Source organism: Amblyraja radiata, chromosome 1, assembly GCF_010909765.2.
Source record: "Amblyraja radiata isolate CabotCenter1 chromosome 1, sAmbRad1.1.pri, whole genome shotgun sequence".
Classification (NCBI taxonomy): domain Eukaryota; kingdom Metazoa; phylum Chordata; class Chondrichthyes; order Rajiformes; family Rajidae; genus Amblyraja; species Amblyraja radiata.
This window is the reverse complement of record NC_045956.1, coordinates 180,110,992-180,183,080: the sequence shown is the minus strand read 5'-3', so window position 1 is coordinate 180,183,080 and position 72,089 is coordinate 180,110,992. Positions and strand designations below refer to the sequence as shown.

Genomic DNA, 72,089 nt, shown 5'->3' with positions numbered 1-72,089 from the left:
GCACCTAAAGAACGGTCATGAGCGCAAAATGTGAAATAGGAACAAAAAGGTACCGATTCCAATGTAAGAACATAAAAAAACATGAACAGGATTGGGCCATTTGACCAAAGGAAACTAATAAAATATTAGAATTAAACAGCAATAGAGAATCTGCTTCCTCTTTGATAATCAGTAATGGGAATATGTACCCAAAATCAAAGTGTTTAGAGCGATAAAAGTTAAGTAAGTTGAAGCTTATTATCAATAATTATTAAACTGTCCAATATCAATTTATAAAAATCTTAATTCTTTCATCTATAGAATAATAATCTTTAGACTAGATGCAGGAAACATGTTCTCGATGTTGGAGGAATCCAATACCAGGGGCCATAGTTTAAGAATCAGGGGTAGACCATTTAGAACGGAAAAACGTTTTCACACAGAGAGTTGTGAATCAGTGGGAATTCTCTGCCTCAGAGGGCAGTGGAGGCAAGTTCTTGGATGCTTTAAAGAGAGAGCTGGATAAGGCTCTTAAAAATAGCGGAGTCAGGAGATATGTGGAGAGGGCAGGAACGGGGTACTGATTATGGATGATCAGCCATGATCACATAGAATGGCGGTGTTGGCTCGAAGGGCCGAATGGCCTACTCCTGCACCTATTGTCTATTGTCAAATGGCTCCCGATTAAAGTAGATGATTAATGGCAGCACAGTGACACAGCCAGATGAGCCAGAGACCTTGGTTCGATCCTGACCTCGGGTGCAGTCTGCGAGGAGTTTGCACATTCTCCCTGTGATGGTGTGGGTTAGCCCCAGGTCCTCAAGTTTCCTTCCGCATCCCAAAGAGCGTCCAGGTTTGTATGTTAATTGTCCTCCGTAAAAACAAAATGCTCCTAGTGTTATGTAGGAGTGATGGAAATTGGGATAGAATGTAACTGGTGTGAACGGGAGATCAATGGTCGGAGTGGACTCCCTCCGTCAGATGAGAAGCCTGTTTCTGTGCTGTATCTCTGAAACCAAAAGAACAAAATAACTTCCAGCCCCTAACCACGATTTGTCTGGGACTGGAGAGACTATGCCTGGATCAGAGGAGGCTGAGGGGAGACTTGATTTAGATGCACAAAATCGTGCGGGTTTTTAGAAAGAAAGGAAGGATCGGTTTAAGGCGCTCCTCGGTCTGCCCGAGCATTGTTGACCACCCAGCGGAGCGAGATGTCCGTCGGGGAATGTTGCCAACTGGCCCGCTGCAGACTGCAGGAGTACGTGCTGAGGGATGCACTGAAGCTCGGTGCAGCCAACGCCAAGGCTCGGTGGGGGAGGACCACAGTCTAGGGTCCTTCCGCTGCTGGACATGGGGGGCAGGGTGTGGTGGAGACGCCCCTCAAAATAAGGGAAGGGATCCTACGCCAGTGGGCCACATGAGTGGCATGGGTGGGGGGTAAAAATTTGTTATTGTATGTATATATAGCCTCCAAGAATGTCGGATGGAGTTTTGTAAGGATCATGTATTGTATATATTTATTTTGCGAATAAAGTCTATTTTGAAATTTAAAAAAATAAGGTCAAGATACAGGGAGCAGAGATTTAAATAATCTACCAGGATGAGAGAGAAGAGGTTAGTCATACAATGGAAACATGCCCGTTGACCAACTCATCGATGCTGACCAACATGTCCCTTCTAAGCTAGTCGTATTTACCATATATCTCACTAAACCTTTCCTATCCATTCAATTATCTAAATGCCTTTTAAATATTGTTATAGTACCTGGCTGAACTACCTCTTTCACCCAGCACTGTCTGTGTGAAAAAGTCGCCCATCAGGTTCCTTTCAAATCTTTCCCCTCTCTTGAACTTATTCCCTCTAGTTCTTGATTCACCTGCTCTAGGTAAAAGACTGTGCATTCACAATAGACAATAGACAATAGGTGCAGGAGTAGGCCATTCGGCCCTTTGAACCAGCACCGCCATTCAATGTGAGCATCGCTGATCATCCCCAATCAGTACCCCGTTCCTGCCTTCTCCCCATATCGCCTGACTCCGCTATTTTAAAGAGCCCTATCTAGCTCTCTCTTGAAAGTATCCAGAGAATCGGCCTCCACCGCCCTCTGAGGAAGAGAATTCCAGACGCACAACTCTCTGTGTGAAAAAGACACCCTATCTATTCCCCTCTTAATCTTATACACCTCTGTAAAATCACCCCTCAGCCTCGTGCACGCCAAGGAATATAGTCCTGGCCAACATCTCCCTGTAGCTCAGGGCCCAGAGTCCTGGCTAAATCCTCGTAAATCTTCACTGCTCCCTTTCCAGCAGACTGAAAAAGGGTCCCCTACCCCAAAACGTCGCCTGTCCACATTCCCTCCACAGTTGCTGCCAAGCCTGCTGAGTTCCTACAGCAGTTTGATTCCAGCTTCTGCAGTTTCTTGTGTCTCAATTAATAAATCCTTGTCTCATTGCACAAGACTGGAGTTAAAACAGCTTGTTCCCTTGGGCACTTGTGCTGAGCAACTATGCTGGAAATATTTTGTCATCTCATCACTCAAATCACTTTTGTTAAAATGGGCTCAGGCAGAGATTAAGATCCTTGAGGACTGCATTTCAGTTTTATAGGCTCTAATTACCTAATCCTATACCTAATGTACAGTGACTGTCATATGCTAATGCTGTCAGCTCTGGGAATAGGAACTTCTTCTGGAGGCTGTGTTCGCAGACTATCAGGTACTGGGCAACCGCATGCTTCCAGTTCTGTTAATTCCCCCAGAATTAATTTACTAGTGTTAATAGTTTCCCAGCACAAGGAACAAGTCTCAGGTCAGATCGGGTCGTGTGGAGTTCCCCCCCCCCCCCCCCCCCCCCGCCACGGGTACCATGTAATCCCGTACTACCTGCTCCATGGTCGGATAGTCGGCGACTAAACCGTCACCCGCACCTGGTTTGCCAGGTGAGGAGGGGGCTGTGGACCCCCAGCAGGACCAAAAACAAGACCTGTCAAAGGGCGGATGAGCTTCCAGCGAGCCAATGGCCATCCACACTTCAGTAGAAGTTGCGAGTCTGTGGAATTCTCTGCCTCTGCGGTGGAGGCCGGTTCTCTGGATGCTTTCAAGAGAAAGCTAGATAGGGCTCTTAAAGATAGTGGAATCAGGGGATTTGGGGAGAAGGCAGGAACGGGGTACTGATTGGGGATGATCAGCCATGATCACATTGAATGGTGGTGCTGGCTCGAAGGGCTGAATGGCCTCCTCCTGCACCTATTGTCTATTGTCATTGTCGTACATAGCATTGTAAGGAACGATGATGAAGCACACACACGAAAATCCTATACTTCCAGCACGGACGACCGCAGGAACTGGAGGACAGAGATGTGTGGTGCGTCCGTCACCGTTCCCGTCGGAAACCAGCACCACTGCGTCGCTAATGTTTTCAAACGATGATGAATGATGAATGAATGTTAATTTCTTTTACCTCCTCGTCACATTATTTTCAAGAGGTTTTAATAAAATATAGAACAAAGAAAAGTATGGCACAGGACAGGCCTTTTGGCCCCAATGTCCATGCCGTACGCGATGTCAATGTTAAACTAATCTTTGGAGAGGAGGAATGGGTGACGTTTTGGGTTGAGACCCTTCTCCAGACTGAGAGTCGGGGATATGGGGAGAAAGCAGGAACGGGATACTGATTTTCGATGATCAGCCATGATATTGAACGGCGGTACTGGCTCGAAGGGCCGAATGGCCTACTCTTGCACCCATTGTGTGAAGTTGATCAAAGGTGACATTGATCAAGGAAATGTAGAATGGTTCATTGTTAGCTGAGGGGAAGGTGACAATGAGGCATACAATCATGTAATATTTAATCAGGAGGACAGTGAAACTAGTCGGAGAAATAGGATGGAGGAGGGACGGAGATAGAGGGGATGCAAGGGTTACGTGAAGTTAGAGAAGTCAATATTCATGCCACTGTGGTGTAAACTGCACAAGCGAAATATGAGGTACTGTTCCTCCAATTGATGTTGGGCCTCATTCTGACCGGCCCAGGGCAGAAAGGTCAGTGTGGAAAAGGGAGTTCCATCCAATCCCCATACTGACCTTTCTGTTCCTCCCATTCCCACATGTCATAGTAACAGAATCAGGCCATTCGGCCAGTCGAGTCTACTGGACTCGGCCCATCAAGTCTACTTCAATGGGAGTCTACTCCGCCATTCAATCATGGCTGATATATCTTACCCTCTCAACCCCATTCTCCTGCATTCTCCACATGACCTTTGGCACCCTTACAGCAGGTTCAATTACAGTGCTTTTAAGGAATTGGGCCAGGTACATAGATAGGAATGGTTTCGAGACAGATGGACAAAACGGAGGAAAATGGGACTAGCTTAGATGGGACATCTTGGTTGGCATGGACATTGGCCAAGGAGCCTGTTTTACAATTTTACATAGACCAACCCGCATGTCTTTGGCTTCAAGAGTCAAGTCAAGAGTCAAAAGAATTTTATTGTCATGATAGAACAATGCAATTCTTGCTTGCTGCAGCACAACAGAATATGTAAACGTAATACAGAACAGGAGATAAAAGTTCAGTGTGTCTATATACCATAGACCATACATATACACAATAAATAAACAGATAAAGTGCAATAGGCTGTTATAGTTCAGAGTTTGTTTGATGTCGTGTTTAATAGCCTGATGGCTGTGGGGAGGTAGCTGTTCCTGAACCTGGATGTTCCAGATTTCAAGCTCCTGCACCTTCTTCCTGATGACAACGGAGAGATGAGTGTGTGACCAGGATGGTGTGGGTCTTTGATGATGTTGGCAGCCTTTTTGAGGCAGCGACTGCGATAAATCCCTTCGATTGTGGGGAGGTCAGAGCCGATGATGGACTGGGCAGCGGTCACACCTTTCTGCATTCTTTTCCGCTCCTGGACGTTCAAGTTGCCGAACCAAGCCACGATGCAACCAGTCAGTATGGTCTCTACTGTGCACCTGTAGAAGTTCGAGAGCCTTCTTTGTGCTGGGACCAGGAAAGATCTTCGGAAATATGACCCTTTGCGACATTCTTGACCCTTTCCACCGTTGATATAAATGGGATTGTGGATCTTAGAACTTTGTGGACTTTCAACTTTGTCAATGGAACTGGTGCACCACAATGCTGAGAACTATATTCTGCATCAACTCTTTGCTCTAATCACTGTACTTGCGTTTGACTTGATTGTATTGCTGTATAGTATTATCTGATCTGATTGGATGTCATGCAAAACAAAGCTTTCCACTGTGCATTGGTACACATGGCAACAATAATAAACCTAAAGCTTTGAGATGAGACCAGAGCACCTGGAGGAAGCCCACATGGTCAGATAGATAGATAGATATAATTTATTGCCACACAGCCAGGCTGGTGGAAATTTGGGTTGTCAGCAGCGATACAATAATAAAGAACACACAACCACAATAAAACTGTAACACAAACATCCACCACAGCATTCATCACGGACGACAGATGGCACAATGGGCTAAGTGTTCGGCTGGCAACCGGAAGGTAGCTGGTTCGAATCCCGCTTGGAGTGCATACTGTCGTTGTGTCCTTGGGCAAGACACTTCACCCACCTTTGCCTTTGTGTGTGGATGTAATTATGTGAAGCACTTTGGGGTCAATGCAAGTTGACTAAAAATGTGCTATATAAATAAAGAAATTTAATTTAATTTAATTTAATCACTGTGGTGGAAGGCACAAAATTTGGCCAGTCCTCCTCCATTTCCCCCCCGTGGTCAGGACCAGAGTCCAGAGTCAGTCCAGGATCGGCTCTTCCTCACCGGAGACCGCGGATTTAAGTTGACCGCAGACCGGCGGTCAAGATTTAAAGTCCCCGCCGCAGCCAGAAGCACCGTAGACTGCAGGGCCGGCGGTCGAAGCTCCCCTCCAGGGGTGATGGTAAGTCCATGCCGGACCCGCGGTAGAAGTCGGCCGCGGGCCGGCAGTGATGGCTTCTTCTTCCCCCGGGTCCCCAACGTGAGATCCCGGGCTGTAGACGCCGCACCAGCTGGAGCTCTGCAGACGCGGCTTCAGGCTGCCGGCTGCCCCGGGTCAGCGAAACGGAGCGCTCCCCTCCAGCGAGCCCCAGCGAGGGCTCGCCCGCTCCACGCCGAGAGTCCACGCTGCGCCCGCCGCTGAAGCCCCGGGCGCGTCTCCGGGAAAGGCCGCGTCGATCCTTGATGTTAGGCCACGGGGGAGGCGACCTGGAAAAACTCGCCTCTCCGTGGAGGAGGCGACCGAAGCGGTTTCCCCCTTACCCCCCCCCCCACACCACCCCCCACACAAAACACACAAAGAAACATTAAATACAGACTTTAAAACATACTAAAAAAATAAAAAAAGGTTGAAAAACTGACGAGCTGCATGACATGGCTGCTGCCAGAGCAGCGCCCCTACCCCCCTAGATAGCAACAGAGGTAAAGATTGAACCCGTGCCACAGGGTCATAGAGTGATACAGTGTAGAAACAGGCCCTTCGGCACAACTTGCCCACACCGACCAACAATGTCCCAGCTACACTAGTCCCCCCTGCCCAGGTTTGGTCCATATCCCTCCAAACCTGTCCTATCTATGTACCTATCCAACTGTTTCTTAAATGTTGGGTTAGTCCCTGCCTCAACCACCTCCTCTGGCAGCTTGTTCCATACACCCACCACCCTTTGTGTGAAAACGTTAGCCCTCAGATTCCTATTAAATCTTTTCCCTTTCACCTTAAACCTATGTCCTCTGGTCCTCAATTCACGTACTCTGAGCAAGACACTCTGCGCGTCTACCCGATCTATTCCCTCATAATTTTATACATCTCTATAAGATCACCCCTCATCCTCCTGCGCTCCAAGAAATAGTCCCAGCCTACTCAACCTCTCCCTATAGCTCAGACCCTCTAGTCCTGGCAACATCCATGTAAATCTTCTCTGAACCCTTTCCAGCTTGACATCTTTCCTATAGCAGAATGCCAAAAACTGAACACAATACTCTAAATGCGATCTCACCAACGTCTTATACAACTGCAACATGACCTCCCAACTTCTATAGATAATACTCTGACTGATGAAGTCCAATGTGCCAAAAGCCTTTTTGACCACCTTACCTACCTGCAACTCAACCTTCAAGGATCCATGCAGCTTTACTCCTAGATCCCCAGAGGCCCACCATTCATTCTGTACACCCTGCCCATGTTAGACTTCCCAAAATGCATCACCTCACATTTCTCTGCATTATATTCCATCAACTATTCCTCTGCCCACCTGGCCAATCGATCCAGATCCTGCTGCAATTTTTCCCAACCATCTTCACCATCTGCAAAACCACTAACTTTCGGTCTGCATCAGCAATCTTGCCATGTACTGTATGTTCTCATCCAACTCATTGATGTAGATGGCAAACAGTAACGGGCCCAGCACTGAACCCTGTGGCACACCACTAGTCACAGGCCTCCAGTCCGAGAAGCAACCTTCCACCATCACCCTCTGCTTCCTTCCATGAAGCCAATTTTCTATCCATTCAACTATCTCTCCTTGGTTCCTGCCATGCGGAACCTTGTCCAAATGCTTTGCTGAAGTCTATATATACATCTACTGCTCTGCCCTCATCGACCTTTTTTGATCACGTCTTCAAAAAACTCAATCAGACTTGTGAGACTGACCTCCCACGAACAAAACTATGCTGACTATCTCTAATCAGCCCTTGTCCATCTAAATGCATGCATATCCTATCCCTCAGAATACCCTCTAGTAACTTTACAACTACAGATGTTAAGCTTTCTGGACATTCCCAGCATTTTTCCTGCAACCCTTCTTGAATAGAGGCACAATATTTCTCTGATAATAATAATATTAATAAATATTTTATTATTACAATATGGACAATACATGAAAGCAATAAATACTTAAAAAGACCCAATAAGTATTTATTGCTTTCATGTATTGTCCATATTGTATTTTATGTATTTTTGTCTGCTTTCGTTCTGAATGTGTGTTTTTGTTGGTTGTTGGCTTCTGGACATCTGAATTTCCCTGAGGGGATCAATAAAGTATTTATTATTATTATCAAAGGTCAAAGGTATCAAGGTATTTTATTAGTCACATTCACATACACCCAGGTGTAGTGACGTGAAATGCTTTTTGCCATTTTGCAGCACATAAAAAAAAATTACAGACATAACACCAATGAGAGTCTTAAACACAAAGAACATCCCCTCACAATGGCTCCCACCATGAGGGAAGGCACAAAGTCCAGTCCCCAACCCCAGTTCACCCATAGTCGGGCCTATTGAGGCCTCCACAGTTGCCTCTACGGAGGCCCGATGTTCCTGGCCGTTCTCGCCGGGTGATGTTGCTCCGGCGTCGGGAGAGTCCTCCCAGCGGCCTGGGAACCCTGGAGGCCGCGGCTTCCGAAGCCAACAAGGCCGCGCCGGTTGGAGCTCCACAACTGGCGATCTCATCTAGAGATCCCAGGCTCCCGGTGTAAAGTTCAGCGCCGCCGCCCGCAGCTGGCCGCTCCACAGACCCGCAGCTCCGCGATGTTTTACCCGGCGGTCTCAGCTCACCGGAGCTCCAGCGCGGCGACCCAGGCAAGGCATCGCCCGCTCCGCGATAGCGCTCCAGCGCTGTGCTGCCGCCGAAGCCGAGGTTCTGGGCGGTCCGCGACAGGAAACGCCGCCCCAGGCCCGCTGGTAGGCCGCGAGGACGGGTTGAAGCTGCAGCCCGGAGAAAAGCTGCCTCTCCGACCAGGTAGGGACCCTGAAAGGTAGTTTCCCCCTATAATAATATTATTATTATTATTATTATTATTATTATTATTATTATTATTATTATTATTATTATTATTATTATTATTATTATTATTATTATTATTATCAGATAAATATTGTGCCTCTATTCAAGAAGGGCTGCAGGAAAAATGCTGGGAATGTCCAGAGTGCTTAACATCTGTAGTTGTAAAGTTGTAAAGACGTCTGTGATGCTGTGAGGCAGCAGCTCTATGAGCTAGGGTACACAAAATTGCTGGGGAAACTCAGCGGGTGCAGTAGCATCTATGGAGCGAAGGAAATAGGCGACGTTTCGGGCCGAAACCCTTCTTCAGACTGATGGGGGGTGGGGAAAGAAAGAAGGAAAAGGGGAGGAGGAGGAGGAGCCCGAGGGCGGGCGGATGGGAGGGTGGGAGGAGACAGCTAGAGGGTTAAGGAAAGGGAGGAGACAGCACGGGCTAGCCAAATTGGGAGAATTCAATGTTAATGCCATAAGGACGCAAGGACCCCAGACAGAATATGAGGTGCTGTTCCTCCAATTTCCGCTGTTGCTCACTCTGGCAACGGAGGAGACCCAGGACAGAGAGGTCGGATTGGGAATGGGAGGGGGAGTTGAAGTGCTGAGCCACCGGGAGGTCAGGTAGGTTATTGCGGACTGAGCGGAGGTGTTCGGCGAAACGATCGCCCAACCTACGCTTGGTCTCACCGATGTAAATCAGCTGACATCTAGAGCAGCGGATGCAGTAGATGAGGTTGGAGGAGATACAGGTGAACCTTTGTCGCACCTGGAACGACTGCTTGGGACCTTGAATTGAGTCGAGGGGGGAGGTGAAGGGACAGGTGTTGCATTTCTTGCGGTTGCAACGGAAAGTGCCCGGGGAGGGGGTGGTGCGGGAGGGAAGGGAAGAATTGACGAGGGAGTTGCGGAGGGAGCGGTCTTTGCGGAAGGCAGACATGGGGGGAGATGGGAAGATGTGGCGAGTGGTGGGGTCACGTTGGAGGTGGCGGAAATGGCGGAGGATTATGTGTTGTATTTGCCGGTTGGTGGGGTGAAAGGTGAGGACCAGAGGGACTCTGCCCTTGTTGCGTGTGCGGGGATGGGGAGAGAGAGCAGTGTTACGGGGTATGGATGAGACCCTGGTGTGAGCCTCATCTATGGTGGCGGAGGGGAATCCCCGTTCCCTGAAGAACGAGGACATTTCCGATGCCCTGGTATGAAACCGCAAGAAATGCAACACCTGTCCCTTCACCTCCCCCCTCGACTCCATTCAAGGTCCCAAGCAGTCGTTCCAGGTGCGATAAAGGTTCACCTGTATCTCCTCCAACCTCATCTACTGCATCCGCTGCTCTAGATGTCAGCTGATTTACATCGATGAGACCAAGCGTAGGTTGGGCGATCGTTTCGCCGAACACCTCCGCTCAGTCCGCAATAACCTACCTGACCTCCCGGTGGCTCAGCACTTCAACTCCCCCTCCCATTCCCAATCCGACCTCTCTGTCCTGGGTCTCCTCCATTGCCAGAGTGAGCAACAGCGGAAATTGGAGGAACAGCACCTCATATTCCGTCTGGGGTCCTTGCGTCCTTATGGCATTAACATTGAATTCTCCCAATTTGGCTAGCCCGTGCTGTCTCCTCCCTTTCCTTAACCCTCTAGCTGTCTCCTCCCACCCTCCCATCCGCCCGCCCTCGGGCTCCTCCTCCTCCTCCCCTTTTCCTTCTTTCTTTCCCCACCCCCCATCAGTCTGAAGAAGGGTTTTGGCCCGAAACGTCGCCTATTTCCTTCGCTCCATAGATGCTGCTGCACCCGCTGAGTTTCCCCAGCAATTTTGTGTACCTTCGATATTCCAGCATCTGCAGTTCCCTTTTGAACAGCTCTATGAGCTACACCACTACGCCACCTTGTGCTGACAAGATAGAGATATTAAGTGAGAGTGTTTTATTGTCATATGTCCCGGATGGGACAATGAAATTCCTACTTGCTACAGCACAACAGAATATGTGAACATTTAGGCTTTGAATATAACAGGGAAAAAAAGAAAAAGTTCAATAAATAACAAATATAGTGCAAATAACAAATAATAATATAGTCTTTTGCAGTTCAGAGCTCAGAGCTTATTTGTTGTGTTTGACAGCCTGATGGCTGTGGGGAAGCAGCTGTTCCTGAACCTGGACGTTACAGTTTTCAGGCTCCTGCACCCTCTTCCCGATGGCAGTGGTGAGATGAGTGTGTGGCCAGGATGGTGTGGGTCCTTGATGATGTTGGCTGTCCTTTTGAGGCAGCGACTACGATAGATCCCTTCGACGGTGGGGAGGTCAAAGACGGTGATGGACTGGGCAGTGGTCACAACTTTTTGTAGTCTTGCGGACTGTAGGCCTGAAACCACTTTAGAACTCTATCGAAAGATCCCTGATTATGTGGGTGTAGGTACATGATCTCTTGTGCTCACTACATTGTGACTTAAGTTATAGGAAGCTTTAGTTCTCTGCTGAGAAGTGTGTCGGAAGGAACTGCAGATGTTGGTCTGAACCGACACAAAATGCTGGTAACTCAGTCTGAAGAAGGGTCTCGACCCGAAATGTCACCTATTCCTTCTCTCCAGAGATGCTGCCTGTCCCGCTGAGTTACTCCAGCATTTTGTGCCTATCTGTGCGGAGAAGTTCCTGCTTTACTAAATGTTTGTGTGAATCCCACAGTGGAGGGTTTGGTGAGGTGAGGTGGCTGCAACCGTGTATGTGCACGCATAAGAAGAGCAAGATCTCATGGCTTAATGACCACCGCCTTGTGGCCTTGACATCCAACATCATGAAACATAGAAATATAGAAATTAGGTGCAGGAGTAGGCCATTCGGCCCTTCGAGCCTGCACCGCCATTCAATATGATCATGGCTGATCATCCAACTCAGTATCCCGTACCTGCCTTCTCTCCATACCCTCTGATCCCCTTAGCCACAAGGGCCACATCTAACTCCCTCTTAAATATAGCCAATGAACTGGCCTCGACTACCCTCTGTGGCAGCGAGTTCCAGAGATTCACCACTCTCTGTGTGAAAAAAGTTCTTCTCATCTCGGTTTTAAAGGATTTCCCCCTTATCCTTAAGCTGTGACCCCTTGTCCTGGACTTCCCCAACATCGGGAGCAATCTTCCTGCATCTAGCCTGTCCAACCCCTTAAGAATTTTGTAAGTTTCTATAAGATCCCTCTCAATCTCCTAAATTCTAGAGAGTATAAACCAAGTCTATCCAGTCTTTCTTCATAAGACAGTCCTGACATCCCAGGAATCAGTCTGGTGAACCTTCTCTGCACTCCCTCTATGGCAATAATGTCCTTCCTCAGATTTGGAGACCAAAATTGTACGCAATACTCCAGGTGTGGTCTCACCAAGACCCTGTACAACTGCAGTAGAACCTCCCTGCTCCTATACTCAAATCCTTTTGCTATGAAAGCTAACATACCATTCGCTTTCTTCACTGCCTGCTGCACCTGCATGCCTACTTTCAATGACTGGTGTACCATGACACCCAGGTCTCGCTGCATCTCCCCTTTTCCTAGTCGGCCACCATTTAGATAATAGTCTGCTTTCCTGTTTTTGCCACCAAAATGGATAACCTCACATTTATCCACATTATACTGCATCTGCCAAACATTTGCCCACTCACCCAGCCTATCCAAGTCACCTTGCAGTCTCCTAGCATCCTCCTCACAGCTAACACTGCCCCCCAGCTTAGTGTCATCCGCAAACTTGGAGATATTGCCTTCAATTCCCTCATCCAGATCATTAATATATATTGTAAATAGCTGGGGTCCCAGCACTGAGCCTTGCGGTACCCCACTAGTCACTGCCTGCCATTGTGAAAAGGACCCGTTTACTCCTACTCTTTGCTTCCTGTTTGCTAGCCAGTTCTCTATCCACATCAATACTGAACCCCCAATGCCGTGTGCTTTAAGTTTGTTTACTAATCTCTTATGTGGGACCTTGTCGAAAGCCTTCTGGAAGTCCAGATACACCACATCCACTGGTTCTCCCCTATCCACGCTACTAGTTACATCCTCGAAAAATTCTATAAGATTCGTCAGACATGATTTACCTTTTGTAAATCCATGCTGACTTTGTCCAATGATTTCACCACTTTCCAAATGTGCTGCTATCCCATCTTTAATAACTGACTCTAGTAGTTTCCCCACTACCGATGTTAGACTAACTGGTCTGTAATTCCCCGTTTTCTCTCTCCCTCCCTTCTTAAAAAGTGGGGTTACGTTTGCTACCCGCCAATCCTCAGGAACTACTCCAGAATCTAAAAAGTTTTGAAAGATTATTACTAATGCATCCACTATTTCTGGAGCTACTTCCTTAAGTACTCTGGGATGCAGCCTATCTGGCCCTGGGGATTTATCGGCCTTTATTCCATTTAATTTACCCAACACCACTTCCCGGCTAACCTGGATTTCACTCAATTCCTCCAACTCCTTTGACCCGCGGTCCCCTGCTATTTCCGGCAGATTATGTACGTCTTCCTTAGTGAAGACGGAACCAAAGTAGTTATTCAATTGGTCCGCCATATCTTTGTTCCCCATGATCAACTCACCTGTTTCTGACTGCAAGGGACCTACATTTGTTTTAACTAATCTCTTTCTTTTCACATATCTATAAAAACTTTTGCAGTCAGTTTTTATGTTCCCTGCCAGTTTTCTTTCATAATCTATTTTTCCTTTCCTAATTAAGCCCTTTGTCCTCCTCTGCTGGTCTCTGAATTTCTCCCAGACCTCCGGTATGCTGCTTTTTCTGGCTAATTTGTACGCATCATCCTTCGCTTTGATACTATCCCTGATTTCCCTTGTTATCCACGGATGCACTACCTTCCCTGATTTATTCTTTTGCCAAACTGGGATGAACAATTTTTGTAGTTCATCCATGCAGTCTTTAAATGTCTTCCATTGCATATCCACCGTCAACCCTTTTAGAATTAATTGCCAATCAATCTTGGCCAATTCACGTCTCATACCCTCAAAGTTACCTTTCTTTAAGTTCAGAACCATTGTTTCTGAATTAACAATGTCACTCTCCATCCTAATGAAGAACTCAACCATATTATGGTCACTCTTGCCCAAGGGGGCACGTACAACAAGACTGCTAACTAACCCTTCCTCATTACTCAATACCCAGTCTAAAATAGCCTGCTCTCTCGTTGGTTCCTCTACATGTTGAAGGGATTTGAGAGGCTGGTTATGGCACACATTAAACCCAGCCGACCAAGCAACTATTCCCCACTGCAGTTCGCCTACCGCCATAACTGGTCCATGGCTGATGCCATCCCTCTGCCCCTGTACTCGCCTTGGAATACCTGGATAAGAAGGACACTTATGTCAAGTCTTCTATTCATAGACGACAGAGGTAGAGAAGTTTGAATATACATACCTCCATTCAGGAACAGTCTCTTCCCAGTGGTTATCAGGCTACTGAACAGTCCTGTAATCAGCTAGAGTTCGGTCCTGACCTCCTATTTACTTCGTAGGAGATCTTTGACCTTTGTTCTGATCCGTCCCGACGTCGGAGTTTTGATCATCCTGACGGAGAGGGCTTGTACATCGGGCCGTCCGTAGCGGCGATTGCGGAGGGTCCAAGGCCCTGTCCATGGGTGAACAAAGGAGGAAGATTGACTGAAGGTTGTCGCCTTCCATCACAGTGAGAAATGCTGATTCCACTGTGATGGATGTTGATCTTGAACTATCTTTAATCGGACTTTATCTTGCACTAAATGTTGTATCCTTTATCTGTGCACAGTGGACAGCTTGATTATAATCAAGTAGTCACAGAAGGACCAGAGATTCATACAGTGTGTAAACAGGCACTTTGCCCAACTTGCCCACACCAACCAACATGCCCCATCTACACTTTGTCCAAACTACTTGCGTTTAGCCCATATCCCTCTAAACATGCTATCCATGTACCTGCCCAAATGTTTTTTAAATGTAATAGTACCTGCTTCAACTACCTTCACCAGCTGCTCATTCCATATACCCACCGCCCTCTGTGTAACAAAATGTTGCCCCTCAAGTACCTATTAAATCTTTCCACTCTCACCTTAAATCTATGTCCCTGGTTCTTGATTCCCCTACTCTTGGTAAAAGACAAGATACATTTATTTGTCACATGTACCAGTTGGCACAGTGAAATGTGTGGTCACCATACAGCCGTACGAATAAAATAAAGATCACAACACATGATAGAGTCCAATATAAAACATCCCCACACAGCAGAATCAAACGTTTCCCACTGTGAGGTAAGGCACCAAAGTCAGTCATCTTCCTCTGATGTTCCTGATATTCACCCATGGTCGGGGCCTCCGGAGTCCTCCGCAGTCACCGCTACGGGCGGCCCGCTCGTCGGGATGTTGGAACTCCGGCGTCGGAACGGGAGGACAACCTCAGCGGCTTGGAGCTCCGAATCGGCCGCTTCCTACCAGAGTCCGCGGGTCCCGAAGTCCACAGGCCACGCTGGGCGGGGATTCACGCTGGCGACCCTCGGCAAAGGGATCCCAGGGCTCAGCGATGTTGTTCAGTGCCGCCAGCACTGGGAGCTCCGCAACCACAGCTCCGCGATGTCGATGCTGCAGGCCCCACGCTCCGGAGCTTCAAACGGCGATCCAGGTAGGCATCGCCCGCTCCGCGGTGAATCCAGTGCTGCGCCGCCGCTGCTGAAGCTCTGGTCCGGTCCCCGGCAGGAAAGGCCGCGCCAATCCAGTTGGTAGGCCGCGAGGAGGGGGGCGAGGACGCGACTCGGAGAATAGTCATACCCTCGCCAGGAAGCGACTGGGAAACGGTTTCCCCCTTACCCTACCCCCCTCCCCCACATAGAAAAGCTAAAGTATCCCCAAAACAAACTGTTTAGACAAACTAAAATTTAAATAAGATAGCAAAAACCAGACAGACGGTAGGCAGAGGCTGCCATCAATGCAGCGCCCTTAGTTACTGCGCATTTACTCTAGCTATTCCACTCATGATCTTGCGCACCTCTATAAAATTACCCCTAAACTTCCTGTGCCCCAAGGAATAAAGTCCTAACCTACTTAACCTCTCCTTATAGGTCAGGCCCTCAAGACTTGGCAACATCCTCGTAGATCTTCTCTGCACTCTTTCCAGCTTAACAACATCCTTTCTATACCTTCTTAGGTCCCCTTCGGTCATGGCTGACCATGGGTGTCTCCAAGGTGCTATTCCCTATATGGAGGACGCCTGTGACAGTCACCCCCCGGTCCTTGACGGATCTGGGTCAGGATTCAGTGGCATGGAGTCCAAGACGACCGCCAAAACGGTACATGATAGCGCTACCATTTTTAGCCCACCTTACTCACCATTGTCCTGTGGTGTATTTTTGCAAGTTTCGTTCAGATTGATGATATATTTTACAAGTTATTCACATTTTTAACTTTATAAAACCCCACTTGAGAAACATTTCTTCCATCTGCACTGGCAGTTAGCAGTGTATGATGTCACAATGGGGTCTCATTTACATAAACTGCCCCTCAGCAGTGTTCCACCCCACAATTACATCACAATGGGATCTCATTTACAAATAAAAAATACAGCAGCTTCTGTCTCACGACATCAAAGGGGATAGGGAGGGGAGAGGAGTTATGGAGGGAGGGAGTGACTGAGGGTCGGGGAAAGGAGAGGGAGGGAGAGGTGAGGGAGGGAGTGGGGGAAGGGAGGAGGAGAGAGGAACGAATAGGGAGGGTGAACAGGAGTGCAGGGGGATGGGATCCCCTCTCCCATCATAGATGATGCCTCACTCGTGTCTCTTTGGTACCCTGCAGCTCCGCCCTTGCTCCTCCTCCCCCTAGTCGCACAGAGACAGAGTCCCCCAAGTCCTTACCTTCTACCCCATCAGCCGTCGCATACAACACATAATCCTCCACCTCCAACGGGATTCCACCACTTGGCACATTTTCCCATCTCCACCCCTTTCCGCCTTCCACACAGACTGTTCCCTCCGCAGCTCCCTGGTTAACTCATCCCTTCCCACCCAAACCAACCCCTCCCCAGGTCCCTTCCCCTGCAACCGCAGAAGATGCAACACCTGTCGCTATACCTCCTCCCTCGACTCTGTCCAGGGACCCCGACAGTCTTTTGAGGGCAATGAGGGCGCCATTTGAAGGCAGCCTCTTCCTACAGTCTGTCTGTTTTTTTCCCATCTTTTTTATTATTTTTAGTCCGTTTTAAAGTATGCTTTGGAGGTTTTCTTAGTCTTTTTATGTGGGGGAGGGGGGCAGGGTAAAGGGGGAACAGTTTCTCAGTCTCTTCCTGGCGAGGATGCGACTATTCTCCAAGTCGGCCTACCAACTGGATTGGCGCGGCCTTTCCTGCCGGGGACACGGCCAAAGCTTCAGCAGCAGCAGCACTGCATTAACATCGCGGAGCGGGCGGTGCCTTACTGGGGATCACTTGTTGAAGCTCCGGAGTGTCGGGCCTGCTGCTACAACATCGTGGAGCTGTGGTGCGGAGCTTCCTGCCGCGGGCGGCGCTGAACAACATCACGGAGGCCTGGTGGTCCCTTTGCCATGGGCGCCAGTGTGAATCTCCGCCCAGCACGGCCTGTGGACTTCGGGAGCCACGGTCTCCGGTAGGAAGTGGCCGATTCGGAACTCCAAACCGCTGAGAGTGTGCTCCGTTCCAATGTCGGAGTTTCGATCATCCCGGCGAGAGGGCCTGAAACATCGGGGCCCCCGACCATGGGTGAACAAGAAGGAAGATGGCTGGACTTTACTGCCTTCCCGCACAGTGGGAAACGTTGATTCTGCTGTGTGAGGATGTCTATGTTAAATTCTATCGTGTGTTGTGTTCCTGTTTTATTTGTATGGCAGTACGGCAACCCAAATCTCACTGTTCCAATTGGTGCATGTGACAATAAATGTCAACTTGAACTTGAACTTTTCAGGTTAGGCAGAGGTCCACTTGCACCTCCTCCAACTCATCTACTGTATCCATTGTTCAAGATGTGGACTCTTATACATCATCGAGACCAAACGCAGACTGGGTGATCGTTTTGCGGAACACCTTCGCTCAGTCCATGAGAACCAACCTGATCGCCCGGTTGCTGGATACTTTAATTCTCCTTCCCATTCCCACACAGACCTTTCGGTCCTAGGTCTCATTCATTGTCTGAGTGAGGCTAAATGCAAATTGGAGGAACAGCATCTCATATTTCGCTTGGGCAGTTTACAGTGGTATGAATATTGATTTCTCTCACTTCAGGTAGCCCCGGCATTCCCTCTCTCTCTCTATTCCTCCCCCACCCAAGTTGCACCAGCTTCTCATTTTCATCCTTTTTCCTTTACCGTTACTTTTTAGCATATTTCATTCATTGTTCTTTATTTCTCCACATCACCGCCTATATCTCTCGTTTCCTTTATCCCTAACCAGTCTGAAGAAGGGTCTCGACCCAAAACAATAGACAATAGGTGCAGGAGTAGGCCATTCGGCCCTTCGAGCCAGCACTGCCATTCAATGTGATCATGGCTGATCATCCCCAATCAGTACCCCGTTCCTGCCTTCTCCCCATATCCCCTGACTCTGCTATTTTTAAGAGCCCTATCTAACTCTCTCTTGAAACATCACCCATTCCTTCTCTCCAGAGATGCTGCCTGTCCCGCTGAGTTACTCCAGCATTTTGTGTCTATCAGCAGAAAGACAATACATGATTACAATCGAGCCGTCTGTGTACAGATATGGGATAAAGGAAATAACAAGGATAATGTTGAGTCATAAGGTCATAAGGAATAGGTGTAGAATTAGGCCATTCGGCCCATCAAGTATACTCCACCTTTCAATCAAGGCGTTTATGCAAGTTAAAATCGAATAAATTCTGAGGGTCTCCAATGAGGTAGGTAGTAGCTCAGGAGCCCTGTTATTGGGAGGGTGGTTCAGTTGCCTGTTTGGATTATGATGTTTCAGTTTTTATTTAGATATACAGCATGGAAACAGACCTTTTGTCAGCCAGCACCGCCATTCAATATGATCTTGGCTGATCATCCACAATCAGTACCCTGTTCCTGCTTTTTTCCCCCATATCCCTTGATTCTTTTAGCCCTAAGAGCTAAATCTAACTCTCTCTTGAAAACATCCAGCGAACTGGCCTCGACTACCTTCTGTGGCAGAGAATCCCACAGATTCACAACTCTCTGGGTGAAAAGGTTTTTTGGTATTACAACTGCGAATGTTTGGTATTACAACTGCAAATTGGCCATTCGGGCTAAACATTCTCGCCAGCTGAGCTACTGTAGGTGCGCGGATTCATTATTCATTCACTGAGATTTATAAATACATTTATCCGTCAAATATGTCAGCAGTAGGCCACAGCGTACGGCAGGCTGCACAAATACACAATTGTATCTATTTAAATTATTGACTCAATATAGCACCAGTCCTGAAAACGCAAGAATGCCTGGAACGAACCTGTCGATTATCAAATCCCTGGCATTAGCCTGAGGTCACAGCCATTAAAATTCCAAGTTGTGTGGTCAACCAATTTAAGACAGTCCTTACATTACTATCTAAACAACCTTCCTGGATTGAAGGAAACAAAGAGAATGTGCTGTGTAGGGAGTTGGTTGGAAAGTTCAGATTGGATTCAAACAGGCTGGTTAAACTTTCGAGGTGGGTTGGCTTAAATAAAGATGCTGTTGTAGCGGCGCCTGCTGGCGTACGCAGAGATCGAACCCGGCGATCGGAAGCCACGATCAAGTGACTCGGCAGAGGCCGCTTGTTTCGCACAGTTTTCACTTGCGCGCGTTAATTCAGCGCTGACCACCGTTGTGGGCAGACTTGTCTGAAGAACCTGTATACTGGAAATGGCTTATGAATAAAGATCTGTTGAAAACTCCAGTAGTCGTTTCTCAGACGACTAAACTGTGGCTTTAACCTCTGGGGTTGGTTCCAGTGTGTCAGGGCGCACAGTTTGGAGCCGGGTCCGGGTGATTATGAGAATTTGCAGCCATTTGAACCGCAGCCTAACTAGAGGCTTCACTCAGGTGTGGGTTGCGGTTCTCCAGCTGATGGGACCTGTTCTCGCTCTCTTTGAAGGAGGCGCTGCTCGCCCAGTGAGTGGGCAAACGCGGAGCCAACCCGTAATATGTGGGAGCATTTTCTGTCAGACTTTGTCGACAGTTGGGGTGGGGATCTGGGAGAGAGCTGGCAATGCCGCACAGATGGGAATAGTTTAATAACGACCCATTAAAATCTGCCCTTCTGCCACTGGGAAGAAAGGTCGGACTGGCAATGGAACATTGTAATAATAATAATAATACATTTTATTTGCGGGCGCCTTTCAAAGTCTCAAGGACACCTTACAGAGATTAACAAGAGTGAAAAAACATATAGTCGGAGTAAAATAAATAATAAGGACATCACCAGTACACAAATTAAAGACAGAAATCGGTCCAAAGACAAAAAATCAAAAACACAATGTGAAGAGAGAGCAGCGGCAGCTAAAGCGCGCCAGCGTCCACTCTCCCTTCCGACAGCCATCTTGGACACAGACTAACATATTAACTTACACACAAAAAAAATCATCCCCCCACAATGGTTACCACTGTGGGGGAAGGCACAATGTCCAGTCCCCATCCCCAGTTCTCCCAAAGTCAGGCCTATTGAGGCCACCGCTATTGCCTCTACGGAGGCCCGATGTTCCTGGCCGTTCTGGCCGGGTGGTGTTGCCCCGGCGTCGGGAGAGTCCTCTCAGCGGCTGGGCCACCTGGAACGGCCGCTTCCTAACTGGGGACCGCGGCTTCCGAAGCCGACAAGGCCGCGCCGGTTTGGAGCTCCCAGGCTCCCGATGTTAGAGTCGGCGCCGCCCGCTCCGCTCCGCAGACCCGCAGCCCGGAGGTGTTGATCTCGGCGGTCACATCTCACCGGAGCTCCAGCGCGTCGATCCAGCGCGGCGACCCAGGCAAGGCATCGCCCGCTCCGCTCCGCGATAGCGCTCCAGCGCTGTGCCGCCACCGAGGCCGAGGTGCTGGGCGTTCCCCGCCAGGAAACGGCGCTCCACGCCCGCTGGTAGGCCGCGAGGACGGGTCGACGGGGCAGCCCGGAGAAAAAGCTGCCTCACCGACCAGGTAGGGACCTAGAAATATTATTACCCCCTACCCCCCACATTGTCTGCCCAGCCGCGCTTAATGACAGAGGTTAGCGACTGGAGGGTCTTGTCGGTGTCAATGTGGGCAACCGAGTCCTCCATCCAAGATGAAGGGATGAAGGATACAACATCACAATAATGTCATCATCCTGTGCGGGCAGATCCTCGCAGGTCTTCCGAGGAACACGTGAAAGAGTGTCCGCCAGGTGCATATCCTTTCCACATTTGTAGGTCAGGACGTCATATTTGTGAAGTTATAGTAACATCCGTTGTAGGCGCGCTAGAGAATTATGAATAGGTTTATTGAAAATGCTGATAAGAGGTTGGTGGTCGGTTTCAATTGTAATAGTGCGACCAAAGGTGAAATCGTTGAACTTGTTGCAGGCGAACACAACCGCTAACAGCTCTTTTTCGATTTGAGCGTATCGTTGTTCTGTGTCAGACATGGTGCGTGAGGCATAGGCGACAGGTTTATTGCCATGGCCATCGTTCTGAAGGCATGCAGCGCCCAGACCGTGTTGTGAGGCGTCACATGTAAGTGTAATAGGCAGTCTAGGATCAAAGTATGCTAGAGTAGGGGTAGCCGACATCTGCCGTTTAAGAGTGTCAAATGCTGTCTGTTGTTGCTCATGCCAGGTCCAAGCAGAGTATTTGTGTGTGCAATGGCACAATGGGGCTGATATTTCGCTGAAATCTGGAATGAATTTGCTCAAATAGTTCGCCATGCCAAGGAACCTCTGCAAGCTGGGCACATCCGTGGGTGCTGGAAGCTCATTAATAACACTGGTTTTCGCTGGATCAGTTTTCAGGCCGTCCTTGGTAACAATATGGCCTAGATATTTTACCTCGTTCACTCTGAATCTGCATTTTTGGGGATTGAGCTTGAGATGGATGGCCTCGGCACGCTTCATTACTTTTGTCAGATTGGCATCGTGTTCCTCGATCGTTTTTCCAGCAATGAGGATATCGTCCACTACGATGGAGCATGGATATCCGGCAAACAATTGCTCCATGGATTGTTGAAATACTTCACTGGCAGAACATATACCAAAGGGCATCCTAAAAAAATTTATAACGTCTGAACGGAGTACTGAAAGTTGTCAGCTTGGAAGATTTATGTTCCAGTGGAATCTGCCATCTAGCACTGTAAATACAGTTGCTTCAGCCATCTGCGCCGCAATCTCGTCCACAGAGCGCGTTGGATAACGTGGTCTCTTGATTGCTCTATTTACGTCCTTGTGGTTAATACAAATCCGTATCTCACCTTTATTCTTCTTAGTAGCGACAACCATTGAGGAGATCCAGTCTGAGGGTTCAGCTACGGGAGTGATCACACCAAGAGCCACCATTCTGTTAAGTTCACTTTGTACACGATCTCGCATAGCATGGGGGATCCTGTGAGCCGGATGAACAACTGGGATTGCCTCAGGGTCAATAGTAATCGTGTATCTCACAGGCAACCTGACCAGCTCGTCGTTAAACAAATCCTTGTATTGTGTTAAAATGTGATGTGTAAAATCACAGCCTATAGTCAGTGGACAGACTGAAGGGCTGAAGGAAATCAAACCCATGTCATGGCGTGCATCGGCACCCAGTATGGATGTTACCTTCTCGCGTACCACGTGGAAATCCAGGATGTGGTCACGTGCGTTGAGACGGCAACGTAACTTTACTTGGCCTATACGGTGTAGTGCTGCACCATTAAAGGAGATAAGTGATGCAGTCGTCTAAGTTAGAGTTGCTGTGTTTTGCAGCTGTTGGAAGACAGCCAGCGAAATTGCGTTACAGCGAGTCCCGCTATCAACTTTAAGACAAAGAGTTTTGCCGTCAATGAGCAATCCGACCTTGGGATCCAGTTTGGACGCTGAACCAGACAAAGCATGCACATTAATCTCTGTGCTGTCACCGTCTGTTTGTGCGAACTTCGAGCTTGGATATTCATCCTCGTTTAACGAGTTGACGGACTGTCTCATTTGAAATCTGTTGTTTCATGACCTGCAGCATTTTGCAAAATTTCTTTTATTGCAAAATCTACAGTTTTCCATACGCAGGGCACCGGTGGCGAACTGCTGTGTGTGAACCGCCACAATTAAAGTAATTAGCAATCCATCTTGGGCTGTTAACTGGCCCTTGGAACGGGCGAGCAGTAGTTTGATTAGACACGCTGGCTGCATTGATTCACGAGCAGCAGAACATGTAAGTGTTTTAATGTGGGTTAATTTAGCTATACGACAGCGGTTTTGAACAGCTTCTAAGGTCAGGCCAACTTCTCGTAACAATTCTTCGCGTAATTTATCATTCAATATGCCATGTATCAAGCGATCTCGTATCAAACTATGTTCAATTTCCCTAGCGACATGCTTCAGTGCACTGACATATAGCTCGACAGGTTCTCCTTGTTTTTGACACATTGAGAAAAATTTATGACGTTCAATGCTCACATTAATTTGTAACTCACATAGTTGTCTGAATTTGCGTAGGAGACATTCAGGATCACGGTCAGACTCTGCTGGAATGTGTATACCATTAGCGTCGACTCCAGCCGGTGCATAGTGAAATCTTCTGGCACGTCGAGCAGGTTCAGTGCCTGCCAAGTTAAGTAGGATTGTTGCACGGAGAGCAGGGGCAACAGCTGGATACGCTGCATCAATGTAGATTGAGAAATCTTCCTTAAATACATGCCATTGCTCTGCAAGGTCTGCATCAAACACCAAGATCTCTGGCTTCCTGAGAACAGCAGCCATAACCGCATAACCGCAAAAAAACCCAAGATAAAAACAATATAATCAATTGAGGAGTAAGTCCATACACTCTCACACCGTGTCGATTTGTGGTCCTTATAATAACAGTGGCCTCACACCATGTCAGGTTATATAGTTTATTAGGTACAAGCAATACAACTTCTCACTTCATGACTCATAGCATGAGCCATTAATCTACGTAATTCCGTTAAATTATTTATTGAAGAAATACACTAGTTTATGAAATTGTGATTTGTTAACAGCACAAAACAATGCAAATGGCGATTTATTTATTATTGTATATACGTTGGATATTTTGTCCTTTGGTGTAAGCAGGCGTGGGGCTATCATTGTGTTAAAAACGTTGAATTTTACATCACTTTCATTGGTTAGCTGATATGCTAAACACTGCAACCCTATATATCTCGCGCTCAGAATAATGTGAATTATGTAAATCTTACCACGAATGACAGAAATTAAGTGTTATCGTTGTTTATGAATTTCGATTTTGAATTATTTAAAATTGAGTGGGTTGGTGCAATATATTGCTAATGTGTCGTTATGAGATATTCACATTTAAATCTTACCATGAACGACAGAAATAAAAAGTGTTATCCTTGTTTATGGATTTCGATTTTGAATTAATTGAAATTAAGTGGGTTGGTGCAATATACTGCTAATGTGTTGTTATAAGATATTAACATTTAAAAAGATCAATAAATTACAATAAAAAGCAAAACGATGCCTATGTTCCTTCCACAGCGTGTGGGGAGTCTGGCCCGGATCAACACGGTTGGGACACCAGGGTAGTTGCGGAGAGGTTTGCAATGTATTTTTATGTAATGTTGTCCCTTGTCCGGGCCTTGAGTCCGAAATAAATCTTGCTCAAAACAAATTTTATTTTGTTAAATACTTCATTTAGATAACCCCACCATTAGACAGATTTCATTCCACTCTCTGGCTATTGGGAAGACCACACGCATTTTATTATTGAAAAACAATTCCATAGACACAAAAAACATTAAGGAACATTCCAAGAGTAGAGCAACTGGAACCGGCCTCTACCGCCCTCTGAGGCAGAGAATTCCACAGACTCACAACTCTCTGTGAGAAAAAGTGTTTCCTCGTCTCCGTTCTAAATGGCTTACTCCTTATTCTTAAACTGTGGCCCCTGGTTCTGGACTCCCCCAACATCGGGAACATGTTTCCTGCCTCCAGTGTGTCCAATCCCTTAACAATCTTATATGTTTCAATAAGATACCCTCTCATCCTTCTAAACGCCAGAGCCATTTAAAAAGGGGTGTTTTAAAAAACATTAAAAAAAGAAAATTAACAGAATTATAATTTATTAGCATATTAATCATTAATAAAAATTAACAGAATTATGAAATTAACCCTTTATCACACACACAAACGGTTCCCCCGCAACGCTGAGAGGGATAACTAAAGTCGAGTCGGGTTTACTGAAATGGCCGACGTTCCGCTCCGTTGCGTTCTACACGTCAGCCCATTGGATTTAGCAGGAGTGGTCTATCTTGCTCCGCTATAGGATCTTTGCTTCTTGCACAGCTGCAGTTCGCCCGAATGTAATGGGAGTGTGCGGCGCTGTAAGGCAGCAACTCTGGCTACACCAGTGATCCTCCAGCCTATATGGGGTCTGTGCACAGTAATTCTATTTTTCATTTGTAAATCAGGGGAGAGCGCGAACGCAGTCCCCCACTACCACAAATTTTGCAGTCGAGTATCCCGCATTTGGGGACATCGCAGGCGTCAGCACACCCGAAGTGCAATGGGATAGCCTCGTCCTGGGAGAACCACCTTTGTGATCATGGTGTCTCCCCTGCCAGGTAAGTATGCTAGAACATCGTCGCTCTCTCCCAACCAACCTCTACCATTACTCTTTTAAGTCAGTACGAGCCAAAAATTTAACATGTTATATTGCACTTGATTGCCGAAAACAGAAAAAAGGACATATTTTCGCCTTTCATTTCTCATTTTAGCTCTGATCTTTCTCATATTTGCCCGCTTTTCACTGCTGCTCACTTCATTTGCATTTCTTCCTTTAAAGGAAGCAGGTTTGGCAAATTGCTGTCGACTTGTAATTACTGAGCATCGCCTCTGGGTGGCAGTCTGCTCCACCGCCGACGTTTCATTCACCGAAGTTAGATACAAATGCTGGAGTAACAACTTAGCTGGACAGGCAGCATCTCTGGAGGGAAGGAATAGGCGATGTTTCGGGTCGAGACCCTTCTTCAGACAGAGTCAGGGGTAAGGGAAACGAGAAATATAGACAAATGTCTATACGTAGAACAAATGAATGAAAAATTCGCAAAAGCAGGAGGAATCATAGAGGGGGTGCAGCGAGAGAGGGTGTTGCAGAATTCTCGTCGGATAGAGGATGTCGCTGCGAATCCAATCCATCGGTCATGGCCTCTCCGTGCCTCGGCACCCCAACAAGACACACAGATTCAAGGCAGTTACGCAAGGTCACAGTGAGTCTGAAGAAGGCTCTCGACCCGAAACATCGCCAATTCCTTCTCTCCATAGATGCTGCCTCAACCGCTGAATTACTTCAGCATTTTGTGTCTACACTCAAGGTCACAGACTGTGCAACAGGTCTCATCCTGTAATAACATGGAACTGCATATTAATAGTAGAAACAAAGAACTGCAGATAAATTGTGTAAGAAGGAACTTGCACGTTAGACTGAGGTTCACGTCTACCCCTAACCTCATCCAGTGTACTTGATTTGTACGGGTGTTATGGATTAGTACGAGTGCCAGGGGTTATGGGGATAAGACAGGTGATAAATCTGCCGCGATTGAATCAATGAATGGCGAAGTATACTTGTGTAAGTAGCAACTGCAGATGCTGGTTTAAACCGAATATAGACACAAAATGCTGGAGTAACTCAGCAGTGAGTGTCTGTCTGTGTGAGTGAATGTGAGTATTGTCCCACTTTGTCCTGTGTTCACAGCGGGACGGCCCTTCAGCCCGTAGAGTTCGTGCTGCCTCCTCAGACACCCATTGAACCCAATGCTACTCCGACATTTTACTCTCTCCCACTTCTCATCAGCGGCGGAATGAGAAGCCGCCCTCACACCCCAGGCCGGCAAACCTCCCCTCAGTAGCGGGGGAATCAGGGAGATAATCCCCCGGGACATGGGGTTTTATTTTAGGTTTAGTTTATTAGATAGACAACACTGCGGGCAACACAACACAATTCGTGGTGCAATATAATACGCAATATTTTTAAATAATTTTATTTATTTATTTATTTCATTTACTGATCTTGCCGGCATATGAGAGTCAATGGTTGTTTGTGTTTTTGTTCTTTTAATCTTTTATCCCGTGTCTTCTATGTATACCACTGAAGGAGATGCAATGAAATTTCGTTGTACAGTTGTTGTGCAATGACAATAAACGTATTTGATTTGATTTGATTTGATTTGATTTGACGTGTGTACCCAGGTACAGTGAAAAGCTTTGTTGTGCAGGCTGTACAATCAGATCAGATATACCGTATACAAATATTATCAGTCCCGGTCCCAGCACACTGATGCAATCATAAAGAAAGCCCATCAACGCCGCTACTTCCTGAGAAGATTGCAGAGATTCCGTGTGCACTGAATACTCCTTTGAACTTCTGCAGGTGTACAGTGGAGAACATAATGACACATCACGGCCTGGTTCGGCAACTTGTACGCTCAGGAACGAAGAAGACTGCAAAAAGTGATGAACACTGCCCAGTCCATCACTGGTACTGATTTGTTTATTTTATATATATACTAGACCAAATGGAACCCGTTGGGCCCCGTTGGGGGGGGGGGGGGGGTTCCGTGTCAGTGTTCACTCCGGGGGGGGGGGGGGGGGGGAGGGGAGGTGGTGAGGGGGGGGGGGGGGGCAGTGAGGGGCGGGGTGGGTGTGGGCCGATGAGATGTTTATCGCCACCAGGGGAATAAAGGTCATTGATGGATACGTATGAGGGGGTGATTGACAGATGGGTAGAGTATGTGACAAACGGACCGGAGTGAAAAGACAAAAGGGTACCAGATGTGGAGAGAAGAGAAATGTATTGTGAGGCTGGAGGAAGGAACGGGATGTGATGCTGAGGCTTTATAGGCACTGGTCAGACTGTATTTGGAGTATTGTTAGCAGGTTTGGGCCCCATAAGGATGTGCTGGCATTGGAGAGAGTCCAGAAGATGTTTACGAGAATGATCCCAGGGTTGACTGGAATAATCTATGATAAGAGTTCAATGGCACTGGGCCTGTACTCAGTGCAGTTTAGAAGGATGATGGGGTTCCTCATTGAAACTTACCATATAGTGAAAGGCCGGAATTGAGTGAGTATAGAGTGGATGTTTCCACTAGTGGGAGAGTGCAGAGGACATAGCCTCAGAATAAAAGGACATGCCTTTGGAAAGAAGATGAGAAGGAATTTCTTTAGTCAGAGGGCGGTGAATCTGTGGAAGTCGTTGTCTCAAACCGCTGTGGAGTTCAAGTCATTCGGTATTTTTAGTGTGAGATTGACAGATTCTTGATCAGTAAGAGTGTCGTGGGATATGGGGAGAAGGCAGGAGAATGGGTTCGGCATTAGACAATAGACAGTAGGTGCAGAAGTAGGCCATTCAGCCCTTCATGCCAGCACCGCTATTCACTGTGATCATGGCTGATCATCCACAATCAGTACCCCGTTCCTGCCTTCTCCCCATATCCCTTAACTCTGCTATCTTTAAGAGCTTTGAGAGGGAATGATAGATCAGCCATGAATGAATTGTGGCGTAGACTTGATGGGCCAAATGGCTGAATTCTACTCCTATGACATCAATTTATTTTCTGCCTGATGGGAGTGGGGATAAGAAGGAATGACGGGTGTGACAATTGTAGCTACAAAGAAAGTACCTTCGAGAGGGATTCCAGTTGGAACTTTTTACCAGGTTGAAATGTCAATGTCCAGAGGTCATAGCTTTAATGTGAGGGGGAGGGGGGCAACGTTCAAAGGAGACATGCGGGGAATGTTGCCTAGATGGTGATAGATACCTAGAATTCTCTGTCAGGGTTGGTGGTGATGCTGATAGGATAGTGGTGTTTAAGAGGTTTTTGGATAGGCACATTTATATGTAGAGAATGGGGGGGAGGGGAGTATAAATCAGATGAGATCAGTTTATCTTGGCATCATGTTTGGCACAGACATTGTGGGCCCAAGGGCTTGATCAGCCATGATCATATTGAATGGCGGTGCAGGCTCGAAGGGCCGAATGGCCTACTGCTGCACCTATTTTCTATGTTTCTATGTTTCTACCCCTTGCTGTAGTATTCGATGATCTAAGTCCAATGCCACTGGAAATGAAGAAACAATTTTCATCCTTTTTCTGTTCAAGCCTCTGGACTTCATTATCCAATGTCCCAGTCTCTCTCAAGAACCTTTTTAGAAACTGACATATGTCCTCATACAGCTTTAATGCATCCTCTATCTTCTGAGCTTCATCTCGTAACTTTTTAGCGACTTCAGTTTTACTTCCTTTGCTCAGCTCAATCGAATCCTTAGCTATAGAGTAGATATCCCACACTATAAAGAGTGCTCCCACAACTCCTGAAACAGCTCTTGTAGTTTTGGACAAAGCTAGAGGAGTTCCATAAAGCAACCGTTTCACTTTCCCAGCTTCCAGGGCATACTTTGTTCTTTGAACATTGTGACTCAGAGTTGTCAATTTCTCAGCTACTGTGCTAAGGCCAGGAGATTTGCTTAAGACTTGTTTGCCCATGATTGATGCTGTCACTTTAAATGTCTTCATGCTGATGGAACCAGATTGTAATCCAGCTTTAACTTCATCCAAATACTTTTTCCTGCATTTGTTGAAAATATTCCTTGCCTTCCTAATCCCTTGTAAATATGATCTATCTTTAACTTTCGGCATATATTTTCCCCTATGTTTACTGGTGACTTGCTTTACTTTGCTGTTCCGTTGGCAATCTCCTGCTGTGCCTTCATTGTAATCACATTCGGTATTTTCTTCCTCACTAAGATGACTCGGGGCCTGGAGATCACGGTCGATGTCCTTCAAGTGTGCTGACATTTCTTTCCGATCATTTTTATATTGCCTGATGATCTCATCTACCCGTTTCTGCTTCTTTGACCGTTTAACATATTCAGTGATGCCAGCTGTCAAGTTAGCGATAACACCAGCTCCTCCTATGCTCGCGCCCACAGCAGTGAGTATCAGGGAGCCACCAGCAGTGAAAGGAGCAGCAATTATTCCTGCAAACGTAAGCACACCTCCTACAGCACTTGCAGACGACCCTGTGACATTTGCAATTGTGGCACCTTTGTGATACCGATCAATACTGTTCGCAATCTCTTGTAGTTCACGTATGTATCCTGTCGTTCGACATTGCCACTTAGAAAACTGATTTACAAAGTGTTGTATGGTCTCTGTTCTCTTTTCTAGTTCATGTTGGTCCCTGTTATAAATAAAATATATAATTTTATCTTATGTTTGCAATCACACAAATTCTTAAAATTGCAATGACAGAAACTGAACTACATCAGGACATAGATATTTGAATACATATTCAGAGATTAATACTAGCTAGATCCTGCATTTATAGAGAACATTTGATAAAACATTAAAATGTCATAGTGAAATAATGAGCTTTCAGAGCCAGTGTGTTCGTATAAGGGTGAAAGTTCTTTCCCAATGCCTCAGGGGACAGTCCTGCTCTGTTTGTAACTTAATGAAGTTAGTGAGCAAAACACAAAATGTGGAGGAGCTCAGCGGGTCAGACAGCATCTGGAGCGAAAGGACACGTGACATTTCATGTCAGGACCCTTCTCCAGAGCATGAAAAGACTGAAACCTCACCCCAAACCGTCTGAAGAAGGGTCCTGATCCAAAACTTCACCTATCATCCATCTGAAGATGAGCCCCAACCTGAAATGTCATCAGTCTGAAGAACTATCCCGACTTGAAACGTCACCTGTTATCGGTCTGAAGAAGCGACCTGACCTGAAACGTCGTCAACCGTCAGTTTTAACAAGGAATCTATTGCCACCGCCGTTCCCGATGCAAACTCGATGCAAAAGCGGAGTCCCCGATGTGGACTCGGGGACTGTTACGCTGAACACATATGCTTGGTCTGCTGAGGCGTACTGGATCTTGTGGGTGCTAACCAGTTTACCTCCCATTCCCATACTGACCTTCCTGGGCCACCTCCATTGCCAGAGTGAGGCCACACGGAAATTGGAAGAACTGCACCTCATAGTTTTCTTGGGTAGTTTAGAACCCAGCAGTATGAATATTGAATTCTCAAATTTTAAATAACTTCTACTAACACTCCCCACCCTGTTGTCTCCTCCTCCCCTTCCTCCACCCTGGTTGTTTAACCAGATCTACAATTCGCAACAATGAGTCTGTTTTGAGATCACACCTTCCCTATGCAACAATTGGCCTACCAGGGAACCACCCGGCCTGAGGTCATCTGTACCAACCCAGATTTGTCCTGATTTTTCTCACCTCTAGTTCTCTTCCCCCCCCCACCCTCCCCTCCCCCCCCACACCCCCCACTACTTTCATTCCGACAAAGGGTCCCGACCCGAAACGTCACCTATCCTTTTTCTCCAGAGATGCGGCCTGAATCTGAATTACTCCAGCACTTTTTGTCTAATGTTCATTACATACCTGGTATACAAACAATATTATGAAATGTGGTTTGTGTGTAAAACAATTCATGATACAAATATTCTATGCAGAATATTCAAAAGCATACTTTCATCTTTGAAATCATTTTAGTGTAGATGAAGAGGGGATTAAACATAAGAGTCTTAAAGTCAATTTGGGAAATATTTGAACAACATTTTGAAATTGATGTTTTTAGCAACAACCGTTTTACTTCCTTTGCTCCTGGCATCAAAGTAATGGCAATATTCCTTGGAGCGCATGGATGAGGGATGATCTTGTAGAGGTGTATAAAATTATGAGGGGAATAGATAGGGTGAATGCACAGAGCCTTTTACCCAGAGTATGGGAATTAAGAAGCGGGGAACATATGTTTCAGGTGTGAGGCGAAAAATGTAATAGAAACCTGAGGGATAATTTTCACACAAAAGTGGGTGGTGGGTACATGGAACAAGCTGCTGTATGGAGTAGTTGTGGCAGGTACTGTAACAACATTTAAAATACATTTGGACAGGATCAGGGATAGGAAAGGTTTAGAAGGATATGGGCCAAATGTTGACAAGTGGGACTAATGTAGATGGGGCATCTTGGTGGGTGTGGGATAATTGGGCTGGAGGGAATGTGTTTTATGGAAGGACAAAGATCCATTTGATCATAGTCCTCACCGGAGCTGTTTTATGAAATGACCTGTTATTTATATTTTGTCTGTCCCTGGAACACCAGCCCAGATCAATTCAGTCAGTACTGCCTTGATCATTGTAATGAAATATATGCAGGATTCAAGGATTCGGATCAATGAATGGAGGAAACACATGATGAAGAGCACAACTAATTATTTATTAAAGCAAACACAATTAAAACAGAAACTCGAGTATCAACATCAATAAAGAAAGTTAGATCGCTTGGGATCCAAGGAGAGATAGCTGAATGGATAGCAAATTCGTCCATGGAAGGAAGCAGAGGGTGATGGTGGAAGGTTGCTTCTCAGAATGGAGGCCTGTGACTAGTGGTGTGCCACAGGGTTCGGTGCTGGGCCCATTACTGTTTCTCATCTACATCAATGATTTGGATGAGAACATACAGGGTAAGATTAGCAAGTTTGCTGATGATACAAAAGTTAGTGGTTTTGCAGATGGTGAAGATGGTTGTGAACGATCGCAGCAGGATCTGGATCGATTGGCCAGGTGGCCAGAGGAATGGTTGATGGAATTTAATACAGAGAAGTGTGAGGTGTTGCATTTTGGGACGTTGAACAAGGGCAGGACCTACACAGTAAATGGTAGGCCTCTGGGTAGAGCAGAGGGATCTAGGAGTACAGGTTCCTTGGTTCCTTGAAGGTCGAGTTACAGGTAGATAAGGAGGTCAAAAAGGCTTTAGGCACTTTGGCCTTCATCAGTCAGCGTATTGCATAGAAGTTGGGAGGTCATGTTGCAGTTGTATAAGATTCGGTGAGACCGCATTTAGAATATTGTGTTCAGTTCTGGGCACCATGTTATAGGAAAGATATTGTCAAGCTGGAAAGGGTTCAGAAAAGATTTTCGAGGATGTTGCCAGGACCAGAGGGTGCGAGCTCTAGGGGGAGGTTGAGTAGGCTGGGTCTCTATTCCATGGAGTGTAGGAGGATGAGGGGAGATCATATAGAGGTGTACAAAATCATGAGAGGAATAGATCGGGTAGATGCACAGAGTCTTTTGCCCAGAGTAGGGCAATCGAGGACCAGAGGACATAGGTTCAAGGTGAAGGGGAAAAGATTTAATAGGAATCCGAGGGGTAACTTTTTCACACAAAGGTTGGTGGGAGTTTGGAACAAGCTGCTAGAGGAGGTAGTTGAGGCTGGGACTATCCCATCGTTTAAGACAGGTACATGGATGGGACAGGTTTTGAGGAATATTCACCAAGAACAGGCAGGTGGGACTAGTGTAGCTGGGACATTGTTGGCCAGTGTGGGCGAGTTGGGCTGAAGGGCCTGTTTCCACACTGTATCACTCTATGACTCTGAACTCTTGCACCCCTCTGCGTATTCGAGTCGCCTGTCTGCACTATCTGGCACTGGCACACATAACGGTCCAAGCTCTCCCTCTCCCTCTCCTTGGTGAAGCTTTTTTCTCTCCCTGAAGATGAAGCTCATGCTCTCATGGCAGAAGCATGTATTTATATAATATTTTTATCACTAAGAATAACGGTGATTATGTGTCAGCTAGCTATTCTCCATGGCACCATAATGGCATGAGTTATGTGTCCTATCAGACACCTTGGACGTCTCTGGGAAAGCAAAGCTTATCCTAGTGACCGTGCAGGCGTCCTCATGATCGAATGGTCGAATTAGCCCAAGCATTCTTCGAAAACATCTACTTGTTTTCCTAAGCAGGGTTCCATATACGGTGCTGCTAAATTAGCTGACAACTCCATTTCAGCTCCCAGTCTGTTTAACCCTCACATTACAATCATCCAGGAATACAAGGGCAGGAGAATTCACTGGGTTGCTGAGCTTTCTAGATACCGAGCCCTCATGTTGACAAGACAAATATTATATGGACCAAACATCGAGATTAATTTACCCTGATAGAATGTTTGTGTCATTGCAACTTGGTCAGTACATTTTTTGTTTAACCGTTGGTACACTTGGCCTGAGGTCAGGATGATAGCAAGAACCCCCCCATTGAGCTTCAGATGGGAGCGCATGGACATTTTGTAAATGGTGCTCAAGAACCTGAGAATACAATCAGTATTGATTCCTTCATTCCAGCTCTTCAAAATCTTACCATTGACAAATGTGATTTTACTTTTAGTGATTAATGTTATAATTTATTGATTTATTTGGCCCTCTTCATTGATTACATAGTCTATGTATTAATGACTACGTCAGTTGCTTTACTGATGACCATGACTATCTATTTAATAACGATCCTCGTGGTGATTATCAAGTGTAAAAAATGACTGATAATTTACCAACAAAAGCGATCTGGCACTTGAGCTGTTGACATTTTCACAATTTCCTCACGTTGCATTCTTTGTTACCTGGATCCTGAAACATTTCAATTGCGCAAAACCCACATCCATCGCATTGAACTGTGATAATGGATCTGAAATACAGAAGGGTTAACAAATATTAATATGTGTTGATATTACAGGGATGTATCTTATAATGAAACGTTCATGTACTGTTTCAGTTCATTTGATGTCAACGAATCAAGGGATATGGGGAGAAAGCAGGAACGGGGTACTGATTCTGGATGATCAGCCATTATAGAATTTTTAGAGGATGTAACTAGTAGCGTGGATAGGGGAGAACCAGTGGATGTGGTGTATCTGGACTTCCAGAAGGCTTTCGACAAGGTCCCACATAAGAGATTAGTATACAAACTTAAAGCACACGGCATTGGGGGTTCAGTATTGATGTGGATAGAGAACTGGCTGGCAAACAGGAAGCAAAGAGTAGGAGTAAACGGGTCCTTTTCACAATGGCAAGCAGTGACTAGTAGGGTACCGCAAGGCTCAGTGCTGGGACCCCAGCTATTTACAATATATATTAATGATCTGGATGAGGGAATTGAAGGCAATATCTCCAAGTTTGCGGATGACACTAAGCTGGGGGGCAGTGTTAGCTGTGAGGAGGATGCTAGGAGACTGCAAGGTGACTTGGATAGGCTGGGTGAGTGGGCAAATGTTTGGCAGATGCAGTATAATGTGGATAAATGTGAGGTTATCCATTTTGGTGGCAAAAACAGGAAAGCAGACTATTATCTAAATGGTGCCCGACTAGGAAAAGGGGAGATGCAGCGAGACCTGGGTGTCATGGTACACCAGTCATTGAAAGTAGGCATGCAGGTGCAGCAGGCAGTGAAGAAAGCGAATGGTATGTTAGCTTTCATAGCAAAAGGATTTGAGTATAGGAGCAGAGAGGTTCTACTGCAGCTGTACAGGGTCTTGGTGAGACCACACCTGGAGTATTGCGTACACCCTATCTACCTGTGACGACACTTTCAAGGAATTATGTACCTGCTCTCCTAGATCCTAGAATCCTAGTGTCTACAACACTACCCAGAGCACTGCCATTCACTGTAAAGGTCCTGCTGTAGTTTAACTTCCCAAAGTGCAACACCTCATACTTATCTGCATCAAACTCCATTAGCCATTCCTCAGCCCACTTGTCCAACTGATCAAGAACCTGATGTAATTTTTGATAACCATCTTCACTGTCTACAATACCACACACTTTACTGTGATCTACAACCATGCTGTCCATCCCTAATCAGCACCAGTCTATCCAAATATTTTTTTTCTAATCCCGCTTAACAATCTCCAGTTACTTGCCTACCACGGATGTTAGGTTTACCGGTCTATAGCTCCCAGACGTTTCCTTGCAGCCCTTCTTAAATGGAGGCAAAACATGGGCCTATTTCTGTGCTGTATCTCTAGACTAAACTAAAACTAATGATGATTCATATATCTCAGTCAGGGTCCCTGTAATATCTGACAAAAGCCCGGGAGATTTGTCTTCCTCCATACCTTAGGACGTTCAGCATCTCCTCGACCGTAACACTGACTGTTCTCAAGACACTTCCATTAACTGTCCCAAGTTCCCCAGTCTTCATGTCTTTCTTCACAATAAAAACAGTAGAAATACTCATTGAGGATTTTACCCATCTCCTGTAGCTCCACACGGAGATGACTGCTTTGGTTTCTAAGGGGCCTATTTTCTCTCTAGTCACTTCCTTTCTCTTTACCTTAATGTTAATCATCAGAATCATCTCCTGCCCCTATTTGGTCAATGGTCACTGATACCCTTATTGTCACATGTACCGAGATACAGTGAAATCAATATTTACGTACAGTTTAGTAAAAGTAGTATTATACATCTTAGATGCAATACAGTTGACTATTTTGGAACCTGTAGTACACTCCTAACAAGGCGAACATCTCCTTTTCATTTCTCAGCTCCACCCATATAGCCTCACTGGATGAACAATCAATTTTGGACTACAGCTTTAACATTCACCTTAATCAATGAAGCAACATTTTCTCCTTGTGGTTGCTTCACGACAGATCATTGGTAATATTAATGCCAAGGATATTGTTCTGGCACCATATCACTAAATTCTCTATCTCCTCCCTGTACTCTATCTTATTATTGTTTGTGATTTGACCCACCACAGTGGTGTTGTCTGCAAAATTGTAGATGGAATTAGTGCTGAATTTAACCATACATTTGTGAGTGTAAAGGGTGTATAGTATGGGGCTGATCCTTGCGGTGAACCGGTGTTGATGTTATTTTGGAGGAGGTGTTGTCACCTATCCTCAGAGATTAAAATCTGAGGGCCAGAAAGTTGCAGACCCAGTGGCAGAGCTGATTCCTAGGTCCTGGAATTTGGATGGGATTTTGGTGTTGAAAGCAGAGTTATAGTCAATGGTCTGACCTTGTTGTCTAGGTGTCCCAGAAATGAGTTTAGGGCCGGGAAGATGGCAGTTAATGTGCGCCATCACCGGTCTCTCAATGCACTTTATAACATTGGGGTCTCAACCCAAAAAGTCATCCGTTCTTTCTCCAAACATGCTGTTTGTCCTGCTGAGCTGTCCAGCATTTGTGTCTATCATAATGTTGGATGTCAGAGCCATTGGACGGTAGTCATTAAGACACGCTGCTATACTTAAGGGAAGGTATGTCAAGGAATTACAAATGGAATTTGACTCTGACAAGTAGGTAGACACAACATGCTGGAGTAACTCAGCAGGACAGGCAGCGTCTCTGGAGAGAAGGAATGGGTGACGTTTCGGGCCGAGACCCTTCTTCAGACTTCGATTTAAACCAGCATCTGCAGTTCTTTCCTACACGTATGAGATGTTGTAATTTGGTATGTCAAACCAAGTCAGGACTTGCACAATAAATGGTAGTGCCCTGGGGCGCGTTGCAGACAAGGAGATCTGGGAGTACAGGCGCATGATTCCCTAAAAGTATCGAGTGGGATGGACATTGTGATCAAGAAAGCGTTTGGCATGCTTGCCTTCATTGGAAATGGTTTTGAGTAGAAAGGTTGGCACATCATACTGCAGTTGTACATATCACTGGTGAGACCATACTTGGAGTACAGTGTGCATTTCCCATCACCAGCCATAGTAAGGAGAGCATTAAGTTAAAAGGGTGTAAAGAGATTCACCATGATGTTACTTGGTTAGCGGTCTTGAGATATTGGCAGATTTTGGATAGATCGGATCTTTTTTCTTGCAGTGCAGGAGGCAAGGGCTTAAATAGTATTTTCCCCAGGATAGAGGATTGAGGGTGGAGGGCATAGGTTATGATAAAAGGAGAGATATTTTAGATTGACCTCTGGAGCAACCTTTTCACTCAGAGGGTAGTTAGAGGGCATGGACAAGATGGGCTGAAGGGCTGTTCCCGTGCTGTACTGGTCTATGACTTTAAGTAGGGTTATGCTCCAAATTCATTATAAAACATTGTCAGCTGGAGTATTGTGCAATTTAAATCACCATATGCAATATGTGTCTGAAAGTGGCAACACAAGTTCATAGAGTGGTAAAGAAGATAAAGAAGGTATATGGTTTGCTTGGCTCCATTGTTGAGGCACATCAATCAATCAATCAATCAATCAATCAATCAATCAATCAATCAATCAATCAATCAATCAATCAATCAATCAATCAATCAATCAATCAATCAATCAATCAATCAATCAATCAATCAACCTTTATTGTCATCTTGCAAGCAACAGTTGTACAGTGCAAAATGAAAAGACGTTTCCCAGGGAATAACGGAGCATCGCACATGAAATTTAAAACATTTCACACATAATAACACTAAAACCAATCCAGTCCCTGATGGAACAGTATAAATAGTTAAAAGCAGGTAAAAACACAACGTTAAAATACAATAAAACCAATCATAAAAAATGTCCGGGGCAGCTGATTTGAGTGGCCAGTGCCAGTTATTAAAGTGGCCAGTGCCAGTTATTAAAGTGTCCGTGCCAAGCCGCAGAATCAGGTGACTGTGAGTACAGAGTGACTGTTTAGCAGCCTCACAGCCTGTGGTAGGAAGCTGTTTAGCAGTCTTGTAGTCCGGGCTTTGATGCTTCGATATCTCTTGCCTGATGGCAGGAGATCCAGATGTGTGTGGAGGGGGTGCAGTTTGTCCTTAGCAATTCTCTGAGCTTTTTTCAGACAGCGGCTCTGGAACAGTTCTTGTACCGAGGGTAGGGAGACGCCAATGATCCTCTCTGCTCCCCTCACTACCCTCTGCAGAGCCTTCCTGTCCGAGCAGTTGCAGGTGGAGTACCACGTATTTATGCAGTACATGAGTACAGACTCCACCGTACCCCTGTAGAAAATCCTGAGGATGTTGGTGGGGAGTGAGGCCTGTTTTAGTTTCCTCAGGAAGTGCAGTCGCTGATGGGCCCGTTTGACGGTCCCAGTGGTGTTCCTGGACCAGGTGAGGCTGTCTATAATTTGCACACCGAGGAACTTTATGCTCTCCACTCTCTCCACCGTGGTGCCACTGATGTTGAGGGGTGTATGCTTTGGCTGCGCCCTCCTGAAGTCGACAACCATCTCCTTCGTTTTGTCGACATTTAATTCTAGATTATTTTTGCTGCACCAGTCCACTAGTTGTTTTACTTCCTCCTTGTACATTGATTCGTCATCTCCGCTGATGAGTCCCACCACTGTTGTGTCATCCGCAAATTTTATGATCTTATTGTCCCTGAATCTGGCAGCACAGTCATGTGTGAGCAATGTGAACAACAGCGGGCTGAGCACGCAGCCTTGAGGGGAGCCGGTGCTCAGCGTGATCGTGCCTGAAGTGTTCTTGCCAACACGGACTGACTGCGGTCTCTCTGTCAGAAAGTCCAAGATCCAGTGACACAGGGTGGTGTTGAGGCCCAGCAGGGTTAGTTTCTCCACAAGTCTCTGTGGGATGATGGTGTTAAACGCTGAGCTGAAGTCAATGTACAGGATTCTGGCGTATGTGTTTTTATTTTCCAGATGCGTGAGTACTGTGTGCAGCGTGGTAGAGATGGCATCCTCTGTAGAACGGTTGGGGCGATAGGCAAACTGGAGGGGGTCTAACGATGAGGGGAGGCTGGCAGTAATGTGGGGTTTCACCAGGCGTTCAAAACACTTCATTATTATTGGGGTCAGGGCGACAGGGCGGTAGTCATTTAGGCAGGCAACCACTGGTTTCTTCGCTATGGGGATTATCGTGGAAGTTTTGAGGCATGTGGGGACAATGGCTTGACTAAGGGAGATGTTAAAGATATCTGTTAGCACATCTGCTAACTCCTCAGCACATTCCTTGAGCACACGTCCTGGGATGTTGTTGGGTCCGACTGCTTTCCACGGGTTGACCTTAGACAGGATTCTCCGTGTGTCCATTGAGTCTATGGTCAGGACTGGCTGGTCGGTTTGTAAGCAGGGGCTGGCTCTCCCCTTGGGTGTGGTGTTTGCTGCATCAAAACGTGCAAAGAAGTTGTTCAGTTCATCTGGGAGAGAAGTGTCGGTGCCAGTTACCTGCTGCCTTGCCTTGTACCCCGTCAGTGTTTGGACTCCCTTCCACATCCTCCTGCTGTCTCCTGTGTCACAGACGTGTCCCATTGAGTATAAGAATCAGAAAATCATGTATTGTCTTTCCGCTGACTGGTTAGCACGCAACAAATGCTTTTCACTGTACCACTGTACACATGAAAGGTTGATGTTGAGGCTCTATGAAAAGTTTAGAGTATTGTTTGCAGTCATGGGAAGGGTTTGCTGAGAGGTGAAGAGGTTGAAGACACCTCCCTCCCCTTTCTTGATCTCCCAGTCTTCATCACAGGAAATAGACTACCACTGACGTCTATTAAAAACCCACTGACTCCCACAACTTCTCAACTACACTTTTTCCCACCCGGCTTCCTGCAGATACTCTGTCCCCTACTCCCAATTTCTCCATCTACGCCGTATCTGGGCCAAAGATGAGGTGTTCGATACCACGACATCGGAGATGTCTCCAGTCTCCCACCATCACCCTCTGTTTCCTTTTATGAAGCCACTTTTTTGCCCATACATGTTTTATTAACACTATCTCTCTGTGGATCCCATGCGCTCTAACCTCCCTGGGCAGCCGACCACACTGAACCTAATGTGGGTGAAGCAAACTTTTGGAAATGCTCCAACTTTGTAAACAAAAATATGTCAGTCTTGATTTAAAAAAATAGAGCAACAGCATGAGAATGCCACCATTTGTAGCTAATGTTGTACTTCCGGTGGCGCTGGTGCCAGCTGCCTCCATCTTCAGCCCGGTATCTTTTTGTTGTTTTGTTTTTTTTGTTATGTTGAAGTGTGTTTTTAATGTTTTTTTTTAATGTTTTAATGTGGGGGAAGAGGGCACGGTAAGGGGGATACCGTCCTTCAGACACTTCCTGGAGAGGACGCGACTATTATTCGAGTCGCGTCCTCGCCCCCCCCAGCGGCCTACCTACTGGATTGGCGCGGCCTTTCCTGCCTGGACCGACCAGAGCTCCAGCAGCGGCGGGACAGCGCTGATACATCGCGGGGCTGGCGATGCCTTACCGGGGATCGCCGTCTGGAGCCCGGAGTGCTGGGCCTGCGGCACCGACATCATGGAGCTGTGGTTCGCGGAGCTCCCAACGCGGGCGGCGCTGACAAACATCGTGGGGTCCTGCGACTCTGCCCGGCTCGGCCTGCGGACTCGGGAGCTGCGGACTCCGGTGGGAGGTGGCTGATTGGGAGGTCCGGGCCGCTGAGGAGGATTTTCACCATCGGGGTTCGGCGTCGGCGTTCCATCAGCCCGGCGAGAGGGCCTGAGCATCGGGCCGCCCGGGGTGGCGACTGCGGGTGCTCGGAAGGCCCCGACCACGGGTGAACATCTGGGAAGATCGGAGGGGAGGCTGGCTGGACTATGGTGCCTTCCTCACCTTGGTGCCATTGTGTTATGTTGTGTCGTGGACTTTCTGTGTTTGTGCTTTTTTTTAAATTCTATTTTATTTTTAATTAGTTTTATTATTTATTATTTATTTATTTTTATGATACTGACTGTAAAGGGAAATTCATTTCGTTGTCTCTAATTGAGACAATGACAATAAATTTGAATACAATACAATACAATAACCTCATATCACATACCATCCCGACTTGGGAGAGCACTGCCACTCCTCATCGCCACAAGATCTATATCCAACATCATTGAGAGGTCCCTGTCCAGCAGGAAGTTTCACTTTAGGTTTATTATTGTTATGTGTACCGAGCTCTAAACAAAAGCTTTGTTTTTCATGCCATCCGAACTGATCAGGTATACCTTACACGCATACAATCGAGTCTAACTCAAATACAATATATAGAGCAAAAAGGAAGATCCAGAATATAGTTCTCAGCATTGTAGCACGATAGCTGTATAGACAAAATCCATTCAAATGGTTTAAGAAATCAACTCACCACCACCTTCTCCAGGGCAATTTGGAATAGGAAGCAAAATCCCGATGAAACACTGACGTGGAAAATAAAGAAAAACCTACTGCTGTACAGGTCTGTATGTAATAGGACAACTTTGCTGTGCAACCAGTTTCTTGCCATGTCATACACCTGATCAAGATATTTTTAACATGTAAATGCATAAATGTTTAGAGTCAGCAATGTTGTTGAGCTGGTACTGGGTGTGTCACTGGAACTGATGCATGGTTCTAGTGGGAGAGACCTGCTGATAATAGAGGTTAGGCAACCGTGGAGCACAATCAGTGGAACAATCTTTGGTTTAAACCAACATCTGCAGTTCCTTCTCACACACGTACAATGGGAGATTTCAATTTTCACAAGGACTGTGAGAAGGGAAAGAGATCAAGTAGTGAAGAGGTAGCCCAGTCCATCACACAGACCATCCTCCGCACCATCTCGACAAAATGACCAAGAAATGAAGTTAGAAAATGCTGGAAGAGGCAACAGGTTTTATTGTGCATTAGACTAAGTGCAGACTCGTTGGGTCTGCTCCCCCAACGCAATATTCCACCACTCACCCGTTCCCCCGAAGCAACCCATTTCCCCCAACGCAATATTCCACCACTCACGCATAGCCCCAACTGCGCAGGCGCGGCTCATTTTCCCTCATCCCCCCCCTCCTCCCCACCCTCCCTCTTCTTTCCCCTCTCCTCCTCTCCTCCCCAATCCCTCCCGCCCTCTCCTTTCCCCTACCCTCCCTCCCTCCATAACGCCTCTCCTCCCTACCCCCCTCCTATCCATCAATCCCCCACTCCTCACCTCCCGCTATCCCCCCATCATCCCTCCTGACTTCCCCCACTGCCCTCCTCTCCCTCTATTCCCCACTCCCTGCCTCCTCCACTCCTCCCCTCCACCCTCTTCCTCCCTACCCCCTCCTCACCCTCAATCCCCCCCACTCTCCCTCCTCACCTCCCCAAGATCTTTCTCCTCTCCTCCTCCTCTTCCCCAATCCCTCCCTCATCTCTCCCTCCCTCTCATTTCCCCTACCCTCAGTCACCCCCTCCCTCCCTCCATAAAAAGCAGCATCTGCAGTTCCTTCCTCAAGTCAAGTTATCAAGAGAGTTTATTGTCATGTGTCCCAGATAGGACAATGAAATTCTTGCCTGCTGCAGCACAACAGAATATAGTAAGCATAAATACAGAACTGTTCAGTGTTTCTATATCGCATAGACCATATATATACACATAAATAAACAGATAAAGTGCAATAGGTTGTTATTATTCAGAGTTTGTTTGATGGCGAGTTTAATAGCCTGATGGCTGTGAGGAAGAAGCTGTCCATGAACCTGGATGTACCAGATTTCAGCATTCTGTACCTTCTACCTGGTGGCAGCGGAGAGATGAGCTTGTGGCCAGGATGGTGTGGGTCCATGATGATGCTGGCAACCTTTTTGAGGCAGTGACTGCGATAGATCCCTTCGATGATGGGGAGGTCAGAGCCGATGATGGACTGGGCAGTGGCCACAACTTTCTGCATTCTTTTCTGCTCCTGGACGTTCAAGTTGCTGAACCAAGCCACGATGTAACCAGTCAGCGTGCTTTCTACTTTGCACCTGTAGAAGTTCGAGAGAGTCCTCCTCGACATACCGACTCTCTGTAATCTTCTCAGGAAGTAGAGGTGCTGATGTGCTTTCTTTATAATTGCATCAGTGTGCTGGGACCAGGAAAGATCTTCGGAAATGTGCACGCCCAGGAATTTGAAGTTCTTGACCCTTTCCACCATCGACCCGTTGATATAAACGGGATTATGGGTCCCTATCCTACCCCTTCCAAAGTCCACAATCTGTTCCTTGGTTTTGCTGGTTTTGAGAGCTAGGTTATTGTGCTGGCACCATTTGGTCAGTTGGTCGATCTTGCTTCTATACTCTGACTCGTCCCCATCAGTGATATGTCCCACAAAGGTGGTGTCATCGGCGAACTTGATGATGGAGTTCGCACTATGTCCGGCTACGCAGTCATGAGTATAGAGTGAGTACAGCAGGGGGCTGAGCACGCAGCCTTGAGGTGCTCCCGTGCTGATTGTTGTCGAGAATGACACATTTCCACCAATACCGACAGACCGAGGTCTGTGGATGAGGAAGTCCAGGATCCAATTGCAGAGGGATGCGCAGAGACCCAGGTATGAGAGCTTGGTAACCAGCTTGGAGGGGATGATCGTATTAAACGGCGAGCTCTAGTCAATGAATAACAGCCAAACAGCCTGAGTTTTTGTTGTCCAAGTGGTCCAGAACGGAGTGGAGGGCCTGTGAGATTGCATCCATTGTTGATCTGTTGTGGCGGTAAGCGAACTGCAGTGGGTCCAGGTTGATATGCATCGTAATCAACCTCTCAAAGCACTTAATCACCACAGACGTTAGTGCCACTGGTCGATAGTCATTGAGGCACGTCACCTTGCTCTTCTTGGGCACTGGTATTATTAATGCCCTTTTAAAGCAGGTGGGAACCCCAAACCTCAGAAGTGAGAGGTTGAAAATGTCCGTAATGTCCACAGGTCATTCACTGTTAGCTGTGGTTTAGATCCAGTTGACTTGACAATTGGACCTGTTTGCATTGTGTGTGTCAGTCACTCAAACTCCGCGCAATCTGCTCGGCCACCCTGCAACCCGACTCTCCCTCCCTCCCTCTGCCCACTCCGGCTCAGTCGCCGCTCGGCCTATCCCCATCCTGCCCGAACGCCCGCTGCTGCTGCTCATCCCGTCCCCGCCCTGCCTGCCTGCCTGCCTGCCTGCCTGCCTGCTCGCTGCTGCCACCCGGGGGATGGAGTCGGTATCTGTCACAGTGGGCACTACGAGTTTCGACGAGCTGGTGGAGGAGATCTCCGGGAGGGCTGTAAGGGTGAGTTACCGCAGCGGTGGTGAAGACGGACGGTCGCAGCGATTTACCCGGGGGGGATGGGTAGATGGGACCGCCATTACCACAGAGAGCAGGCGGGGGAGAGGAGTGAGTGAGGGAGAGAGAGACGGGACCAGGGCCTCCACTGAACCCCCCATCCCCGCGGCCGACGCCGGTGGTGGGGGAGACGATAGACAAGTTACTGTGAGGAGGGGAGAGAGGAGTTAGTGAGTGAGGCGGGAGAGGCTGTGGCAGCGCAGGATGGGGCGTCTCCGTCCCGGGTGACTGAAAGGTGAGGAGACCAATCTGCGAATGTGTGGTTTTGAAGATTTTAAAAGATTTTTAAACCTTAATAGCTTTTGAAATAAACAATAGACAATAGGTGCAGGAGGAGGCCATTCGGCCCTTCGAGCCAGCACCGCCATTCACCATGATCATGTGGCTGATCATCCACAATCAGTACCCCGTTCCTGCCTTCTCCCCATATCCCCTGACTCCACTCTCTTTAACAACTCTGTCTAACTCTCTCTTGAAAGCATCCAGAGAATTGGCCTCCACCGCCTTCTAAGGCAGAGATTCCACAGATTCACAACCCTCTGTGTTGAAAAGCTTTTCCTCATCTCCATTTCAATAAGATCCCTTCTCCTTCTAAATTCCAGAGTATACAAGCCCAGCCGCTCCATTCTATCAACATATGACAGTCCCGCCATCCCGGGAATTAACCTCGTTAAACCATCGATCGGAACAAAACTTGTTGCACTTGAGCACAGGAGAAAGGTGAGTAATGTGGCGAAAAATTGTAGCGCTACCGATTTTGCGTAAAATAGAAAAATCCCGCAAACTGGAAGAGCACAAGATCATATTTTTAGCTATGTATAGCTTTCTGATATTGTGACATATAGTCGGGAGCTGACCCAAGATGTATTCCAATGTTAACATAACTTTCTGTTGATGATATATAAAAATGACCTGGATGTAAACGTAGCTGGTTGGTTATTAAGTTTGCAGATGCCACTAAGATTGTTAGGTTTTGAGTGTGAGAAGGCGTAAGGTGGCGAGCGGAATATAGATTAGCTACAGAAATAGGCGGAGAAATGGCAGATGGAATTTAATATGAACAAGTGTGAGGTGCTGCAATTTGGGAGATCAAATGTAAGGGGAAAATATACAATGAATGGCATTGAGGGATCATGGGGTCCACGTTCATAACTACGTGGAAATGGTAGATAGAGTGGGAAAGAAGGCAAGCTTACAAACATAGGCCAAGGCATTGAGTATAAGGATCCAGAAAGTCATGATACAGCTTTATAGGACTTTGGTTAACCGCATTTGGAGTACTGTGTGTAGTTCCGGTCACCCCATTACAAGAGGGATGTGGAAAAGGTTTACCAGAATGATTCGTGGATTACGGGGTATTAGCTACAGGGAGAGGTTATAGAGTCATACAGTATGGAAACAGGCCCAACTGTCCCATCTACACTAGTCCCACTTGCCTGCGTTTAGTCCATTTCCCTCTAAACCGTCCTATCCATGTACCTGTCTAATCGCTTCTTTAACGATGCGATAGACCCTGCCCCAACTACCTCCTCTGGCAGTTCGTTTCATACACCCGCCACCCTTTGTGTGAAAAAGTCACCCCTCAGATTCCTATTAAATCTTTTCCCCTTCACCTTGAACCCTCTGCTTCTCGACCCCCCTCTCGGTAGACTCTGTGCATCCACCCGAACTATTCATCGCATGATTTTATACACCTCTACAAGATCACCCCTCAATCTCCTGCTCTCCAAGGAATAGAGTCCCAGCCTGCTCAACCTCTCCCTGGAGTTCAAACCCTTGAGTTCTGTCCACATGGACAGATTTGGATTGTTTGATTGATGTTCCCAGGAGGCTGAGGGCAGCAGATGCTCCCAGGAGGTTGTGGCCCTTGAGAAGCCGGGTGCCGGGTCCCCACTTAGGGTCGGAGATGGCAGTTTCAGATGGGAATCTGTCGAGTTGATACTGCGGCCAAACTCAAGGTCCCGTCTTCAGGGTGAGCCTGAACGGAAAAACAGCCGATCAGAAGACGATAGATCATAGCCTGCAGGAGGAAGTGGCCGAGCCAGCTCCATGTTAGTCGACCCAGCAGACCGCCAGCCTGGCGGGAGCAAGCTGCCAATCTTGCCTGGGATCGACGCTCCAAATGCGGCCTGCGGATTTCAACATGAAGGAATTCGCAGTCACGGGTAGAGACTGATGTCGGGAAGCTCCAAAGTCGCAAGAGGTTTGACCCCGACCCGGGGTCCGATCGCCCGGCGCGGGGGAGCTGAGATCCCCCCCGATTAGGAGCTTGATCGCCCCGACGCGGAGGGCCAGACTGCCGGCTACGGCCACATCCTGTCTACAGAAGGCTCGAGGCCCCCGACCGCAGGAGAACAAAGAAGGGAAGAGATTGAACTTTTTTATCGCCTTCCATCACAGTGAGGAATGTGGAGGAGTCGCTCTGGTCATGTTAAAAATGTATTTTGTGTGTTGTTACTTTTTTATTGGTGTGACTATGGCAAATCAAATTCCTCGTATGTTGCAGAACATATTTGGCTAATAAAGTATGATTATGATTATGTACTGAGCACGTGAGTTGGGACGTCATGTTACAGCAAGACGTTGGTAAGGCAACATTTAAACTACTGTGAACATTTCTGGTCGCTCTGCCGTAGGAAGGATGTTGGTCTGTTGGGTCAATCGGTTAACACACATTGGTCAATGTACTGAGAATGGGAGTTGGGATGTCATGTTCATCAGGTCATATGTGACCCGACGCCGGGGCAAGACCACCCAGTGAGAACGGCCAGGGACATCGGGCCTCCGTAGAGGCAATTGCGGTGGCCTCTATAGGCCTGACTTTGGGGTGAACATGGGGTGGGGACTGGACATTGTGCCTTCCCCCACAGTGGTATCCATTGTGGGGGGATGATTTTTTTGTCTAATTTGTATTCCTGTAGGTCTGTGTCCAAGATGGCTGCCGTGAAGAGAGAGTGAACACTGGCGCGCTTTGGCTGCCGCTGCTCTCTCTTCACACTGTGTTTTTGATTTTCTGTTTTTGGATTGAATTCTGTTTTTAATTTGTGTCTCTGTGATGTCTTTATTACTTGTTATATTCCGATTATATGTTATTCCGATTACTATGTAAGGTGTCCTTGAGATGTCTGAAAGGCGCCCATTAAATAAAATTTATTATTATTATTATATGTGATAGGAGCAGAATTAGGTCATTCGGCCCATCAAGTCTACTCCGCCATTCATTCATGGCTGATCTATCTCTCCCTCCTAGGCCCATTCTCCTGCCTTCTCCCCATAACCTCATTCTCCTGCCTTCTCCCCATCACCCTGACACCCGTACCAAACAAGAACAAGACGTTAGTAAGGTCACATTTAAAGCACCGTGTACGTTTCTGGTGGCTCTGCATTAGGAAGGATGTCATTAAACTGGTGGGCATGCAGAGGAGAGTTATGAGGATGGGTGATTGGAGTGGTCAGGGTAGATCAGCCATGATTGAATAGCAGAGTAGACTTGATGGGCCAAATTGCCACAATCTGCTGCTAAAGGTGGTGGATAATTAGCAGCTGAAGAGGCTCCAAGGCATTCTCAATGATAGTGGGGCTGAGCATGTGAGTGCTAAAAGCATGTGAGTGCCGAATAGATGGTAGAACTCTGATAACACCATTGCAGCAGTTAGATTCATTCCACGGCACATCAAGCAATGGCTGAGACCTCTGGCTTTGGGAGCAGGCAACATCTCAGTTTAGCTCTGAGGATGTGTACTCCAGAACACGTTTTGCATATTGCCAACCAACTATGGTACGTTTACAACATAGAAATCTATGTGACAATGTGGAAAATATCCAAGGTGTGTCCTATTCACAAAAGGCAAGTCTGTACAATCCAGCTAATTACTGCCCAAACAGTCGACTCTCAGGAAATCGGGATAGGCGTGTGAGACATTTAGCATACTTCAGAATTCCAAAAGGGAGGAGAAATGACGGCAGATAGAAGCGAGAGCTGAAGGGACAACAACAGCCAGAGTGCTTGGCCAACATTGGCCGTTTGCTCACTGCATTTCATCAACTAAGGCATTATTTGTGTTTTTTCTTGATTCTTTGGCATCTAAAAAGTTTCAGAAGTGATAAATCTGGCTGTAAATCTTTAAAATCGCCCATGGTTCTCAAGTGGGTTTTTACATACAAAATGAAAATGCATCTGAAGAAAAATTTACAGCCAGATTTATCACTTCTGAGACTTTTTAGATACCAAAGGAATCAAGAAAAACCACAAATAATGCCTTACTGTTGATGAAATGCAGTGAGCAAACGCGATAATTCCCAATATTTTCAATTCCGATATCTGCACGGCCAATGTTTGCCAAGCACTTTAGCTGCTGTTGTTCCTTCAGCTCTTGCTTCTCTTTACCTTCATTTCACTTCACTTTTGGAATTCTGAAGATGGGTACATGTCTCTCACACTTACCCCGACTTCCACACTTTTTTCAGCGCAAATATTCAACATTTTGGCGGTTTTTAACAGGTAGGAAAGTACGCGTTTCTTGCATTAATAACATATACCGGAAGTGACGGATGTCCTCCAGATGGATTGAGCGGCTCCGTGCGTCAAGCCCTATGACCCAGTGATGCAGTGGAATGAGATCTGTCTGTAATGGTGGGGTTATCTAAATTAAGTATTTCACAAAATTAAATTTGTTTAAGCAAGATTTACAAATGATGTATAACTTAAGGATGGTTTTATTCAGCGAGCATACAACTGATTAGATTGTGCTGGAGAGAACATACATATATGAATGTGATTATAGATGTATATAATAATATAACACACACATTTACATTTCTTCTGGTTTTTATATCCAATGATGAACTTTATTTCAGACTAGACAAGGGACAACATTAAATAAAAAAACATTTTAAACCGCCCCGCAACTTAACTTTGGTGCCTCAGCAGTGCTGATCCAGGCCAGACTCCTCGCACGCTGTGGAAGGAACATCTTTTCGTTTTTATTGTGATTTATTTCTCTTTTAACACTGAATATCTGATAACGACACATTAGCAGCATATGGCACCAATATTGCACCAACCCACTCAATTTTAAATAATTCATAATAGAAATCCATTAACATGGTTAACACTTTATTTCTGACATACATAGTAAGATTTACATAATTCACATTATTCTGTGCACGAGATATACAGGGTTGCAGTGATCAGCATATCAGCTAACCAGTGAAAGTGATGTACAATTGATGGACACGTATGTAACACAATGATAGCCCCACCCCAGCTTACACCAAAGAGCAAACGTCCAACGTAGATACAATAATAAATAAATCGCCATTTGTATTATTTTGCGCAGCTAACAAATCACAATTTCACACAATGTACATAAGATGGCAGTTATTTGACAAATACTCCGCAGTTCAGTGTAGGAGATCATGTCGGCGAGTATTCTGGACACTGTCGACATCTGAAATTACAGAAAATATCATGCAGTCAATATGTTCTTATTCTGCATTAAATAACAGAGAGGTAGAAAGAAAATGCTCTTGAGAAGATTTTTACAAGGATGTTGCCATGAGGCAACTAGTATTCCTGCACCTATTCCAGCACTATCTAAATGGCGTCAAGTTGGCAAAAGGGGTAGTACAACGGGATCTGGGGTTCCTTGTACATCAGTCTATGAAAGTAAGCATGCAGGTAATGGAGCAGCTGGGCTTGTACACTCTGGAGTTTAGAAGGATGAGAGGGTCTCTTATTGAAATATAAGATTTTACTTCGGAGTCACGTGAGTGACTACGTGAAGAACCCCGCCAGGACGCATGCGTGCCATATCGCTACACGCATTGCAACGAGTCACAGCAGGGGGAACGACGTTCCCTTAGCGGCAAAATTTGAAAGCCGGGAACAGCAGGTAAGGAGACTCTGCGTTCCTTCCACTTACCTTTTAGGTGGAGACATGGACGGGATCCACGAAGGCTGCGGGAAAGCTGGCGGGGGAGAACCGCGGAGTTGCGGGCAGCCGGCAGCAGCAGCCAAAGGCACGCTAATCTCCCGTAATGGGAACAGCTGTGCCCGACTTCGCTCCCGCACCGGCCCCGGCCGGGCGGGAGAGGGTAGCAAAAACTAACAGGGTCGTTGACTCCGAGGAGTCCGACTCTGAATAGCCGCGAGCGGCCAGTGCCCGTGCGCATGGGGGCCGGTTGGAGCGGCTGGGAGCGGGGAACAAAGCAGCCACGACGGCCGGTGCCCGTGAGCATTGGAGCCGGTTGGAGCGGCTGCAGGAGGACCAGCTTCAAGCAGCCGCGACGGCCAGTGCCCGTGAGCATTAGAGCCGGTTGGAGCGGCTGCAGGATCAACAGCAGGCGCGAGTGGCCTATGCCCGAGAGCATGAGAGCCAGTTGGAACGGCTGCTGGAGGAAATACCCCAAAGTGGCAGGCATCGGGAGATGGAGGCTAGCCACAGTGGGCAGTTAGTAAGCCCCACAGCAGTACCTCGTGTAGGGCTGCACAGTGTTTCTCCCTCATCAGAGGGGAACACTGAGGGTCAATCCTGGGCTGGCTGCAGGAGCTGGAGCAGGAGCGGCTTCAGGAGCAGCCGTGACGGCCAGTGCCCGTGAGCATTGGAGCCGGGTGGAGTGGCTGCAGGAACTGGAGCAGGAGCGGCCTCAGGAGCAGCGGCTTCAGGAGCAGCCGCGATGGCCAGTGACCATGTGCATTGGAGCCGGTTGGGTGCCCGAGAGCATCAGAGCCAGCTGGAGCGGCTGTTGGAGCAGGTAAGTGGCAGGCTCCGGGAGATGGAGACTAGTCACAGGGGGCAGCTAGTAAGTCCTACAGCAGTACCTCTTGTAGGGCTGCACAGTGTTCTCCCTCATCAGAGGGGAGTATAGGGGGTCAATTCTGGGCTGCACCTGAACAGGGGTGCAGAACATACCCCTGGTGCACATGGGGTGCAGAAAACCTATTGGAAGACACTTACCATCAGGGAACTGCAAAACACTGAATGTTCCCAGTATCAACCAGTGTAATTGAAAACATGGCAGGGCAGGGAATTGAAACGAAAGAAAGTTCTAAAAGTCCTAACAGCGGGACGGGTTCGCCCGCACAATAAACAAAAAGACATGACACTAGATCACCAGGATGCACTGGCCTTAATTTGCAAACTACCAATACGAGTAAACAGCATTAGGAAGAAGTCCATCCAACCGGCTTTAGACCCTAATTTGCAGGCCTATGCTAACTTGGAACCTCCATACCACCAATATTAAAATTTGGAGGCATCTTATCTTAACAGGTAAAGAACTTGACATAGAGGGAACCCTGGGGCACATTAAAGCAACGTCTAAAAACTACTTCCTGGGGTATGCGCTAACCCTCAACACAGACCCAACTACAGATCCAGACACCGGCACCTCAACGATCACGGAGGATGCCAAAATAGTAACAAACCTACTAATAGTAACCATGGAGGAAGGTGGGTCTGGCTCCTTACGAGGTTGGTGAGAGATTACAGTTCTATATGGATGTATAGAATAAATTACTACCGACACTTATATTTCAGAAGTATAGGGTTATACCATAGAATTATTCAAAACATAATCCTCCAGTTCAGCATGTACCGAACTGAATGTTCATGCTTACAGGCAAAGAAATAATCAAAAACGCTTGCTGAACTTCAGTGCCCATATAAAATAGGAGTAATGGAGGACATCCAACACGAATCACAGGAATTCGTGTCCAAAAATCTTTATCTTAATATAGATGGTGGTTGCCACATCATCATAGATTTGACTAATTTGAATACTTTCGTACTTTATATTCATTACTAGATGGGAACCTTTGTTACTGCAAAGGTATTGATCCTAGGGTACTACGTGGCAAGCATCGTATTAAAATATGCTTGCTATACAGTACTCATTGGAGGTGACCACAGATGTATTTAACACAATGGATCATCTGCGGTTCACCCTTAACACAGTTCACATGTCAGTGACTTGCCGTAAGAAAGGGTACAGCCTTAATGGAGGCTTGCAGGGAACTAAACCATCCATCAGACTGGTAGTAGAATAATTGGCATTTAGTGGCTGTGTTCCAGCCACATAAATCGGACCTTTACATAATCAAATTACTGAGCGCAAACATGCGTCACTCATAAATTTATGGGGGGGTCATTCTGACAGACCAATGAAGCTGCCAACAGAGGCCACTATGGTACAAAAATGGTGGAAACTTAACATTAGGCATTGTTCCTAACCAAACATTAACAGTTACCCGTCTATGGAACCACTTACTGATGGGCCTTAGATTGGGATGCTACTAATTCCATCTCCAGCTGCGGGGAAGATGGAATGCACAGGAGGCATCATTACAAACGCTGGGCATAAATACCTGGGGAAGTGAGTGCATGCCATGGCTTTAAGTCATATTGTTCTGGGTTATATCACCAGTATGTTAGACTACAAATTGACTACACCACCGGGGTAGCATATGTCAACCATATGGGTAGAAACATATCGACATCATGTGACTATCTGGCCAACACTATTTAGGAATAGCGTATCCAGATAGATATTTGCATATCAGCTACCAATTTACCAGGTAAACTGAATTTAGTGGCAGACAACAGGTCACGCTAAGTCTAGAAACACTGTATGGATGTTGGATAAAATATGTATTGCTGGAACAGCACGGTATGGAACACCAGATAACAACCTATTCACATCCATGCTCTTACCAGTTATCAAATTATGTTCTTGGGAGCCAGAACCTGGGGCAGAGGTTCAGATGTATCTTCGCTGCTTTGGGGGATCATTTATGCATTCCCTCCCTCTGCCTCATCAGTCGGGTATTTAGGAAGAAACTATAGACTCCACGTCTCGTATTTTGATAATACCTGATTGCCCTACTCAACCATGGGTCCTGGTGATATCAACATGGGTTAGAACCATACATCACCATCCATCATAGACCTAACTTACTGGTTCTTCCCGCAACAAGGGGAGTAACCCATGTCACTATTATATATAAACCTATTTATTTTTAGAGTTGGAAGCACCTCTTCTACACCTGGGACTGACGGACCGAATGCGGAATTATTTCAGCAGGTCACAGACAGTCCACCTAAACATCAGTACTTGGTATCATCAAGAAATGGGAAGTACTGTTACAACAATAATCATCACCCACAGATCGATGAACATCCCGTCTGTTCTGGAATTCCTGGCAAGCCTCCATTACGATGAGAGGCTCAGTCATAGTACCATCAACTGCGCCAGAAGTGCTCTGTCAACATACCTGTCGTAGGTACAGAGCGGCATTCTGTTGGGACACATCCTGGTAACCAAACTCATGAGGGGCATTTTAAAATTAATCCCCAAGAACCAGGTACTCCCAAATTTGGGATGTGAGCATTGTACTGACCATGTTAAGAAACTGGTCTCCAGCTACAGCTCTGTCCCTACGGGAACTGACTATGAAAACAGTCATGCTGATGTCCCTGGTCACGGCACAAAGGGTCAAGTCACTACAGAAAATAAGGTTGGACAACATGATTAATTCATCTGGAATTTAATTTTCACATCAATGTAATAGTCATACAGAACAGACAGGGGTCAGCAGGCCTAAAAAACAGAATTCAGGGCCTACCCTACAGATGGTCGTCTCTGTATTATAACACACTTACTATCATACATGAAGTATACAAAGATCATCAGAGGGAAGAAATGTCACTTTAATCAGCTACTAACAGCCACTCAAAACAGTGACAGTCCAGACCATCTCTAGATGGCTAAAACAAGTCCTAAATAAGGCTGGAGTGGACACTAGCATTTCAAATCTCACTCCACCAGGGCTGCAGCTACATTGGCAGCTATGAAGTTGGACGTACCAATGGACCAAATCCTCAAGACAGCAGGATGGTCAACGGAAGAAACTTTCCAACGACTTTATAACAAACCAGTCATTGAACCTGGAACATTTGCAGAAACAACTTTAAGTCCTGTATATAATTTACCCCATAAATAGGGGCAATAATTGGTGTTAATATTTTTACCGTTGGGTTTCAATATCGTATTGATGTCTAATGATGTTAACTCTATTCTCCCCAAAATCAAGGCAGATGTGATGCATGGACTCGTTCCACGGCATGAAATCACAGAGCTTTAAAATCTTCACGTAGTCACTCACGTGACTCCGAAGTAAAATAGTGAGATGGGGTTGTGGATAATGAAGTAGATTTTTCAAAGTATACAGAGAGATTTATGCCAGTTGGAAGAGTGGACTGAAAGATGGCAGAGGAGTTTAATGCTGATAAGTGTGAGGTGCTACATCTTGGCAGGACAAATCAAAATAGGACGTACATGGTAAATGGTAGGGAATTGAAGAATGCAGGTGAACAGAGGGATCTGGGAATAACTGTGCACAGTTCCCTGAAAGTGGAATCTCATGTAGATAGGGTGGTAAAGAAAGCTTTTGGTGTGCTGGCCTTTATAAATCAGAGCATTGAGTATAGAAGTTGGGATGTAATGTTAAAATTGTACAAGGCATTGGTGAGGCCAATTCTGGAGTATGGGGTACAATTTTGGTCGCCTAATTATAGGAAGGATGTCAACAAAATAGAGAGAGTACAGAGGAGATTTACTAGAATGTTGCCTGGGTTTCAGCAACTAAGTTACAGAGAAAGGTTGAACAAGTTAGGGCTTTATTCTTTGGAGCGCAGAAGGTTAAGGGGGGACTTGATAGAGGTCTTTAAAATGACGAGAGGGATAGACAGAGTTGACGTGGATAAGCTTTTCCCACTGAGAGTAGGGGAGATTCAAACAAGGGGACATGACTTGAGAATTAAGGGACAGAAGTTTAGGGGTAACATGAGGGGGAACTTCTTTACTCAGAGAGTGGTGGCTGTGTGGAATGAGCTTCCAGGGAAGGTGGTGGAGGCAGGTTTGTTTTTATCATTTAAAAATAAATTGGATAGTTATATGGACAGGAAAGGAATGGAGGGTTATGGTCTGAGCGCAGGTGTATGGGACTAGGGGAGAATACGTGTTCGGCATGGACTAGAAGGGTCGAGATGGCCTGTTTCCGTGCTGTAATTGTTATATGGTTATATATGGTTATATGGTTAAACGAGAACTTACCAGTTTGAAGTTTGATCTTTATTTTATGAGGAGTAACGTTGAGGGAATACGTGCCCTTCGCTCCCACCCTTGATCATATCTTGAACTGGTATCTCTTCTCTAATCTTACTATGTTTAGTCATTACAGTTATCTGTGATTTCACACCGCTGCTTTGAAGAATGACACGCATGCGTCCTGGCGGGGTTCTTCACGTATTCCCTCAACGTTACTCCTCATAAAATAAAGATCAAACTTCAAACTGGTAAGTTCTCGTTTAATCTCACTATTATATTTGATATATCTCTGCCTTTCTCTCCCTCAAAATCCCATCTCCCTGCTCGCTACTCCCGCTAACTCCATGACAGCCAGTAAGTTCTCTGACCTCTCATAGCCGCCCCCGACATCTGCACTATTGAGGCGTCTCCGCTCCATCTCAGCACCGACGACCTCATTCCTCTATTCAATACTACTTGCTCTTCCATCCTGGATTCTGTTGCTCCTCTTAACTTGAAAAAGCCTAAAGGGCCTGTCCCACAGGCATGCGACTCCATGCGGCAAGCGTGACTTAAAGGGCCGGTCGCACCATTGCTGGTGGGACAGGCCCTTAAGCCTAAAGGCGAGCTGTGGCTCAATGACACCACCAGAGCCCTAAGAAGGGAATGCAGAAAATCAGAACGGAAGTACAAATCTGATAAGCTTCAAATTTCCTTCGAACTCCTGAAAAACAACCTTCACAAATACCAGGAAGCGGTAAAATCTGCAAGAACAAATACTTTTCCACCCTTATCTCCAAAAACGCTCATAACTCCAAGGTCCTTTTTAGCACCATCATCTCCATCATTTGTCCTGCCCCTGTCCTGGGTCCGCTGTTAAGTGCGAGGAATTTACTACATTTTTCACCACCAAGGTAAAGAACATAAGAACAAATATTTCCCCTCCCACCCGTGGCTGCCACAATGGCTGTCTCATTGGTCTGTTCTTGAAAATTAGATTGTTTCCAACCCTTGTAAAACTGATCACCACCATGAAACCTACTACCTGCCCCCCGACACTGTCCCCTCTGCCCGCCTAAAGGACGTCATTACAATAGCCGGTCCCAGCATCCTCACCATCTTCAACAGCTCTCTGGCCACTGGCACTGTACCTACCTGCTTCAAGCATGCGGTGGTCCAGCCACTCCTGAAAAACCTACCCTCGACCCCACCTTGCCAAGCAACTACAGACCCATTTCTAAACTGCCTTTCCTCTCAAAAGCCCTTGAAAATATAATTTTAAGTCAACTTATGCCCTATCTTCACCAAAATACTATCTTGGAAACTTTCCAATCAGGTTTCAGGGCTCACCACAGCACAGAGTCTGCCTTGTTGAAGGTACACAATGACCTACTGCTCACCGTTGACTCAGGTGACTGTGCAATCCTGCTCCTTCTCGACCTCAGTGCAGCATTTGATACTGTCGACCACACCATCCTAATTGACTGTCTCCGGTACGGGGTTGGTATTGATGGCACTGGCCTGAGCTGGTTCATCCCCTACCTCAAAGGTAGGAGTTTCTCCACCAACATAGGCAACTCTTTCTCCTTGCCAGCTAGTCTCTGCTGTGGGGTTCCACAAGGTTCCATCCTTGGCCCCATTCTCTTCTCCCTGTATATGCTCCCCTTAGGCCAAGATATTGAAAGGCACGGCAATTCCTTCCATTGCTATGCAGACGATACACAACTCTATCTCCCCCTGAAGCCCAAAAACCAATCAAATCTGCTTAACCTTACCCGCTGCCTCGAGGATATAAAGTGGTGGATGGCCCAGAACTTCCTCCAACTAAACGAGAGTAAGTCTGAGGTCATCCTTCTCGGCCCCTCGGACTCAATCAAAATGATAGCAGGCAGCCTTGGAAGCCTTACCCCATTACTCAAACCTCACGTCAAAAACCTTGGCGTGATATTTGACTCAGCACTGAAATTTTACAAACAAGTCAATGCCGTGGTAAAAGCTAGCTTCTTTCAGCTTCGGACGATAGCTAAAATAAAACAATTCCTAGGTTTGATGACCTCGAAAAGATCATCCACACATTTATCTTCTCTCGCCTCGATTACTGCAACTCCCTTTACACAGGCATCAGCCAATCTTCCCTGTTCCGCCTGCAACTGGTCCAAAACGCCGCAACGAGACTCCTGTCATCACCCGAAAAAGAGACCACATCACCCCGATCCTGGCCTCTCTCCACTGGCTACCTGTGCAATTCCAAATAAATTTCAAGACCCTCCTCTTTGTCTACAAATCCCTCAATGGGCTTGCACCCACTTACATTAAAAATCTTCTCACCCACAACACCACCTCCAGATCCCTCAAATCGGCTGACTTGGGGTTGCTGAATATCCCGCGGTCTAGGCATAAGCTCAGGGGCGACCGTGCCTTTGCGGTTGCAGCCCCTAGACTGTGGAACAGCATCTCCCTTCCCATCAGAGCTGCCCCCTCCATCGATTCCTTTAACTCTAGACTAAAAACTTATCTGTACACCCAAGCCTTTCCTGACGTCCACTGAGTGAGGGCTATATGTATATATGTATGTAGCTTGCTTGTGTATACTATTCTTATAACAAATGTAAAGCACTTTGGTCAACGAGAGTTGGTTTTTAAATGTGCTATATAAATAAATGTGACTTGACTTGACTTGACTATCATGTGCTCAAATTGTGCACATTAATCTCTTGTTGCTGTGAGGAAAAAAATGTTGTTTCACTTAGAGAATGTATTCACTGGGAAAACAGTGGAAGCGATACTCTCCATCTATAAGAAGTGATAGGATAAGCACTTTTATCACTGAAGCATAGCAGACCATTGAGCAAGTGCTAGTAAACAGGATTAATATGGACAGAATCCTGATATTGACATGGACACAATGTTTTGAAGGGACTGTTTCTACGCTATATGACACTTATCGCTTTAATTGCCCATTTCTTGATGGCCCAATTCCATTCTGGCCCCTGCGCTTTTCACCAGAATTTAAAATGAAAAGTGAAGCATCAAATATAGAGATATAGACATAGTCATAGACATACGGCATGGAAACTGGAATTTGGCCCAACTTGTCCATGCTGACATAGATGCCCCATCTGCGCTAGTACAACATGCCCACATTTGGCCCATAACTATCCAAACCTTTCCTGTCCATGTACCTGTCCAAGAATCTTTCACATGTTGTTATAGTACTTGCCTCAACTACCTGTGGCAGCTCGTTCCGTATACTCACCACCCTCTGGTAAAAAAGTGCCCCTCATGTTTTCCTATTAAAATTTTCCTCTCTCACTTTAAACCTACATCCTCTGGTTCTTGATTTCCTTACTCTGGGTAAAAGACTGTGCATTCATTCCATCCCCATGATGTTATACCCTTTTATAAGTTCCTCTCTTAATCTTCTATGATTCAACGAATCAAGGAATGGGGAGAGCAGGAGAGAGCAGGCTATTTTAGACTGGGTATTGAGTAATGAGGAAGGGTTAGTTAGCAGTCTTGTTGTACGTGCCCCCTTGGGCAAGAGTGACCATAATATGGTTGAGTTCTTCATTAGGATGGAGAGTGACATTGTTAATTCAGAAACAATGGTTCTGAACTTAAAGAAAGGTAACTTTGAGGGTATGAGACGTGAATTGGCCAAGATTGACTGGCAATTAATTCTAAAAGGGTTGACGGTGGATATGCAATGGAAGACATTTAAAGACTGCATGGATGAACTACAAAAATTGTTCATCCCAGTTTGGCAAAAGAATAAATCAGGGAAGGTAGTGCATCCGTGGATAACAAGGGAAATCAGGGATAGTATCAAAGCGAAGGATGATGCGTACAAATTAGCCAGAAAAAGCAGCATACCGGAGGACTGGGAGAAATTCAGAGACCAGCAGAGGAGGACAAAGGGCTTAATTAGGAAAGGAAAAATAGATTATGAAAGAAAACTGGCAGGGAACATAAAAACTGACTGCAAAAGATTTTATAGATATGTGAAAAGAAAGAGATTAGTTAAAACAAATGTAGGTCCCTTGCAGTCAGAAACAGGTGAGTTGATCATGGGGAACAAGGATATGGCTGACCAATTGAATAACTACCTTGGTTCCGTCTTCACTAAGGAAGACATAAATAATCTGCCGGAAATAGCAGGGGACCGCGGGTCAAAGGAGTTGGAGGAATTGAGTGAAATCCAGGTTAGCCGGGAAGTGGTGTTGGGTAAATTAAATGGATTAAAGGCCGATAAATCCCCAGGGCCAGATAGGCTGCATCCCAGAGTACTTAAGGAAGTAGCTCCAGAAATAGTGGATGCATTAGTAATAATCTTTCAAAACTCTTTAGATTCTGGAGTAGTTCCTGAGGATTGGCGGGTAGCAAACGTAACCCCACTTTTTAAGAAGGGAGGGAGAGAGAAAACGGGGAATTACAGACCAGTTAGTCTAACATCGGTAGTGGGGAAACTGCTAGAGTCAGTTATTAAAGATGGGATAGCAGCACATTTGGAAAGTGGTGAAATCATTGGACAAAGTCAGCATGGATTTACAAAAGGTAAATCATGTCTGACGAATCTTATAGAATTTTTCGAGGATGTAACTAGTAGCGTGGATAGGGGAGAACCAGTGGATGTGGTGTATCTGGACTTCCAGAAGGCTTTCGACAAGGTCCCACATAAGAGATTAGTTTACAAACTTAAAGCACACGGCATTGGGGGTTCAGTATTGATGTGGATAGAGAACTGGCTGGCAAACAGGAAGCAAAGAGTAGGAGTAAACGGGTCCTTTTCACAATGGCAGGCAGTGACTAGTGGGGTACCGCAAGGCTCAGTGCTGGGACCCCAGCTATTTACAATATATATTAATGATCTGGATGAGGGAATTGAAGGCAATATCTCCAAGTTTGCGGATGACACTAAGCTGGGGGGCAGTGTTAGCTGTGAGGAGGATGCTAGGAGACTGCAAGGTGACTTGGATAGGCTGGGTGAGTGGGCAAATGTTTGGCAGATGCAGTATAATGTGGATAAATGTGAGGTTCTCCATTTTGGTGGCAAAAACAGGAAAGCAGACTATTATCTGAATGGTGACCGGTTAGGAAAAGGGGAGATGCAGCGAGACCTGGGTGTCATGGTACACCAGTCATTGAAAGTGGGCATGCAGGTGCAGCAGGCAGTGAAGAAAGCGAATGGTATGTTAGCTTTCATAGCAAAAGGATTTGAGTATAGGAGCAGGGAGGTTCTACTGCAGTTGTACAGGGTCTTGGTGAGACCACACCTGGAGTATTGCGTACAGTTTTGGTCTCCAAATCTGAGGAAGGACATTATTGCCATAGAGGGAGTGCAGAGAAGGTTCACCAGAGCTTCTTTAGATATGTTAGGGAAAAAGAGTAGCAAAGTCAACTTTGAAGGCAGATGAGTGGGAAGCAAGAGGATTGGGAAATGTTTAAAGAACAACAGAAGATAACCAATAAGACAATACGGGGAGAATTGATGAGGTACGAAGGTAAGCTAGTCAAGAATATAGAGCAGGATAGTAAAAGCTTCTTTAGGTATGTGAAGAGGAAAAAATTAGTTAGAACCAAAGTTGGACCCTTGCAGTCCGAAACAGGTGAAATTATTATAGGAAACCAGGAAATGGCAGAAGAGTTGAAACATAGAAACATAGAAACATAGAAAGTAAGTGCGAGAGTAGACCACCAGGTCCGTCGAGCCCGCACCGCCATTCGCTCATGGCTGAACACTAAACAGACACACTTACCCACAAACAGTAGACACAAGACACAGAACACAAGACACTACCCTCCCCTTTATACCGCTATCACCCCTCTCCACCCCAAGAACCTCGTGATCTCCTGGGGGAGGCAAAAAACCGGATAAAAACCCAGGTCCAATTCGGGAAAAAAATCCGGGAAATTCCTCTCCGACCCCAATCCAGGCGATCGACACTTGTACCTCATCAACGGGTACTTCAGATCTGTCTTCACTAAGGAAGACACAAACAATCTCCCAGAAGTATTGGAGGACAGAGGATCTAAGGAGGTCGAGGAACTTAAATAAATTTTCATTAGGCAAGAAATAGTATTGGGTAGGCTAATGGGACTGAAGGATGATAAACCCCCTGGACCTGGGTCTGCATCCCAGGGTCCTCAGGGAGGCGGCTCTAGAAAAAGTGGACGCATTGGTGATCATTTTCCAATGTTCAATAGATTCAGGATCAGTTCCTGTGGATTGGAGGATAGCTAATGTTATCCCACTTTTCAAGAAAGGAGCGAGAGAGAAAACGAAGAATTACAGACCAGTTTGCCTGACTTCGGTGGTGGGAAAAATGCTGGAGTCAATTATTAAAGAGGTAATAATGGGGCATTTGGATAGCAGTAAAAGGATTAGTCCAAGTCAGCATGGATTTATGAAAGGAATATCATGCTTGATTAATCTTCTGGAATTTTTTGAGGATGTGACAAGTAAAATGAATGAAGGGGAGCCAGTGGATGTAGTGTATCTAGACTTTCAGAAAGCCTTTGATAAGGTCCCGCACGGGAGACTGGTGACTAAAATTAGAGCACACGGTATTGGGGGTAGGGTGTTGACGTGGATGGAAAATTGGTTGATAGACAGGAAGCAAATAGTAGGAGTGGACGGGTCCTTTTCATAATGGCAGGCAGTGGCGAGTGGAGTGCCGCAAGGCTCGGTGTTGGGGCCGCAACTGTTTACCATATATATCAAAGATTTGGAAGAGGGAATTTGGAGCACCACTAGCAAGTTTGCGGATGAACACAAAGCTGGGTGAGTGTGAACTGTGAAGAGGATGTTAGGAGGTTGCAGGGTGACCTGGACAGGTTGAGTGAGTGGGAAGATGCGTGGCAGATGCAATATAATATAGATAAATGTGAGGTTATCCACTTTGGTGGCAAAAACAAGGGGGCAGATTATTATCCCAATGGATTTAGGTTAGGTAAGGGGGAGGTACAGCGAGACCTGGGTGTCCTTGCACACCGGTCACTGAAAGTTGGCGTGCAGGTACAGCAGGCAGCGAAGAAAGCTAATGGAATGTTGGCCTTCATAACAAGAGGATTTCAGTATAGGAGTAGAGAGGTTCTTCTGCAGTTGTATAGGGCTCTGGTAAAACCAAATCTGGAGTATTGCCTACAGTTTTGGTCTCCTAATTTGAGGAAGGACATCCTTGTGATTGAGGCAGTGCAGCGTAGGTTCACGAGATTGATCCCTGGGAGGGCGGGACTGTCATATGAGGAAAGATTGAAAAGACTGGGCTTATATTCACTGGAGTTTAGAAGGATGAGGGGGTTCTTATAGTAACATATAAAATTATAAAATGACTGGACAAGTTAGATGCAGGAAAAATGTTCCCAATAATGGACGAGTCCAGAACCATGGGCTTAGAATAAAGGGGAGGCCATTTAAGACTGAGGTGAGAAAAAACCGTTTTCACCCAGAGAGTTGTGAATTTGTGGAATTCCCTGCCACAGAGGGCAGTGGGGGCCAAATTACTGGATGGATTTAAGAGAGAGTTAGATAGAACTCTAGGGGCTAGTGGAATCAAGGGATACGGGAAGAAGGCAGGCACGGGTGATTGATTGGGGACAATCAACCATGATCACAATGAATGGCGGTGCTGGCTCGAAGGGCCGAATGGCCTCCTCCTGCACCTATTTTCTATGTTTCTAAAATAATGAATCAAGCACTTGAACAACTAAACTTTATTTTGGATAACACAACACAAATTCCCCCATACAAAACCTAACCACTGCGGATTTGATCCTTGTATCTGCCTGGCCAAGCCCTTCTAGCCTCGTGCAATCAGAGACACTCCAAAAGGTCACGCAGTCCCAAGCGTTCTTCCAGAAGATCGACATCGATCCTCATGGGAGCTACCTTTTATCGGTCCCCGAACCTTGAGGGGCCGAACCATATGGGGATAGTCTCTATACAGTCCAATAACAAATATTGATTAACACAGTACATGATAGACAGTTCCCTAACCCAATAATACAGTTACTAATACATTGTATTCAAAAGGAGCTTCTAGAAGGAAGCAAACATAGCAACATGTTCCTTGGGATTCAAACAGTTTCTCCAAGGCTCATCAGTTCGACCAATCGTCCATTAACAGGATGACAATCTGGCAACATTATTTATACTATTTACAGTACCCTTGCAGCGATCCAATCGAAATGATGCATTTAAGGTTTGTTTGCATATCTGCTATACATTTTTTTAATCAATTTAGAAGAAATAAAGAGTACACTGGATCCCTCACCATCCTCCATATCAGTCTGAGCCTAGATTTGCTGATGCCATCCAAAGCCTGTAAATTTCAGCTGACAAGGGTTAAGCAATTCTGACAAGTGCAGGGATCCTCCATTTTATGGTGTCTTTAATTTGGCCATCATTCCATAATTTTATCATTCATGATAACCCTCATTATTAATGATAACCCCAGAATACAATGATGACTGCTTTACTTTAACAAATGTTCTAACAAAAAGATGTTGATGTAGATTCTCAGAATTTCATCGAGCTTCCCGAAATTTCGTGGGGGTAGCTCCATGATTTCTGTCTGATGAGTCTTCACCTCCTGAGTTTTCATGGGCGTGAATCCCATCCAACAATCTTGATAGTTCATTGGCCCTTGATTCGTAGTAGAGTGGAGAATATCTAAGAAAACCTGAGAGGAAACAAGTTAACCACCTATACCTTCACTTATTCTTTTACAATGATGAAGATGCACCTAGGCATTTCTTCCCTCTACCTTTACTGCAGTTGGAGTCATTAGAAGAGCTTGGTAAGGTCCTTCCCAACGAACATCCGATCCTTTCCTCACCCAATTCTTCACTAAGACGTAGTATACAGGTTTTACTTTAATGGGAGTTGCTAATGAAGGCATATCACTTTAGGCTGCTCTCACTCTACAATGTAAATCCATTAATGATCTGGTCAAGGCTCAGATGTAGTCGGTAATCTCTGCAGTCATATGGTGGAAATTAACTATTTTCATCACATTCTGGTTCCAAGGGGTTTTTAAGGGCCTACCGTAAATAGTTTCAGCTGGGCTTAATCTCGAATTCCCTGCAGGTGGGTGTGCCTCTCATCTGAAATAGAGCTATTGGGAGTAATTTAATTAATCCAAGTCCAGTCTACGCCTTTAATTTGAATAATTTAGTTTTAAGTGTCTGGTTTGCCTTTTCCACAAGTCCAGCAGCCTGTGGCCGATAAGCACAGTGTAATTGCTGCTGGATCCCCAGCTGTTCACAACATTCTTTATTGATTTGTCCAAGAAAGTGTGAACCGTTATCAGAGCTACGTTGAATGGGAATACCGAATCTAGGGACAATTTCTCTCATTAGTACCTTGACAACAGTAGCTGCTTTATTGTCATGGGTTGGGAATGCTTTGATCCACCGGCTGAATACATCGACTATGACAAGAACTTATTTATATCCTTGACACCTTTCTAGTTCAATATAGTCCATTTGCAATGTCTCAAAAGGATCCATAGGCAATGGTGTTTTCCCTTCTTCACATCCTATTCCTTTCCCTGGATTGTATTTCTGGCAGACCAGACAATTACTGCCACCTTCTGTCTGTCCTTTAGTATGGGTGCTATATTTCATGACAGAGATTTGTCTGGGTGGCATTAAGGCCTTCAGTAAATCTGTCACCAATTGTTTGTTTGATATTTGGGTTCCTGCGGAAGTTAGGAATCCCCTATTTTTCCATAATTGTCCAAAATTATGCACCACCCTGAATGCATATCGAGAATCAGGATAAATATCTATTTTTCGATTTCCCCCAATAATACAAGCCCGAATTAAAGCGAATAATTCAGCTTGCTGTGCTGAATAAGGTGACTCAAAGGCAGCTGGTTCTATAATTTCCGCATTCTGAACATCAATTGCATACCCAGACAATCTCTCACCGCACGGTCCAATGGATGCACTTCTGTCCACATATAATGTGATGTCAGAGTCCTCCATGGGTACATCCCTCATGTCCTCTCTTACCGTTGTTTCTTCCTCTATAACAAATAGACAGTATTGTCCTGCTTCTGATTGCTCTTCTGGGGTTGAAATAAGATAAGAGGCTGGGTTAATCAATCTATGCAATGTTTGAATTGCAATTTCGGATTGTTCAACAGATAGATCTCATACTTATTTTGGCGGGCCATTGGTAAGTGCTGGGTTTACAGCTGCCCCAACAATGCCGATACCGAATGTGAACTATACACTACAATTTCCTGCTGGAGTGTCAAATTAGCAGCTGATTGTAAACTATTGTAGATTGCAGTTAAAACTTGAGTGCAAAGAGGATGTCCCCTGGCTACTGGATCTAATTTAGAGGAGTAATATGCAACTGGTCTGTGTCTATCCCCATGCTTTTGAGTTAGCACCGAAGTGACACAGTCAGATAGAATTGTACAATAGATTTGAAAAGGACGGTTGTATAATGGTCTTCCCAACGCCGGGGCTTGCATCAATGATCTTTTTAAGTTTTCATAGGCCTCCTGTATTTTCTTTGCTAATTTAAATCCGCCCTCCGTGCTGGTATAGGGTGTTAGCTCCTTGGTTTCTAGAGCTATATTTGGAATCCAGGGTCTGCAATAATTAACCATGCCCAGCCATTGCCTCATTTGTTTAGCTTCTTTTGGAATTGGAAATTCGCAGATAGGTTTGAGTCTGCTCTTCTCAAGACTTCTTTCGGTGGCCGAAATTATAATTCCTAGATATTTTACTTTCTCCTGAGCTACCAGTACTTTTGATGGTGAGACCAGATATCCTGAATCAGCTAAATGGTTTAGTAGTTGTGCAGTATCTTTCCGATTACTGGATACATTTTTACTGGCCACAAACAGATCATCGACATACTGCACTAGTGTTGAAATCATTTTGAACTTCAGAGTACTCAGTTAGTCCTGCAGACATCTGGAAAATAAAGTAGGTGAATTGATAATTCTGGTCCAGGTGTATTGTTGGCCCCTATATGTGAAGGCACACACATATTGGCTGTCTTCATGAACAGGAAGAGAAAACATAGAAACATAGAAACATAGAAAATAGGTGCAGGAGTAGGCCATTCGGCCCTTCGAGCCATTCGATATGATCATGGCTGATCATCCAACTCAGTATCCCATCCCTGCCTTCTCTCCATACCCCCTGATCCCTGTAGCCACAAGGGCCACATCTAACTCCCTCTTAAATATAGCCAATGAACTGGCCTCAACTACCTTCTGTGGCAGAGAATTCCACAGATTCACCGCTCTGTGTAAAAAATGATTTTCTCATCTCGGTCCTAAAAGATTTCCCTCTGATCCTTAAACTGTGACCCCTAGTTCTGGACTTCCCCAACATCGGGAATAATCTTCCTGCATCTAGCCTGTCCAACCCCTTAAGAATTTTGTAAGTTTCTATAAGATCCCCCCTCAATCTTCTGAATTCCAGCGTGTACAAGCCGAGTCTATCCAGTCTTTCTTCATATGACAGTCCTGACATCCCAGGAATCAGTCTGGTGAACCTTCTCTGTACTCCCTCTATGGCATGAATGTCTTTCCTCAGATTTGGAGACGAAAACTGTACGCAATACTCCAGGTGTGGTCTCACCAAGACCCTGTACAACTGCAGTAGAACCTTCCTGCTCTTATACTCAAATCCTTTTGCTATGAATGCTAACATACCATTTGCTTTCTTCACTGCCTGCTGCACCTGCATTCCTACTTTCAATGACTGGTGTACCATGACACCCGGGTCTCGTTGCATCGCCCCTTTTCCTAACCATTCAGATAATAGTCTACTTTCCTGTTTTTGCCACCAAAGTGGATAACCTCACATTTATCCACATTATACTGCATCTGCCATGCATTTGCCCACTCACCCAACCTATCCAAGTCACCTTGCAGCCTCCTAGCATCCTTCTCACAGCTAACACTGACCCCCAGCTCCGTGTCATCCGCAAACTTGGAGATGTTGCATTCAATTCCCTCATCAAGATCATTAATATATATTGTAAATAGCTGGGGTCCCAGCACTGAGCCTTGCGGTACCCCACTAGTCACTGCCTGCCATTGTGAAAAGGACCCATTTACTCCCACTCTTTGCTTACTGTCTGCCAGCCAGTTCTCTATCCACATCAATACTGAACCCCCAATACCATGTGCTTTAAGTTTGTATACTAATCTCTTATGTTGGACCTTGTCGAAAGCCTTCTGAAAGTCCAGATATAACACATCCACTGGTTATCCCTTATCCACTCTACTAGTTACATCCTCGAAAAATTCTATAAAATTCGTCAGACATGATTTACCTTTCATAAATCCATGCTGACTTTGTCCAATGAATTTCACCACTTTCCAAATGTGCTGCTATCCCATCTTTAATAACTGACTCCAGAATTTCCCCCACCATCGATGTTAGACTAATTAACTAACCGTTTTCTCTCTCCCTCCCTTTTTAAAAAGTGGGGTTACATTAGCTACCCTCCAGTCCTCAGGAACTACTCCAGAATCTAAAGAGTTTTGAAAAATTATCACTAATGCATCCACTATTTCTGCGGCTACTTCCTTAAGTACTCTGGGATGCAACTTATCTGGCCCTGGGGCTAGCACAGCTAGCAAAGAATGCATGTTGCAAGTCGACTCTTGAGAAGACTTTTGTATCAGCTGATATTTGGGCTAGGATATGGGCAGGGTTTAGCACTGGGGCATGGAGTGGTTCCACAACAGAATGATTTCTCTCAGGTCTTGCACAAGTCTATATTCACCCTCCTTTCCTGGTTTTGGAACGGCAAGAATAGGGGTGTTACAAATTGATTGGCACTTCACCAATATTCCCTGTTCCAGCAAACCCCGAATTAATTTGTCAATGCTGCTGACGGCCTGTAGTTTTTATGGATATTGTTCGATTGATGGAAGTGTTACCCCTTTCTGGAGAGCTACACGGATGGGATTGATGTTCATGCATCCTACCTGAGCAGTGTCCTCCGCCAACACTTGAGGGTTCACATACTCGTATACCTCACTCCCCAGATGATAATGTAAGCGGGTAACAACTTTCCTTGGGGCCTGATAAAATTCAACAACATATTGATTAGACAAATTTTGCTTTTGATAATTATCCGGGTCTGCCTTTCTTACCATCGTTCCTAGGTCTTTAGCTTTGTCCGGGAAATTCACCTTTCGGGTGATGTGAGGAGCAACTTCTTCAGTTCTGTTCCATAACTGTGCTGGTATTTTAGAATACTCTGCACCTTCCTAGTAGACACAGGTGCATCCATTAAAAATTAAAACTTTTTACATTTTAATGAAAAGAAAACAGAAGTGATAGTGTTTGGTCCCAATGGCTCCCGTGAACCTCCCCCTGTTGACTTGGGTCCCTTGGCACTGTATGTGAAGCCAATAGTTTTAAACTTGGGTTTTAAGATGGACAGTGATTTTAAATTAGATCGCCAAATAGGCGCGGTAGTTAAGTCCAGCTTCTTTCATTTAAGGCAGCTGGCAAAGGTGAAGCCCATTCTTGAACGACAGCATTTTGAAACAGTAATCCATGCCTTCATCACGTCTAGGCTGGATTACTGTAACGCACTTTATTTTGGAGTTAGCCAATCTTCCCTTGCACGTCTCCAGTTGGTTCAGAATGCTGCTGCTCGCCTTTTAACTGGAACACGTAAGAGGGAGCACATAACGCCTATTCTGGCCTCCCTCCACTGGCTGCCTGTGTACTTTAGAGTTCATTTTAAGATTCTTTTATTTGTTTTTAATTCTTTAAATGGTCTCGCCCCGCCTTACCTCTCTGAGCTGCTTCATCCCTACGCTCCTGCTCGGTGCCTCAGGTCAGCTGATCAGCTGCTCCTGGAGGTACCGAGGTCTAAGCGGAAGCTCAGAGGGGATAGAGCCTTCTCTGTTGCTGCTCCGACATTATGGAACACTCTACCTTTGCACATTAGACAGGCCCCTTCACTGTCCATTTTCAAAACTAGTCTTAAAACCCTTTTCTATTCCTTGGCTTTCACCCCTGCATGAGACTTTGCTCTTGTTTTAGTGTTTCTATTATTGTTTTTTATTGTTTTTACTGTCTTTTAATGTTTTTATTGTTTTGTTTTATGTTTATGATTAGTCATGTACAGCACTTTGTTGCAACAGTGGTTGTTTTTAAAGTGCTCTATAAATACAGTTCAGTTCAGTTCAGTTCAGTATTCAGCAGCAACCTCTTTCCCTTCAACTAGTGCCAACACTTCTATCTCCCAATCTTATCCTTTGTATGATTTAAAGAAGATTTCTAGTTCTCTGTCCTTTCCACTCTTATCATAAGCCAGTGTAATGTGAAATGGGGGTTCTTCATCCAGATCTAAGAACCACCATTGAGGGGTCACTATGGAGTAACATTGCCGTTCTGGAGCCCAGGGGGTCACTATTATACCTTGGTCACCGCATTATATTTTTAGTTGAAAAGCACAGTGCAAACCTCTCGCCATCAGGTTGCAATCTAATCCGGTGGTTATCACAAATCTGTGTCTGATTGTCTTCCCTCCATATACTACTTCAACTGGCTCAGAGATGGGATACTGGCAAACTTGGCCTTGAAACCCAGACAGGTTCTGAACTTCTCTTGATTCTGGTAAATTATAAATTGATTCAAGAGATGACATGGATGCGCCTGTGTCTACTCGGAAGGTGCAGATTTTACCTTCTACCTGTAGAGACAACATAAGTTCCTCATCAGATTTACATCCAGTCACTACTAGGTTCGCTAATCATAGGCGTGTGAATGGGTTATTCTGGATAAAGGAGATTTGTCCCCTTAATTCTTGAATTTCCTGCCAGCTCCCTCTGTACTCTCTAGGATCTCGTTGATCCCTCCATTCACTTTGATCTTGGAAAATACTTCTGTGACCCCCTCTTTCATTCCTTTCTTTATATGGGCACCCCCTACTCCAGTGACCTACCCCTCCGCAACTATAAAACTGGCCCACTCCTGATGACTGGTATGTCATCGACCCTGGTCTTTATAGGACTGGTTCAAGGGCAGATGCTTCTCTATGATATCGGTCTAGATATTCTGGGACTCTCATTTCTCCCAGTCCATAGTTTGCTGGTTCTCTGATGATCCATGGTTCAGGGTCGAATTTTGGCACTTCTTTTCTGATCACACATTCAGTTTTTTGTTTTACTGCAGGCAGGCTATCCTGCTTCTTTATGTCCCTCCAGTGATATCATACAGCCCTAGCCATTTGACAGGCACTATTTTCTGTCCAGTCCATGCTATTAGTCTTAATGGATTCTGCTACGTTGGTGGGAAGGCAATTCAATAAGGTGGCACAATATTGAGGGGAATTTACTCAATTTCTGTAATTAGTCACCCGATTGATCAATATATAATTCAGAGAATCGCTCTAAAAATTCATCCGTTCCCTCTCCCCTTTTTGGTCTTGCATCTAGTATTCTGGCTAAATCGATTGGTTTTTGAAAGGTGTTTGCAAGGGCTATTATATATGCAAGAGCTTCATGCGAGGATGCCCTAAATTCGTTAGGAATCTGGTATGTTCACATGGGGTAATTATTTGCTGGATCATCGCGCATAAATCTGGGGAGTCTGCGTGGTAAACACGCATTGTAGTTCTTAAGTGATCCACCAAGAAAGCGGGTGAATTTCTACGATCCTGTATTCAACTTAAAATAGCCATCATCTCGCTAGGTTTCCATGGGGAATAGACTCTAATTGTACGGGGATTATTTGCACTCACTGTGATGGCTGGATCAAAAGAAGGATTAGGCATTTCCCTTGCAGGGAACTGTCTAAGGTTTGGTTGTTTAGTTTTCATACTTTCGGTCATATCAAGATTTATCTCGGCTTCTTCAATTGTTGTCTCACCCCTAGATGTATCTTCCCCTTCACCAGGGAGTTCATGGTACATTCTAAATGATTCCTTTCCTTCTCTAACTGCTCATCCAACTTGTCTAGGGGTACGCTTGCAAGGATACCCTTGTTTTAGTATCCTTTCTCTATCTTCTTTATCCTTAACTCATTGAGTTATTTTTCTAGTCTGGCATCTGGTACCATGAACTCTCGGACTATCTATAATTGATGGAGTGGTCGGGTTTAAGGAAGTCTGTGCCATGGAATTTGATTGTCTATTTCGTTCACAAGTTCCACAATGTGTATCTGAGGTATCGGGACCTTAAGATGAATACGGTGGTGGATTTGAATTCCTAATTTGAACACTTTCCCAATCTTCTAAATAATCATCATCATCCCCCTCGTAACCTGTGCCAACCATCGGATCCTCACGCTTAAAACTTATGGATGTCAGTTTCTCTGTGGA

The 72,089-nt window shown here is 45.9% G+C and overlaps 1 protein-coding gene and 1 non-coding gene across 2 annotated transcripts; both read right to left on the bottom strand.

The window, feature by feature from the left end:
• Positions 1-25,311: 25,311 nt before the first annotated feature.
• LOC116983762 lies at positions 25,312-25,475 on the bottom strand. Its single transcript, XR_004414806.1, has one exon. It is a non-coding gene; the product is annotated as a U1 spliceosomal RNA (small nuclear RNA).
• Positions 25,476-28,845: 3,370 nt separating this feature from the next.
• Positions 28,846-41,867, bottom strand: LOC116982469. Its single transcript, XM_033035709.1, has 3 exons — positions 41,732-41,867; positions 34,247-34,380; positions 28,846-30,084 (listed from the first exon to the last, which is right to left on the bottom strand). The coding sequence occupies exons 2-3, from the start codon at positions 34,303-34,305 to the stop codon at positions 28,905-28,907; spliced, it is 1,239 nt and encodes a 412-aa protein (XP_032891600.1). The 5' UTR covers positions 34,306-34,380; positions 41,732-41,867; the 3' UTR covers positions 28,846-28,904.
• Between the last annotated feature and the right edge of the window lie 30,222 nt (positions 41,868-72,089).

Excerpts from the sequence above, each read along its gene's own strand:
- LOC116982469 (XM_033035709.1), bottom strand. The coding sequence starts at position 34,305 with ATGCAACGTGAGGAAATTGTGAAAATGTCAACAGCTCAAGTGCCAGAT. Across the intron at positions 30,085-34,246 it reads GTGCCAGATCGCTTTTGTTG|GGACCAACATGAACTAGAAA; the intron begins GTAAATTATCAG and ends TATTTATAACAG.